This window comes from Papio anubis, chromosome 7, assembly GCF_008728515.1.
Source record: "Papio anubis isolate 15944 chromosome 7, Panubis1.0, whole genome shotgun sequence".
Lineage (NCBI taxonomy): Eukaryota > Metazoa > Chordata > Mammalia > Primates > Cercopithecidae > Papio > Papio anubis.
Genome location: NC_044982.1, coordinates 109,162,530 through 109,218,296, shown reverse-complemented (window position 1 = coordinate 109,218,296; position 55,767 = coordinate 109,162,530). Strand labels below are relative to the sequence as shown.

Sequence of the window (55,767 nt, the reverse complement as noted above, 5' to 3'; positions counted from 1 at the left end):
GTCCAGAGTTGGTTCCTTCCAGTGGGTTCTTGGTCTCGCTGACTTCAAGAATGAAGCTGCAGACCTTTGCGGTGTTACATCTCTCAAAGACGGCACAGACCCAGAGAGTGAGCAGCAGCAAGATTTATTGTGAAGAGCCGAAGAACAAGGCTTCCAAGCAGATTGCCTCTGCTGGCTGGGGTAGCCAGCTTTTATTCCCTTATTGGTCCCCACGCATGTCCTGCTGTTTGGTTCATTTTACAGAGCGCTGATTAGTCCAATTTTACAGAGTGCTGATTGGTGCATTTACAATCCCTTAGCTAGACACAGAGCACTGATTGGTGCATTTAAAATCCTCTAGCAAGACAGAAAAGTTCTCCAGGTCCCCACTCGACCCAGGAAGTCCAGCTGGCTTCACCTCTCAATGGGTTAACATTAAAGAGGAAGTAAACCAAGTTAAAAATTCAGGAGAATTTCACAATGGAAAGAAAATCTGCATTGTGCTTGAAGAATAAGGAAAATTTTGGTAAGAGGAAGAGAAAAAAAGGTATGAACATCAAATGCCAAAGGACGTAAATGTTCATAAAGGTTCTGGGAAAAGCAAGTAAATCTAGGAAAAAGGCAAATTGGCATTGGACTGCCGAGGACTTCTAAGTATCTTGCTAATCCATTTTTATTCACCAGGCATGATAAGGACTTCCAATGGTTTTCAAAATTCAAACCTATCCTCAAGAGGAAAACAATTGGCCATTACTAAGGATATTCAGAGAAATGTGCCATAGACTTAAAAATAAAAAATCCATGATGCTTCCATTGCTAAAGATCTCTCCCACACTAAAGCTTAGCACTTTGTCTTGAAGGTATCTTATGCTCCCACGGAGACCGCAACAGAATTAAAAGAACACTTAGAATTCAGATAACTTTTTTACTTCTTTGTAACATCCCCTGCCACAGGAACATGTGGCAGTCTTCTGTGGAAATAATAAAAAATTATTTCCACAATTTTTTCCAGTAGTCCATATCATCCAAAAACAGCTCTATTAGAAAATCCTTCCTTCTACTAAATCAAAATTTGCCTGCCTCTAATTTACACCTATTAGTGTAATGATGAGGAGTTATATAAGTAATAATCCTTATTACAGTCCTTCAAATATTCAAAAAGTTCTCTTCCCAAGCTAAATAGGCTAAATAAAACAAGATCAAACGTTCTTCATTAGACATGACTTTTAGGTTTGCTGTGAATCTCAATTGCACTTTATTAGCTATGCGACTTTGGGTTTAGCTTCTTTTACTGTAAAATGGGGATAACATGACACATTCTACCACATGGATGCACTGTGAAGACATTATGCTAAATAAGCCAGACACAAAAAAACAAATATTGTATGATTCTGTTTATATGAGGTACCTAGAGTGGTCAAAATCATAGACACAGAAAATAGAATGGTAGTTGCCAGGGGCTGGGGGCCATGGGAACAGGCAATTGTTGTTTAATGGGTACACAGTTTCAATTGAGGAAGATGAAAGTTCTAGAGATGGATGGTGGTGACGATTGCACAACAATGTGAATGTATTTAATGCCACTTAACTGTACACTTAAAAATGATTAACATGTTAAATTTTGTTATGTACATTTTACAATAAAAAAAGAATAGTAAGTATGACAAAATTGTACACTTTAAATGATTTAACATGTGTAAAGAAGCTGGGTATAATGGCTCACGCCTGTAATCCCAACACTTTGGGAGGTTGAAGCAGGTGAATCACTTGAGCACAGGAGTTCAAGACCAGCCTGGGCAACATAGTGAGACCTTGTCTCTACAAAACAGAAAAAATAAATTAGCCAAGCGTGGTGTAATACACCTGTGATCCTAGCTACTCAAGAGGCTGAGGTAACACAATTACTCAAGCCTGGGAGGTCAAAGCTGCAGTGAGCTGTGGATTCCACCATTGCACTCCAGCCTGGGTAACAGAGTGAGTCTCTATCTCAATTAAAAAAAAAAAAAAAAAAGTGTGTGGCCAGGTGCGGTGGCTCACGCCTGTAATCTTAGCACTTTCTGAGGCCGAGGCGGGTGGACTGACTGAGCTCAGGAGTTTAAGACCAACCTGGGCAACACAGTGAAACCTCTTCTCTACTAAAATACTAAAAATTAGCCAGGCGTAGCGGCATGTGCCTGTAATCCCAACTACTCAGGAGGCTGAGGCAGGAGAATCGCTTGAACTTGGGAGGTGGAGGTTGCAGTGAGCCGAGATCACACCACTGCACTCCAGCCTGGACGAAAGAGCAAGACTCTGTCTTAACACACACACACACAAAAAAAAAACATAAAATGCCTTACACTAAGTGTCCCCAACCCCCAGGCCGTGGACCAGTAACAGTCAGCAGCCTGTTAGGAACCAGGCCACATTGCAGGGTGAGTGGCTGGGCAAGTGAGCAAAGCTTCATCTGTATTTACGGCCAATCCCCATTGCTTGCATTACCGCCTGAGTTCCACCTCTTCAGGTCAGCAGTGGCATTAGATTCTCATAGCAGCGTGAGCCCTATTGTGAATTGCGCACACAAGGGATCTAGGTTGGGCACTCCTTGTGGGAGTCTAATGCCTGACGATCTGTTACAGTCTCCCATCAATCCCAGAAGGGACCATCTAGTTGCAGGAAAACAAGCTCAGGGCCCTCGCTGATTCTACATTGTGCTGAGCGGTATAATTATTTCATTATATATTACACTGTAATACTAACAGAAATAAAGTGCACAATAAATATAATGCATTTGAATCATCCTGAAATCAACCCCCATCTGCCACCCTCAGTCCGTGGAAAAATTGTCTTCCGCGAAACCAGTCCCTGGTGCCAAAAAGGTTGGGGACTGCTACTTACACAACACTTGTCCTATAAAACATGGACACACAATAGTGACTATAATAGACTGTTACCAACTATGGGGCCTTGCTTGGCTAAATTCTATTTTTTAAGAAAGTAAGAACTTGCATTATCGTGTCTCTCAGTGTTCCCAACACTGTGCTGCACACAGGTACTCTGAGAATTCGTTCCATTAAAGAAAAAATTTTAAAGCCATTTTAGGATGACTGGAAAACCACTGCAAACAAGGGAATAGAGGGCCAGACATGGTGGCTCGTGCCTGTAATCCTAACACTTTGGGAGGCTAAGATGAGCAGACTGCTTGAGCCCGGGAGTTTGAAACCAGCCTTGGCAACATAGCAAGACCCCATCTTTTAAAAAAAAAAAAAAAAAGTTGATTAATCTAACACACACACATAAAGAAAACACATTACTTTAAAGTAACATCTCCTTGGTACAGAAGAGTCTAGAAAACACAAAACTTCCCAAGATGTTAGTGTGTTAATCAGTGAATGACTGCCAAACTATTCAGATAAGTGGTGATAAGTACACAAATTGCTTTATTAACTTAGGCTTATCAAATTAAATTACAGGCAAATTTTACCAATGGCCCTCTACAAAAAGCATACATAAACAAAGAAGTCATGTAATAAATAAACTCTCAGCAGTGAAGAGTCACAAGTGACAAAAAAGAATAAAAACCACAGAGCTACCTGTCTCTGAATTGGGATATTTATCAACAAAGGTTATTGATGAGAAGTCAGTATGAGTTTAAAGCATCTTCATAAACTTAAGATAAAATTGATCCAGTGAGCCAGGATGTAGCTTGACATGGGTTTAGGCATATCACTCCCAGTGATGGAAAGGAACAGAAATTTTATCACTAATATCATGGTGAACATTGGCAGGATCAAAAGTCTGGATAAAAGGAAATATGAGAATTTCTCAAGAGAAAAAATAAGCAGTGTCTAGAAAGTCCAGACCAAACTGATTCCTTGCAAAATTCAAAATTAGATTAAAAAGAATGTTTGGAAGTTAGTAAAGGAAAAGTGAATACATGAAATCCTAGCTAGAAGATTCACCATGAACAAGTTCAACCAAATCAACTGCAATGGTTATTTTCATAGCTTAGTAATGTAGTATTCTTCGCTGTAGGTGAGAATATTGTAGGCACAGTATAGCTTAATTATAGTACGGCATTTGACAAAATCTTTCCTAATATCCACACAAAATGTCATATGGGCCTGACAATAATAGATAGAACAATGCCGGGCGCGGTGGCTCAAGCCTGTAATCCCAGCACTTTGGGAGGCCGAGACGGGCGGATCACGAGGTCAGGAGATCGGGACCATCCTGGCTAACCCGGTGAAACCCCGTCTCTACTAAAAAATACAAAAAACTAGCCGGCGAGGTGGCGGGCGCCTGTAGTCCCGGCTACTCAGGAGGCTGAGGCAGGAGAATGGCGTGAACCCGGGAGGCGGAGCTTGCAGTGAGCTGAGATCCGGCCACTGCACTCCAGCCTGGCCTACAGAGTGAGACTCCATCTCAAAAAAAAAAAAAAAGATAGAACTAGTAGTTATTGAACAACCATAATGTGTGCTGATTAATGGACTGGTGTTAATCTGAAGTGAGTCTAGTTGACTTGCACACTTCTGAGTAATTTATTCTGTCAATATTTTTATCAACAATTTGAATGAAGACATAGTAGGTATGCCTACCAAATATAAAGATGACCAAATAGAAAGTGTAATATTAAATGTCTAAAAACTAACAAAAGGAAATTTAAAAGCCTTATATTTAAGCACACCTAAAAAAAATAATAATAAAAATAAAAGCCTTATATTTAAGCTAAAAAAAAAAAAAATCCACTTCACAAAAACAGGATTAGGGAGACTCAGTTTAACATCTTATGTATAAAACATTTTGGAGAGAAGTTGATACTTCTGGTTCATATTAAGCATAAGTAACAGAAGGTGAAACTGTTAATGAAATATTTGATTTAAAAAAAAAAAAAAAAACCAGCATTTGGCTCATTCCCACCACACACTCTGGTCAAATATCATCTAAAATGTTGGGTATAATGTATAATGACAATGATCAATTAAGGGTTAATTAAGAAAAAAATAACCATGGTTGAAGGATCAGAGCATTACATTATCTAAGAAATGGTTAAACTAACTGGGATTATTTACTCTGAAGAAGAGAAGGGAATGCCCACCATGTATGGCAGGCAGTAAGAGTCAGCAGTGACAGGACAGTAGTCTTCAAATATGTGAAGGGGCCATTCATGTGAAAACAGGATCATACTTGGAAAAAGCAAAATACAGTGAGAACAGCATAGGCTATGATGTATAAAGACTGAGATTCAAATCCTGGTGCCATTATTTACTGTGTGTCACTTGGCTTGGAGAGAGATTGGTGCCCTTACCTAGAAAATGATACCTACCTCATAAATGTATAAAAATTAGAAGCAAAAAATATTTATAAGCTGCCTGACACAGACTGACACACTGTGATGCACAGTGATGTTAGTTCTCGTCCCTAGACCTTTCTGTTATTCTAGAACAGTGTTTTCAAAGTGAGAATTGAAACTCATTAATGGGTCACAAAATCACTTAGCTGGAAAGTAACCAGCATTTTTTTCTAATGAAACAGAATAGAAGGAAAATATTAGAGCACACCATTTGTGGTAAATGTAATCATAATTTTGTGAAACTTCTGTTTCAGTTATTCATATACCTGTGAATAGATTATGAGTTAAAATATATTTCTTATCATGAAGTTGGATCCAATAAAAAAAAGTCTGAAAATGACCACTGCAGAGTACTATTTTTATGTGTGTTCTATAAGATACTAGTTCCTTGGGAGCTCAATTAGATTTAGGAACAAACCATACTCCTTAGAGATTTACTATGTTCAGTATACATTAGCATCTCCAAGAGCCCAGCATTAAAGAAACCTGTTATCTTTGTTGAATCCAGTTTTTCCCACATTTATTCAACCCTAGAACCCACCCACTTTTTTTTTCCTACATGGTATTTATTGACATCTTCAGAACAAGCACTTTGTGGCATATACACTCCAGAGGAAACATTCTTCTAGATAAAAAGAACATGCAATGGCTAGAAGTTACAAAAGGTAGATTTTTAGCTTGCTAAGAAAGAAAAAAATCTCGACTTTGAATCTTCCTGCCACTGATATCCACCCCCAATAACTTTTACCCTACACACATGCCCCAATGCATTTTACATGTGGTTTATCCAACTTTCAATTCACACAAATGTTCTCAGAAAAAGTGTAGGACATCTATAATATCTAGATATGAAGCCAGGATCAAAGCAATAAGCAGGAATCATCTGGTCAAAAGAAACTCCTGGCACAGTATTTAGGAAGACTTGACAAAGCTTAACAAAACTCATGCTCAGGAACCAAAGCAGCTCAAGACTTAATCAGCTTCTCCAAGTGGACTCAATGTGTTCTAATAATACATAATATAAAATGGGCTTGTTATAAGTGAAATGTTTATTTAGAAACAGAATGCTTGCTCCTCAGTACTGCAAGGAAAAATCAGCATTTAGACTAAAAGTTTTTTCAGCAAGGCAATTTTACTTTCTGCAGAAAGGGTGCTCCTTGCAGATGAAACAATGGCGACAGCACACCCGAACAAAGGAGGGAAGCAATTTTTATCCCTTGTGCAGCTTGTCCCTGCTACTGTGTCCTGTCTCCATTGGCTGGAGCTGGACCTCACAATTTAAATTAAAACCAACTGGCTAATAACTTAAAACTTTCCTAAATAGGGAAAGGCAATAGAGAATAAAGGAAAAGGGGAAGTTGCTTGCGAAAGTACTTAGAAAAGTAATATTTCCAAATAAGGAAGGGGCATAGGCTGTGAGCTGGAATGTGCCTGAGAGCATGTCCAGCACAAATATCTTGGTTAAAGTACAAGGACATAGAATATACTTATTCCCTTATATCTAACAGCTACATAGGATAGGGCTTAACAAAGAGTTTTTAGCACAAAGCAAAGAAGGCTTGAAGGAAGTTAGTCTTTAAGAGAAACTATTATTTCTAACACTTACAATTTATTCTTTAACAAGAAGGGAAACTTTGAAGAGGAAACTTTTTACTTTCTACAATTCTCTCCTCTTGATTTTATATTTTTCTTTAAACCTTTTTTTTTTTTTTAACGTGTTTTGGCTTAGTTGTTTTGCTTGAGTTTTTAAAAGAAAAAGTTTCCTGATTAATGAAATGTGAGGGTAAAAGGGATAGCCAATCGAACTAGAGCACAAGTACTGCTTTAATTACTTGGCAGAGTGTCCAGCAAAGGTCCTTTATAATACTACCATACATCTGCTTGGGGATGAGTAAGGGTGGACTGATGGGTCAGCTTTTGGAAGTGCCTGACCTTACTGCAGCCTGGTAAGTCTCCAAGGAATGCCAAATGTTCCCCTTGTCATTGGAGACAAGAGATAAAATTGGTCTTGGAAGATGGAGGCTGAATGACCCTTGAGGACTGACCCCCACAGTACTGCACTTTAGGAAATAGCAGAGAGAGTCTGGCACAGTTTACTATCCTAGGCTGTAGGATCTTGAAAAAGAGCTACCATGCAGTCCATGTCTTGTCGATTAGAGGACCATCTGAGTGGAAAGGAGACAACCTGAGCTTCTGGGCTACCATGTGCACAAGCATAATAATTGCTTTTATTTACAGTGCAGAGGGAAAATTTAATCCATTTTAGCTAGGCATCTACATCCTGATAGCCTGTCTTAATTGCTATGGCTTGCCTTAGATATTTTATTTCTACTACAGAGACTTTGGTTTTGTCGCTATGTTTGGGAGAAGTGATTGATGGAGAGGTTGAAGGAGCAATAAAGCGTATTTTAAAAATTCCTTTAGGATCCTTTCCTGAAATGTCAGTTTCCGTATTATAAATACGACTTAATGAAAGGGAGGAGTTTTCAGATGTTGCAACAGTAAGCTGTATAGGATTACACTGGTTATGTTGACAGCTAGAAAGAGCAACTCTTGGTGAAATGGATATACAGTTTTAAGGACAAAGACCTCTGGAAGCAGTCCACCTTAGACTTTTAGTGTTCTATAGGATATTAGATCAAACAGAATATAGAGATTTTGTTTTAGAGGGACAAGAGTCCAGTTCCTACAACTTATATAGCTACTATTCTCTGGATTATTAGTATCCTTACAGGAACTTACATCTTTCTAAACTAAAGAAGTCCAAGAGGGACAGAGATATTTTTCTGAAGTAGTAAGCTGTCTTTGGTTATTTAAATCTTCACAAGATATAACTAAACAGGCATCACAAGTAATAACTTCAGGTGAGTTAGATCTAGTTACATGAATAATAACATGGGGAATAAAGGGAAGAAAAAGATAAAGCTTCTCTTAGCCTTAATTTGGTAGCGCTTGAACTTGGAACAATGGCTCATGATTTTGAAGGTGATGACGCTTTCTTGACTCGGGTATGATATGTCCATCCTTTTTCTGCTGTGTGAACAGCAGTCTCCGTGGTTAGCACAAGGTAGGGTCCTTCCCAGGCTGGCTCGAGTTTTTCTTCTTTCTATCCTTTGATGAGGACGTGCTCCCCAGGCTGCTGCTTGTGTACTGGAAATTCTAGGGGTGGTACCTGTGCTAAAAGATTTTTAGTTTGGAGAGAAGGGAAAGTGGAAGATAAACTAAGTATATAATTTCTGAGAAACTGATCTTTTGTTTTAAATGTGGGGGCATCAGCAGTGGAATGTAAGGTATCTTTTTTACTTTACTGTCCCTACTGCCTTTTTGCTAAGAAATTTCTTTTTCCTTATTTTTACTTATGTTGTTTCTGAGGGACCCTTTGGGGCTCCTTATTTTGTCAGAACTCTGCATATCCTGGGGCGTGAGGCACCAGTATGACGCTTCCCTCTCCATTCCAGCTCAGCACTGCCTAGGGCACGCTGCAGCCCCACCCCCTCTTAAGGTCTTGGCCTCCCTGTGGCCCTCACCGCTCCCACGCATTGGGGCCTTGGGTATGAGGGGCCTTGTGATTCACCCGACCACCCCTGGACCTTGCTCCTGCCCGAGCCCCTGCCATCTGGCCCCTGGCCTTGGGTTGGGCTGGGCTGGCTAATGGCTGCAGCGGCCCCCTCCCCTGCACAGCAAATATCTGTCTGTGGTTAGGTCCTCCAGCCAGCTCACACCACAGCCTCTCTAGGAGCTGCTGGAGGTGGAAACTCGTTGGCATTAAGCCTGAGCTTAGAGGGGCCCGGCCTAGGTTCTTTGATGCAGTTGAAACAAGATTTTTTTTTTTTAATAAGGTGTTCAGATAATATTTCTTTTTGGTTTAGTAATATTCCTTTTCCTTTTGAAATTTTTAGCACCTTTTTATAACCTTTTAATGTAGGTAAAAATACATATTCTTATGCCTCCTTATTTTACTACAAGTAATTTTACTTTCCCTACATACTCTGCACATAAACTGTTTAATTTTACATTCAAGATGCCTAAATACTTTTAAATTGTACAATATTTCTTGCATAAATTCTCTTTTATAACTTTTTTGCAACTTTCACAATCACTGACATGCCTCAACTTTTTGACTACCTTTTGCCCTATTTCTCTCCCCAGTCTTACCTTCTGTGTCTTTCTCTGATCTCTGTCTCTTTCAAGTCTTTCACTTATTCTCTCTCTCTCTCTCTCTCTCATTTGGGCTCTTTTTCTGTCATCCCGTTTCCTCTTTCTCTTACACTTAGTCTTCTGCGCTGGGTGGGATCTGCGTGGCCACAGTCCGGGCCCTGGCCACCGCCAGCCTAGAAGCTCGGGAGGTGCCTGCCCCAAGTTGCATGAGTCATGCCCCTTCGCCTCCTTTGTTCTCCTCCTGGGGGCCGATCCCCACCCTCTTCTTCCACGCAGAGCCAGGCTGGGGAGAGGGACCCACCCTCTGGCGCGCCTAGCTGCCTGGCTGCGTGGCACAGGCTCCTGGCCCCAATGCCCTCATACTCCCCCACTCGGCTCCAACTTGCAGGCGTCCATGGCCAGCCGGCCTCCGAGGGTGGTGAGACACACCCGAGCAGCGAGCAGCGCACAAGGCGCGGGGCTCAGGGACCGGCAGGCTGGGTGGCTCTGGCTGTGCGGGAAGAGAGTGTCCCAGCCACCGATGCTCTGCCAGGTGCCGGCGATCTGCAACAATGTGGAGCCATACTCACCGCTCTCACTTTCTCTCTGACTTCCTTTCCTAGCTTCTCTTTCCTCTCTGCTGGTCCTTCCCTTGCCTCTTTCTTCTCCCAAGAAGAGGGGAAAGGGAAGTTATGAACATTTTTCCTATGACCGGAAGTTTGTGTGAGATTCAATCTCCCCCAACGGGGATTTTTCACCTCTTTTTAACCTCCAAGACACCTCGACTAAGGAATACTTCACGCCCCAGGCCTCCCTGTGGCTTTTCTTTCCTTAGTCCTGACTATGGAATGCTTTACCTTGATATGTACCAACCAAAGAGCGCTTCACCACCCCGTGGCTTCTTTTTCCTTAGTCCAGACCACCAAGGAAATATTTTACTGGCTCCCATGGCGTTTCCTTCCTTGGTCTGTGCAGAGTTGCCTGGTCCACATGGTATGTGAGGATCTTTTACTCCAGGTCACCAGCGGTTTCTTTCCGCATTGCTGAGACTCCAGTTTATTTGTCACACCTGGTGAGTCTCGATTCCTTAGCTGGAGGCCTCAGTAACAAGGCAGTGGGGCACCTTCCTCGTGAGAGAGGACCAGAGACCACCACCCGCCCCCCACCCCCGCCCCGCCCCCGGAGGAGAATGGCTCCCCATACAGGCCACCACCATTGCTATAAGTAAAATGTTTATTTAGAAACAGAATGCTTGCTCCTCAGTACTGCAAGGAAAAATCAGCATTTAGATTAAAAGTTTTTTCAGCAAGGCAATTTTACTTTCTGCAGAAAGGGTGCTCCTCACAGATGAAACAATGGTGACTGCACACCCGAACAAAGGAGGGAAGCAGTTTTTATTCCTTATGCAGCTTGTCCCTGTGTCCTGTCTCCATTGGCTGGAGCTGGACCTCACAATTTAAATTAAACTCTACTGGCTAATAACTTAAAACTTTCCTAAATAGGGAAAGGCAATAGAGAACAAAGGAAAAGAGGAAGTTGCTTGCGAAAGGACTTAGAAAAGTAGTAATATTTCCAAATAAGGAAGGGGCATAGGCTGCGAGCTGGAACGTGCCTGAGAGCATGTCCAGCACAAATATCTTGGTTAAAGTACAAGGACATAGAATATACTTATTCCCTTATATCTAACAGCTACATAGGACAGGGCTTAACAAAGAGTTTTAAGGAGAGGAGGCTTGAAGGAAGTTAGTCTTTAAAAGAAACTATTATTTCTCACTTAACATTTATTCTTTAACAAGAAAGGAAATTTCGAAAAGGAAACTTTTTACTTTCTACAGGCTGATGAGTGCAGTTAATCCTCATTGTTATGAGCATCACTATTATCATCACTTGCAAGAGCCATGTGACAATATTTAGATGATTCTGGGTTCTTTTAAAGTACATACATACTCAGGATTCCTTTGGGAGGATGCAATTTCACATTTATATGAAAAACTGTCACTACCATACTCAGCTCTAATAATATTTGATATCACTTGGTAATAAAGGTTTGTCGGCTAGGCACAGTGGCTCACGCAGCACTTTGGGAGGCCAAGGCAGGCAGATCACGAGGTCTGGAGTTCAAGACCAGCCTGGCCAGTATGGTGAAACCCCATATCTACTAAAAATACAAAAATTATCCGGGCATGGTAGTGGGCATGCTACTTGGGAGGCTGGGGCAGAAGAATTGCTTGAACCCAGGAGGCAGAGGTTGCAGTGAGCTGAGATCATGCCACTGCACTCCAGCCTGGGTAACAGAGCCAGACTCTGTCTCAAAAAAAAAGGTAAATAAAAAATAAAGGTTGGTCATCCTATACTCAAAAGTACTTCTGTTATTCAAATCTTCCTAACTGGGAGTTAGAACTATCTCTGATTCTGTTCTTGTAGTTGTCAGAGCATAAAATGCCCTTCCCACTCTTTCCTCATTTCCAGACTCCAAAGCCATCTCCTCCTCAAAGTTTGGCCCATCTACTTTGGACTACTGTTTTCTTACTGAGCACTGACAGTACCTTTTGTTCTCTCTCTCTTTTGGTAATATCTCTCTTTTGGTAATTCACTATACACTTTCTAGTTTATTTAACTGCATAAAACTTAGTTCTCCACAAGACTATAACTGCCTTATGAACAGAGATCAACACCTGAGAATCTTCAGAGTCTCCTACTACATCATGTAATAGCTCACTAAATGTTTGATTTAAATAACTAGGCTTAAGAATAATATATTGGCCGGGCGCGGTGGTTCAAGCCTGTAATCCCAGCACTTTGGGAGGCCGAGGCGGGAGGATCACGAGGTCAGGAGATCAAGAACATCTTGGCTAACGTGGTGAAACCCCATCTCTTCTAAAAATACAAAAACAAAAAATTAGCCGGGCGTGGTGGCGGGCTCCTGTAGTCCCAGCTACTCGGGAGGTTGAGGCAGGAGAATGGTGTGAACCTGGGAGGCGGAGCTTGCAGTGAGCCGAGATCGCACCACTGCACTCCAGCCTGGGCGACAGAGCAAGACTCTGTCTCAAAATAATAATAATAATAATAAACAGCAGCTAGTTTTGGAGAGTTTACTATATGCCACATCCAGTGCTAAATGCATACGTGGATTATCTTACTAAATTTTCTGAACTCTATAGAGTAAGTGCTATTATTTGAGAAAGAAAGTGAAGCTCAGAATAACTTGCTCAGGGTCATACAGCTAGTAAGTGGCAAAACCAGGGCCTGAATCCAGCAAAGCTCTTAACTACCTCAGAACACTGCACAGTTCCAGCCCTGCTATACTATAGTCCACGAATGATTTCGATTTCACTAAGTTAGCAGTTTGAATTTCAGCTGAGCAGAGACATTTTAGCTAAAAAGTAAAATTTTTAAAAGGATGAATTAAGAGAATTTCCCACAGACATCTTTATAATAAAACGAGGGGAAAAGCCTCCCATGTACTATTTATGAAAGTGATATTAAGGTGTGGGTCACAATTTCGTCAAGAAGTGGCTTATGACAATACAGCTTTGGTTTAGATATTTAAATAGGACTCTTTCTCTGCCCCTAGGAGGACGTGGAAATGAAGGATGGATGTGATAACTGTTAATTCAGAACTCTGCAAAATGCCAGACTCAATTCTTGTTTTAAGAAGAGCCAGGGCTCTTGTTCCACCCTGGATTCTTCACACAAAACAGCACCATCCTCTGACCTCTTCACACAGAGCAAGCTTTACCCCACTACCCAAAGGGGAGTGCTGATCCACATGGTCTCCCCATCCCCGCTAGAAACTGATCCCAAACACCAGCCGCTGCACAGACGTAGGCTACTTTGGTCTGCAACCCCCGAACTTGGTAATACCTCATCAACCCGACCTCTCCCCAACATTCAAAATGCCCGGACCACCATCCGAAAGCCAGTCTCTTATACAAAGGAGAATCCCTGCCTACGAAGTAGTTTTCCACCTCCGACTCCTCCCCACAGCGAACAGCCCTTCTGGATCCAACTAACCCACCGACCCCAACAGGGCCCAGCCCCCACAGGGTTCACAATCCAGAGGAGCTACAAGCCCTGTTACTCGCAAGTCTCGAGCGCCCAACTCCAACTGACCTTCCCTCTGCCAGAGCAAGAACACCACGAGTACCCGCCGAGAGCGAACCTGGCTACACAAAGCCAGGCGCCCGACCAGAGGGACCCTCGGGGATGCCCTCCGCCCCTGGGGCTTCCCCGACCAGCCCCGCCGGGCGCCCCGCGCTCACCAGCTCTCCTCCCCCTCCTCCCAGCCTGACAGACGCTCCAGCTAGTCCAGCAAGCCGCCCTCCCCCGCCGCCAGCAAGGAGGTGGCGTCCCGCAGCTTCTGGTTACTCTTCCGCCTCGGGTACATACGGCCCCGCCGCACGACTCGGCGCTGAGGCCCAAGGGGAAGCCCCGAGGGGACCCCGCGCCGTAGGAGGGAGTGGAGGCGCTGGCGAACCACCCTGCCGGGCCGATGGAGCCGGGGCCCCGCACAGCGCGAGCGGCTCCTCAGCTGTTTGTGCTGCTTCCCCAGCTTCTTCACCGGCTCCTGCAGCTTCCGCACCTCTTGGTCCGCGTTCACGTTGGAGTTAACGTCCTCCATCCCGGCCCGGCTGCCTCCGTCGCCCGCCGCCCACTCGCTCTCGCAGCAACAGGGAAAGAGCCGGAGGAAAGAGGCGTCCCCGCCGCTCACTCCAGCCGAAGCGCCCGCATGTAGCAGGACCAGGCCCCGCCGCCAGGGTCCCCCCAGCTCGGGTCCCGAAGTGCCGCTGGCGCCAGCCGAACCGCCTCCTCGGCGCCGGTCTGAGGTTCAGGGAGGCAGCACCAATATCTGGCCTCTGCCGCCATCGTCCCTCCGCCCCCCGAGGGTCGCCCCTGTAAGTGGCCTCAAAGCGTCGGGGGTGGGCGTGGCCGCCGGCTGGCGTTGAGAGAACCCGGCGCAGGGAGGATCACCGAGCTCCCGACAGGGCGGGGCCAGGTGTGTGAGGGGCGGGGATTGGGCCAGGAGGGGCGTGTCCGGACTGCTGGCTGAAGTGGCGCGCTACTGGACGCGCGACTGAAAGTCCCTGCGGTCCCGGAGGCGAGCAGAAGGTATGCCGCGAGCCGGGCCGAGGTGGTGAACATGGTCGGCTTGTGGTTCCCACGGACCAGTCCCGCCCGACTCCGGGCCGGATCTCGAGTGGGCACTCAACGGGGTCCGGGGAGAGACAGTTAACTTTGTTCAGCAAATATTTAACCGATGCCTACTTTTAATTAGAGATTGTCTCCGCTGGCGGGAGCCTCAGAGACAGCCTGTGTCCTCTTTCTTCACCTGAAAGAAACCCAAATTTCAGACAATTAAGAGAGGTCTAAGTTAAAAATAATAAATATAATTTCTTCCTACTGGCCAGATACTATGCTAAGCCCTTTTTTTAATTATTATTTTTTATTTTTGTCGCCCAGGCTGGAGTGCAATGGCGCGATCTTGGCCAGTTGGATCGAGTATTTTCCTAGCTATACAGACCTAGTCAAAGAACGTATTTGTTTGCCAACGTAATTGTCAAGTAATATATATTATCTATATAATGGACATCTAAAAATCATTGCTGTTTCTGACCAGTCTAAACTTGTTGCCAGAGGGTTGAAAATCATGACTACTGGCCAGTCACGGTGCCTCACGCCTGTCTGTAATCCCAGCACTTTGGGAGGCCGAGGTGGGCAGATCACAAGGTCAGTAGATAGAAACCATCCTGGCCAACATGGTGAAACCCCATCTCTACTAAAAATACAAAAATTAGCTGGGCGTGGTCGCGCACACCTGTAGTCCCAGCTACTCAGGAGGCTGAGGCAGGAGAATCTCTTGAACCCAGAAGACAGAGGTTGTAGTGAGCTGAGATTGCGCCACTGCACTCCAGCCTGGGGACAGAGTGAGACTCCGTCTCAAAAGAAAAAAAAAGACTACTTCATGTATAGAAGTTTTCACTGGCATTTAATGCTTTGTGAAATAGATTCCAACTAGTCAGTGTCTGTAAGGAGAACCCTTCCAATATACTCCTTGAAAAGAATAGTTCACTGGACATATGAAGTTTGCACTAATGTTTGGAGCAAGAAGAGCTTGTTGTAGTGTGGAACAATGAATTAAGAATCAGAAAGCCTGATGTTGGGTTCTAGCTGTAGCATAAATGTGCTTGACCCTGATCACTGGTCTCTTAATCTCTGGTCCTTAACTTACTTTAGAATATGTGAGTTGGAGGATCTCCAATATTTCTTCCAGGACCAAAAAGTAAAGGATTCTGATGAGTCCTCATGGTTGCAAAACATAAGAGTAAATATACTTAAATATATAGAGAAGTTCATGGTAGATAGATATACTTGGATTTTTTAATTCAGTTGCCTTACTAAATATGTTACCTTTTTCACTCGATAAATATTGAGCTTCTACCATGTGGCGGGCACCAGTCTAGGTATTTGGATGTTTAATAGGCCTTGTAAGTACAAGACAACTTTCATGGGGTTTTTTTTTGTTTTTTTTGGGGGGTGGGGACAGAGTCTCACTCTATTGCTAGACTGGAGTGCAGTGGTGCGATCTCGGCTCACTGCAACCTCCAACTCCCAGGTTCAAGCTATCCTTCTGTCTCAGCCTCCCGAGTAGCTGGGATTACAGGCACGCACCACCACGCCTGGCTAATTTGTATTTTTAGTAGAGATGGGGTTTCACCATGTTGGCCAGGATGGTCTTGATCTCCTGACCTCGTGATCTGCCCGCCTTGGCCTCCCAAAGTGCTGGGATTACAGGCGTGAGTCACCGTGCCTGGTGACAACTTTCAACTCAAACCTACAGACACACACACCCTCAAGTCTGCTGGTCCTATAGTTTTCACCATTCCAGTAAATGGTAGCTCTTTTCTTCTAGAAAAGAGCTTTTTTGGCCTTCCAAAGTGTTGGGATTACAGGTGTGAGCCACTGCGCCCGACGTACCAAATCCATTCTTTAAGCAAGTCATGCTGGCTCTGCATTCAAAATATGTCTGATTATTTCCCAGTACCCCCACTGCTGCAACTGTAATTCAAATCACCATCTTCTCTTGCCTAGATTACAGTGGTACTGTTTTAATGAGCTATTCCACTTTGCTACTTACAGTCTCTTGTGTACACGGCAACCAGATGATCCTTTGTGTACGTCACATCAGGTTACTCTCCTGCTCAGAATCCTCCAGTTGCTTCCCAGTGTATTTCAGAGTCTTTTCCCTGGCCTATAAGGCTCTAGATACTTGGCACCTTCCGCAAGTATCTCATTAAACCACCCTTCCCCTTCTCACTGTATCACACTGGACTTCCCGATGTTCTTCAAACAAGCCAAGCGTGTTTCTATTTTAGGAACTTTGCACTTGCTTTTCCATCTATCTAGCATCTATTCTTCCTCCACGTTGTCAGGTGACTGACTCCCTCACTTCATTCAGGTCTCTGCTCAAATATCACCTAAGTTCACTATCCTCGTTATGCTGATTCTCCATAAAATAGCATCCCTATACCCCATCCTCTTAATCCTGTTCATTTTTCCTCAGACACATCTTTCTTTCTTTCTTTCTTTCTTTCCTGCCTGTCACTCCCCAATAGAATGTGAACTTCATGAGAACGGAGTTCAGTTACATCCCCAGTGCCTACAGCAGGGCCTAGGACATGCTAAGTGCTCAATACATGTTTTTTGAATGAGTAAGTGAATGGATTTAGGTTAAGTGAAGGCTCCTAAAAGAGAATTTCAGATGTGGTTATATCTCCAGTCATTGAAGGGGAAATTTGCAATTATTTTGAATGGCTGACTTTTTTTTATTTTGAATCAGAATTTCGCTCTTGTCACCCAGGCTGCAGTGCAATAGCACAATCTCGGCTCACTGCAATGTCCACCTCCTGGGTTCAAGCGATTCTCCTGCCTCAGCCTCCATAGTAACTGAGATTACAGGTGCCCACCACCACGCCTGAGTAATTGTTGTATTTTTAATAGAGACGGAGTTTCACCATGTTGGCCAGGCTGGTCTCAAACTCCTGACCTCAGGTGATCTGCCTGCCTCGAATTCCCAAAGTGTTGGGATTACAGGCGTGAGCCACTGCGCCTGGCCAAATGATTAATGGTTGACTTTTTTTGGTTTGTTTTTTGAAATGGAGTCTCGCTTGCTCTGTCGCCCAGGCTGGAGTACAGTGGTGCAATCTCAGCTCACTGCAACCTCCGCCTCCTGGGTTCAAATGATTCTCCTGCCTCAGCCTCCCGAGCAGCTGGGATTACAGGCATGTGCCACCATACCCAGCTAATTTTTGTGTTTTTAGTAAAGACGGGGTTTCACCATCTCGACCAGGCTGGTCTTGAACTCCCAACCTTGTGATCCACTCACCTCAGCCTCCCAAAGTGCTGGAATTACAGGCGTGAGCCATCACACCCAGCCGGTTGACTTTTACAATTATATTTTCCCCTTCCAAAAGAGCAGCATGTCATACTATATATGTTGTCTTTAAAACTAGGTCAGTCTCCACCTCCTGAGAGCCAGCATCCCTTAAGAGTTGCTGAGGAGGGCCAGGTGCGGTGGCTCACGCCTATAATCCCAGCACTTTGGGAGGCTGAGGCCGGCGGATCATGAGGTCAGCAGATCGAGACCAGCCTGGCTAACACAGTGAAACCCCATCTCTACTAAAAACACAAAAAATTAGCCGGGCATGGTGGCCGGTGCCTGTAGTCCCAGCTACTCAGGAGGCTGAGGCAGGAGAATGGCGTGAACCCGGGAGGCGGAGCTTGCAATGGGCAGAGATCACGCCACTGCCCTCCAGCCTGGGTGACAGAGCAAGACTCCATCTCAAAAAACAAACAAAAAGAGTTGCTGAGGAGAGAGTATGAGGACAAGAATATTTCCTTTCTATCCTTAACCTTGGCAGGATCTTCCTCTTTCAGGTTAACTATGATACCCTGTCCTCTCTGGTGACTCAGAAGTGTTACAGCATTTTTTTTAAGTCACTCTAAATGTGACTGTTATATAGATACAAGAACTGTTATATAGATACAGAGCTGGTAGGTGTCTGAAGTATGCATCACAGTTAGCCCAACTAGCTTTTCAGGTGTTGTATTTTATGATAACCTTGCTTTCTTACTGAAAGAGGGACTTTCTTCTTTTCTAAGCAGGTGTGGCCATTTTCATGACTTGCTCCTACATGCATGTTAGCTCTTAGCAAAATTCCTGACAAAGTGGAAAATATTACAAGCCACTAAAAGCATTTAGAATGAAAAACTATTCGTCAGTGGCTTAAAGATATTTAGCCATTCTAAATCCTAAATCAAAGTGTGTGTATGTTTGTCTGAGCACATGCTAAAAAGTAATTTAGAAATTACTAGACACAGAAATATTTGCATTTCCTTAGAAAATGCTCACATTCTTTGACAAAATCTTTGCCATCCATTTTTTAAAATAACAGATAATTTCACTAGACAGTCTGTTCGTTTAAACTTCATGGGTACACGTGGTCAGGAATTTTCTATTTATCCTCTTTCATCTATTCCTTACCAGCATCCTTCCTCCAGATGTGCCTCCCTCTGGTCTATCAAAGGGCCTCTTCTTCACTGTCTTGGCACAATGCAATTTTACAAAGGAATCCCAGGAACCTTAAAGGTTAGGTATATAAGAATTGAATTGAAAGCTTGGTGGCAAAAAGAAGGGGGACTTTTTTAGGGAGATTCTGTCTAGACGGTGGTCCTATACCACACTGTTAGGGGGAATATATTATATAGATATAGGGGTGAGTAAGTCTGTGATCAGAGCAGAGGGTGAACAGGTTCTTGAACTGTTAGGAAACTGCTGTCTTACCCAAAGTGAAACAATACCTTGTCTTTCACCGTTTTTCTGGCAGGAGATGGGAAAATAAGATTCTTAAATAACAGCTACTATTTCTTTTTTTTTTTTTCTTTAAGTAGTATATCAGTAGGTCAGTGAAGTTGGAAAAGTGGAATATGAACCACTTCTGAATGTCTTTGATGTTCTAGAGAAACTACTATTCAAAGATGGAAGAAAACGTACTAGGACTAATCCAAATCTCCAATCTCCAAGTCAATAAGATAAGTCTCAATAATCTGCCCTAGGATTTAAAATATATTATTCTGAGTATTGACTTGGAGATGCAATGGAGAAAGTAGATTATAAATAGAAACTTGTATCAAGCAAAAGTATATTAAGCTGCCATTAAGATAATAGCCTTATAATTAGCCTTCTAGGAAGTTGTAGAGAATTCCATTTCTGAGTCTTTGGGTTCCCCTGGAGTATTACACAGACTGAAGGACATCATTAGCTATTCAGTTTGACCAAGTATGTCCACAAAGTTACTTTCTATTCATCATCCTTCTTCTGTAGACAAAGTTATACGTGCCCTGGAAGTTTAATTCTGTAAATATCCAGGTCTCCAAATTGGCCCAGTAATAATAGTAACTAATAGCTATTGACCACTTTTATGACATGTAATAATTCATTTAAAACTCACAATAGTCTTTGGAGGTAGCTTCTGTTATCATCATCATCTGCATTTTACAAATGAAGAAACTGAAACACAGAGAGGTTAGATAATTTCCAGTCCCACAGCCAGGAGGTAGTGGAGCTGAATTTGAACCCAGCTGGTCTGACTTCAGAATTGCGCTCACAATCATCTTTGGCCCATGAGCATGATGAGTTCTCCATTCTTTTACTTAAGAGAGTAGTAATACCTAGTTAACCACCCTCTGGGGTGGGGATTGAGGAACAATGTTGAGAACTTAAGGGTCATTGCCTTTGTGATACCCAACAACTCAATCTTCTCCCTCTAAGAGCAAGTTTGCCAATTTTGATGTCTCAGCACCTCTGGAACCCAGCACTGAAGGAATCAGTTCCTTAGAGAGGAAGGTAGTTCCTGGTTCTCTTACTCGAAAGTTGGCTGTATATTTGGGCAGTACTCCAGGTACTAGAGAGATAGGTAGGAATGCCGGGAGACCCATCAGTCAGCAGTTTGCTAAAGTGAAATTTCAGTGTCCGGGCACAGTGGCTCACGCCTGTAATCCCAGTATTTTGGGAGGCCGAGGCAGGCAGATTATTTGAGGTCAGGAGTTCGAGACCAGCCTGACCAATATGTTGAAACCCCATCTCTACTAAATATACAAAAAAATTAGCCGGGCGTGGTGGTGCGTGCCTGTAGTTCCAGCTACTTGGGAAGCTGAGGCAGGAAAATTGCTTGAACCCAGGAGGTGGAGGTCGTAGTGAGCCTAGATTCCGCTACTGCATTCCAGCCTGGGCGGCAGAGTAAGACTCTGTGTCAAAATAAAAATAAAAATAAAGCTTCAGCATCTGAGCTTCTCATTGCAAAGGTTAGTGAACTAGCCCAGCCTGTAGGAGTTTTATGGGGGCAGAAGTTAGTGGAAGGAGTCTTTTACCCAGGGTAGTAGTGCCACCACAATCAACAAAGCAAGAAGATATGAGAGTCAGAATTTACTGGCAAGAGTCCTGGGCCTATACACCAGAGAAGAAAAACTTGAACGGGTCCTGAAATAAGATTAGAAGCAGATCTGAAAAGCCAAAGTATAAGGCCAGGGAACCAAATGAAAGCCAGGAGCACTGGATTCAATGCTAGATGAGAGGGTAATTCTTTGTGAATGCCAAAAGGAAGTGGTTGCAGGCAGTTGCAACCTTTGTTTCCATGCCCTTTGTAGCAGGGCATTTAGAAGAAACAGTTGCATTTAAGGGTTAGGGATTCTGTGCCTTGGCAGGATTGTGAGTTTCCGGCATTGAGACAAATTGGTAACCAGATCTGCTGGACTAGAGCCCAATCTGCAAAGCTCCCTAATGCAGAAGAGTCCACCATTGTGTAATCAGATTCTATCTTCCCATAGTTCCTAGAAACCAGATCGCCTTCATCGCACATCTTCACTCTAGTCTAGAGAAATGAGGGCAAGGTGTTGGACAGGGCAGGTTGGAGATGAATAGTCAGGTATGGCACCGGTGGCTCCCTGTTATCAGTGGGTATGGTTTACTTCACATAGGGCACCTACAAATGAAGTAGTGGCCAACAGAGCTACTTTGTCTGTGGGCATGTTCATCTACCTGCATTATTAGAGGACTTGTTTCCTCTTCCCTACCACAACAATCCTCCCAAATTCTTTGAGCTTTTTCTACTACCTATTTTTACAGCTGATGTCAGTTGATCAAGAGATGTATCCTGGTATTTAGTCCACCTTGAGTCAGATGCAGGTATCAGTTAACAACTCTGCTTACTGAGTACTTGAATATTGGGCTCAAATGATGTTATAGTAAACCACCAAAATTCTGCTGTGCAGTAACAGCAGGGCAGATCATGGTGTTAAATGTATTTATGTTGGCAGGGAGAGGGTATGTGTATACTATAGGACAGCTGGAGTGTGTGTATTGCTTTTCAAAGTGGGGATTGCAGGCTACATGAGAGGCAGTGAATTTCCCCAACCACTCCAACAGCCAAGATAAAAGACATGCCTTTCTATCACTTCACCTTTGATGCATTCAGAGCTACATCATCATGTTGCACAAGGCCCCCTTTAAGAGTAGGCATAGCCTGGGCCAGGCATGGTGGCTCACGCCTGTAATCCCAGCACTTTGGAAGGCTGCAGTGGGTGGATCACTTGAGGTCAGGAGTTCAAGACCAGCCTGGCCAACATGGTGAAACCCCATCTCTACTAAAAAATAAAAAAATTAGCTGGACGTGGTGGCAGGCACCTGTAATCCCAGCTACTAGGGAGGCTGAGGCAGGAGAATTGCTTGAACCCAGGAGGTGGAGGTTGCAGTGAGCCGAGATCATGCCACTGCACTTCAGCCTGGGTGACAGAGCGAGTTTCTGTCTCAAAAATAATAATAATAATAATGCTGCAAAAATAACATTCTCATTCACCAATCTCACTCAGTTGTTGGAGAAATTACTTAATTTTCAAAATTGTGGGGTAAGATGTGTAAGACCTATGCACAAAGCTATTTATTATGGTATTATTGCAATAGCAAAAGACTGAGAACAACCCAAAATTATCAATGTGGGACTAGTTTTAAAAAACTATGATACATCCACGTGATGGAGGACTGTGCATCAATGAAAAGGAAAGAGATGGAGATATGTAGCTCCAGGATAACTGGTTCAGAATGGTGCTTATAGCATGCACCTTTAGTACACGAAGCAGGAAGGGATATGAAAATATATACATATATACTTATGTTTGTAAGAAGCTATGATGAGAAGATAAACCCAAAATAAATAAAAATGGTAAACAAATGGAGAAGGAGGGCATAGAGTGAAGGGCATAGAAATAGTCCTATGGAGAAAAAATACATCAAGGAGGGAGGAATAGGGAGGTTGTTGGGGGGCGGAGGGCAGGATTGCAGTTTTACCATTTATTTATTTATTTTGAGACAAAGTCTTGTTCTGTCACCCAGGCTGGAGTACAGTGGTGTGATCTTGGCTCACTGCAATCTCTGCCTTCTGGGCTCAAGCAGTCCTCCCACCACAGCCTCCCAAGTAGCTGGGACCATGGGTGCTTGCCACCATGGCTGGCTAATTTTTGAATTTTTTGTAGAGACGGGATTTCACCATCCTGCCCAAGCTAGTCTCAAACTCATGGCCTCAAGTGATCCACCCAGCTTGGCCTCCCAAAATGCTGGAGTTATAGGCCTGAGCCACCACGCCCAGCCAAGGCTGCTTTTTAAAACAGCTTTCTTGACACATATCATATTCACCTTTTTTTTTTTTTTTTTTTTTTTTTTTTTAGACAGAGTCTCACTCTGTCACCCAGGCTGGAGTGCAGTGGCACTATCTCAGCTCACTGCAACCTCTGCCTCCCAGGTTCAAGCAATTCTCCTCCCTCAGCCTCCCATGTAGCTGAGACTACAGGCACCCACTACCACGCCCGGCTAATTTTTGTATTTTTCGTAGAGACAGTGTTTCACCATATTGGCCAGGCTGGTCTCAAACTCCTGAGCTTGTGATCCACCCCCTTCGGCCTCCCAAAGTGCTGGGATTGCAGGCATGAGCCACCGCGCCCAGCCAATATTCACCCTTTTAAGTATACAATGCAGTTCATTTGAGTAATTATACAAAGTTCTGCAATCATCACAACCACTGAGTTGTAGTATATTTCCATCACCCCCCGAAGTCCTTCATGCTCATTTGCAGTTACTCCTTGTTCCTTTCCCAGCCCCAGCCAACCACTAGTCTACTCTTTACTACTACAGATTTGCCTTTTCTAGACATTTCCTACAAATAGAATCATTTTGTGTCTGGCTCCTTTTGCTGGGCATAATAATTTTAAATTTCACTGAAGTGGTAGCATGTATCAGCATTTCATTCCTCTTTTGTTGCTAAATTATATTCCATTGTATGGATATACCACATTGCGTTTATCCCTTCTCCTGTTGGTGGCCATTCAGGTTGAGTCCATGTTTTGGCTATTATGAAGAATGCTGCTGTCCAGGCGCAGTGGCTCATGCCTGTAATCCCGCTTTGGAAGGCTGAGGTGGGTGGACCACCTGAGGTCAGGATTCGAGACCAGCCTGACCAACATGGAGAAACCCTGTTTCTATTAAAAACTTAGCCTGGCATGGTGGCACATGCCGTAATCCCAGCTGCCCAGGAGATTGAGGCAGGTGAATCACTTAAACCCGCGAAGTGAAGGTTGCACTGAGCCAACATCACGCCACTGCACTCCAGCCTGAGCGAGACTCTTTCCAAAAAAAAAAGCTACAAAAATAACATTCTCATTCACGAATCTCAGTCAGTTGTTGAAGAAATTACTTAATTTTTAAAATTGTGAGGTAAGATGGTATAATTTGGAGTTTTTCCTCTCGTTTCCGATTTCTCAGAAATTTGGTTACACTGTATTTACAGTTTTAAGAATAAATTTTATTCATTTGATTTAAATTTTATCATGAAATAGTTCAGTCATATACAATGGCATAAGAAGTGTAACAACAATCATGTACCCACTACAGCTCAAGAAATATCCCTTCCTCCAGGAGAAAACCACTATCATGAATTTGTGTTTATCATTCTCACATTTATCTGTATGTACTTTTACCAACATATACACATTCTTATACAAATACAGTATTGTTTTGCATGATTTTAGATGGAATATGCACTGCATAAATATAATCCTGCTATATATTCCTATTACTTTAGTACTAACATATTGAAATTTTCACAATAACCATAAGATGTGGAAAATATTATCCCAACTTTACAGATAAGAAAATGGAGGCCGATCAAGGTTGGAGACGTGCCAAGGTCTTACTGTCAGGAAAGAACAGAGGCAAGTTTGAACCAAGTGAGTCTGACACCAGAACATCTGCATGACTATGCCACACTGTTTCAAATGCTGTTATACTCTTGGTATTCTTATGCCATCTTCTTTTTCCCTCAGCATTATGTTTTCAAGACTCACCATGTTGATACATGTAGCCCTAGTTCATTATTTTCATTACTGTATGGTATACTGTTCAATAAATAGACCATAGGTAATTTGTTCATTCTTCTATTAATAGAAGACATAACCAACAAAGTTGCAAGTGCATACTTGTACATGTCTCCTTGTGCATATGTGCAAGAGTTTCACTAGGGTTTACACCTACAGGTACAATTTCTGGGTTACATGGTATGTGCATCTTCAAATTAACAAGATATTACCAAGTATTCTCTAAAATGGATATCATTTTACTTTCAGGAAATAAGTTTGTAAGAAATTCTGCTGTCCATAGTTACCATGTATAAAAAAAAGATACTACAATAAAAGAGAAGAAAACATCAAGAAAAATGACAAAAAATAGGAGCTAAAATAGAATAGCAAAGTAACCCAAGTCTGCCATTTATTTATACATTCTTCCTCTTAAATGCATGCAACAGAGGTGAAACACAGCATATCTCTACTCTCAATTTTCCTTGCCTTCTAAGCAGTATTCAACTCTCAGACCTTCTCTGAAGAGTGTGGACATGAGAGTTTACTACAAATATTAACATTTCTGAATTTGACATGAATCACGTTAAGGTGGATTTCCCTCACAATTCGGCATTTCATTTGATCCCTCTCCTCCTCAAGCATTGCCATTCCCTACCAGCTTGAAATTTGCTATTTAATTTCACTCACAATGATGGAGTACGAAAGAGCTGAAATGCTCTATTTCATATGGAGATGTAGATACACTGTAGAGACATAGCTATAGACCTCAAGTAAGTTTTCTCAGCAAAGACCTATGAGAAAGTTGTAAGAAAACAACAAATTTGGCATGATATTTTAGTTTGATAATTTAGATGCATCCAAGTAATAACAAATCTAACTGCATTTTAAAATAAAAATATAGCCCTAGTGATTTTCACTACTGTATGTACTGTATGTATACTGTTCAATAAATAGACCGTAGGTAATTTGTTCATTCTATGCAAGCGAAGGATGATGGCAGCCTGAACTAGAGAATCTGATAGGTATGGAGAGGTGGTGACAAAGAGGAGGCAGAGTGGCAGGATTTGTCAATCAGATGTGAAGGGTGAGAAAAAAAGAGAGAGGGAGGAGGGATGTTCCAAAGTGTCCAGACTGTGCAATTTAATTTCCTTCACCTCCCTGTCAAATGGTAAGTTTGAATGCCAGCAGCACCAAAGCATCCTGTGATTGAAGATCTTTTGTTTCCCTAGATGCATAGTAAGGCAAGGCTAAAAGCCTCCAAGAAAATCAGAATGGCAAAATAGCCCCATCACATATTCATGTAGAAGAAGAGAACTCAGAAATGAATATTCTCTCTCAAGTGATGGCCTGGTCTCCCTTTGCCATTTACCTCCTCCTTTTCATCATATTGCTTCTTACCCTGTCTTAAGGTGCAATGTTTTGGGGTAAAAAGAGTACTCACTCTCATACAACAGTCAATGAAAGTGTAAATTACAGCAAGGTGTTTGGTTTTTGTTGTTGTTGTTGTTTCTGAGACAGAGTCTCACTCTGTCACCCAGGCTGGAATGCAATGGCACCATCTTGGCTCACTGCAACCTCCGCCTCCCAGGTTCAAGTGATTCTCCTGCCTCAGCCTCCTGAGTAGTTGGGACTACAGGTGCCTGCCACAATGCCCAGCTAATTATTTGTATTTTTAGTAGAGACAGGGTTTCACCATGTTGGCCAGGCTGTTCTTGAACTCCTGACCTCAAGTCATTCGCCCTTCTCGTCCTCCCAAAGTGCTGGAATTACAGGCATGAGCCACTGCGCCTGGTCTACAGCAAGCTTTTTGAAAAACAATATGGCAATATTCTCCAAGAGCTTAACTATATTGATAGGTTTAGTCCAGATAATTCCAGATCTGATAATTTAACTTAAGAAAATAATTATCTGGAAAAAATATTTATGTACATAAATGTTTATTTTGGAAATATTTATAACAGTAAAAAACTAAAACCAATCTCCTTGTAAAAAAATTTGTACCTTGTGAAATTAGACACATCTCTGTTTTCATTAATGTTTTAAAAGAATTTTTAAATGAGAGAATGTTTATATTATAATGTTAAGAAAAAGCCAGGCAAGGTGGCTCATGCCTGTAATCCCAGTACTTTGGGAGGCCAAGGCGGGTGGATCATGAGGTCAGGAGATTGAGACCATCCTGGCTAACATGGTGAAACCCCGTCTCTACTAAAATAAAAAAAAAAATTAACCGGGCGCGGTGGCATGCACCTGTAGTCCCAGCTACTCAGGAGGCTGAGGCAGGAGAATTGCTTGAACCCGGGAGGCAGAGGTTGCAGTGAGCCGAGATCGCACCACTGCACCCCAGCCTGGGTGACAGAGCAAGACTCTATCTCAAAAAAACAAAGCAAAACAAAAAGAAAAGAACAAGGCTGAGGTGGAGGATCACTTGAGACCAGGAGTTCGAGACCAGCTTGGGCAACATAGCGAGCCTCTGTCTCTACAAAAAATATTCAAAATATTATCCAGGCATGGTGGCTCATACCTATAGTACCAACTACTCAGGAGGCTGAGGCAGGAGGACTGCCTGAGCCCAGAAGTTCAAAGAGATTATAGTGAGCTATGATCGCACCACTGCACTCCAGCCTTGGTGACACAGCGAGACTGTCTCAAAAGAAAAAGAAAAAGAAAGAAAAGAAAGAAAAGAAGGAAAGAAGGAAAGAGAAAGAAAGAAAGAGAAAAAACAGTATAAAAGTAAATATCTATTATAATGTCAAGTTTATTTTATAAAAGCATAGCAAAAACTGGAAAAAATATATCAGAGGATTGTGATATAGGAGATTTTTGTTTTCTTCATTTTTTTTCCTCAAATTTCGATAATGTAATGATATCTTATATAATGAGAAGAAAGGGTGCTTTTTTTCAACCCTACCCCACATCCACCTGGTAGATCAATTCCAAGGTGTTAAAGCAAGATCATTGACAAAGCAAAATAGTTAAAAGACAAGTACAGTTTGGCTGGGTGCAGTGGCTCACGCCTGTAATCCCAGCACTTTGGGAGGCTGAGGCTGGTGGATCACAAGGTCAGGAGTTTGAGACCAGCCTGACCAACATGGTGAAACCCTGTCTCTACTAAAAATACAAAAATTAGCTGGGCATGGTGGCGTGCGCCTGTAACCCTAGCTACTCAGGAGGCTGAGGCAGGAGAATCGTTTGATCCCGGGAAGCAGAGATTGCAGTGAGCTGAGATCGCACCACTGTACTGTAGTGTCGGTGACAGAGTAAGACTCTCTCTCCAAAAAAAAAAAAAAAGACAAGTACAGTTCAACTGGACTCCTGGGTAGATTACTAGAAAGAGTGCAGCATCAACCTGAGCTACCCATAGAAGCTCAGCAATTAGTTAGCAGCTAATTAATACTGAATTTAAGCCAGAGTAGGAGAGAAGAAGAGCTGACCTTTGGGCTTTACCCATTAGAGATTAGGATTGAAAGCTACAGGATAAGGAGCCAGCCAGTGAGGCTGAACTGATGGCCTCCTACCTTTTACCACTGCCTCCATCTTTGAATTAGAACAGCTCTGTCACCAGGACATCATTCTCTCTACCTTGTGGGCTAGGACCAAGGCTTAACTTCTCACGTTCAATTCTTGGACGCTTTGAATAATTACTAGGAAGATAATAAGCATGGCCGGGGAAATATGCTCATCTTTATCTATGATTAATAAGGCCCTTAATAATTTGTAATATGTCGAAAAACATTAGAGGGAGAAGAACTAAAACACTAGTTGTCAGTGCTGGGACAACTGAATGTCCACATGCACGAGAAGGCAGTTGGACCCCTGCCTAACATTATATTCAAAATTTAACTCAAAAAATATCAAAGTCCCGAATATAAGAGCTAAAACAATAAACACTTAAAAGAAAAATAGGCATACATTCTTCATCACTTACATCATCAAGTTCATAAGTGGTTTCTTAGTTAGGGCCCCAAAACCACAAGCAACAAGAAAAAATAGGTAAACTGGACTTCATCACACTGAAATATTTGTGCATCAAAGGACACCATCAAGAAAGTGAAAAGACGACCTATAGAATGGGAGAAAATATTTGCAAATTATGTATCTGATAAGGCATTTGTATCCAGAATATATAAAGAACTCTTACAACTCAGCAATAAAAAGACAGATAATCCAATTTAAAAATAGGCAAAGGACTTGAATAGACATTTCTTCAGACAAGATATATAAATAGCCTTTAAGCACATGGGAAGATGTGTTCTAATGATGTTCAACATCATTAGTCATTAGAGAAATGCACTTTGAAACCACAAAATAGACACCACTTCACACCCACTAGCATGGTTGTAATTTAAAAAAAAAAAAAGGAAATAACAACTATTGGCAAGGATATGGAGAAATTGAAACTCATACCCCTGGGAATGTAAAATGATGCAGACAGTTTGGAAAACAGTTTTGCAGTTCCTCAAAAAGTTAAATACAGAGTTGTCATAGGGCACAGTAATTTCACTCCTACATATATACTTAAGAAAACCTATTCACATAAAACTTGTTTATGAGTGTTCATAGCAGCATTATTCACGATAATGAAAAAGTGGAAATTTCTGTCAAGTTTCTACCAACTGATGAATGTCTAAACAAAATGTAGAATTTTCATACCTTGGAATGTTAATCATAAAAAGGAATGAAGTACTGGTATATACGGTGACACAGATGGACTTTGAAAATTGTATACTGCCTGGCTCATGCCTGTAATCCCAACACTTTCAGAGACCGAGGTGAGGGGATCATTTGAGAGTTTGAGATCAGCTTGGGCAACATAATGAAACCTCATCTCTACAAATAATAATTTTTTAAAAATTAGCCAAGTGTGGTGGCATGCACCTGTCATCCCAGTTACTCGAGAAGCTTAGGTAGGAGAATTGCTTGAGCCCAGGCAGTCTGCAATGAGCCATGATTATGCCACTGCACTCCCAGCATGGGTGACAGAGCAAGACCCTGTATAAAAAAAAAAATTGTTTTTAAATATAGTAAGTGAAAGAAATCAGACACAAAAGGCCACGTATTGTATGATCCCATTTATATGAAATGTCCAGAGCAGGCAAACCCATAGAAACAGAAGGTAGATTAGTGGTTGCCTGGGGCAACTGGTAGAACTGGGGTACAGGATTTCTTTTTGAGTTGATGGAAATGTTCTAAAGTTAGAGTGTGGTGATAGTTGCACAACTCTTGACTATACTAAAAACCACTGAATTGAACATTTTAAAAGGGAGTTTAATGTTATGTGAATTATATCTTCCTAAAATAAAAGAGATAAAAGAAAATATACATTGTAGGGGGGAATGCAATAAACATAAACCAAAAACAAACTTTGGGTACCTACAGGGAAAGGGTGAGAGCTGGGTGGAAAGAATGGGAGGATGGGAATGGAGTAGCAGTGATGAGGAGAGAGTAGCATTTCTCCTGTTGTAGTTTTGTATATAGTTCTGACTCAGAACCATGGTAATGTTTCACATACACACATACAGTCAACCAGGGTGTGGAGGTAAGCCAAAATAGAATGCAAGCAGAAAAAAAAAAAAATGTGTTATAAATGACTAACATCACCATCACAAAGTGGGTGGAGAAGAAAATCACTCACTTAAGTAATTTAGGAAACTTTTATTTTGACTATGTCATAAGACTAAAGATAAAAACACTTCATACAAATATTGTCCTCTAGTTAGTACATTTGTTTTTCACAGGGGTATAAATTAGCAAGTGTGAATCTACCGTGTCTGTATCTGTGTATCATTGAACAAATAAGTAAAGTTGTTGTGACTAATGACAATCGGGATTCTCCCTGTTGGAAACACAAGTTATAAATAAGAAAAGGGGGAAGGCTAGAATGACCTCTGTTGTTTTGGATTAGAATCAGAGGTGTCAATCCGAGGTATGAGCACATGGTTTTTAGTGTACATACACAGATAGATATGGCAGGAACCCGCATCCAGGAACAGAGCCCTATGCTCCTCCCTCAGAATGAATGGAGACCAGAAATCACATGTTTATGCCCAATAAAAGCGGGATTTCTTTCAGCACTTTTCCCAGATCTTTGGGGTGCTGACTGAGGATGAGATGGGGCACCCAGAGACAGGAGATGCTATTGTCCGGCTCAAGGTGGTCCTGGAGTACAATACCATTGGAGACAAGTATCACCGGGGTTTGACAATGCTAGTAGTGTTCCTGGAGCTGATGGAGCCAAGGACACAGGATGCTGATAGTCTCCAGCGGGCCCTGAATGTAGGCTGGTGTCTGGAACTGCTGCAAGCTTTCTTCCTGGTGACAGATGACATCATGGATTCATCCCTCACCCGCTGGGGACAGATCTGCTGTTATCAGAAGCCGGATGTGGGGTAGGATGCCATCAATTATGTTATCCTTCTGGAAGCATGTATCTACTACCTGCTGAAGCTCTATTGCTGAGAGCAGCCCTATTACCTGAACCTGATCAAGCTCTTCCTACAGATTTTCTATCAGACTGAGATTGGGCAGCCCTGGACCTCGTTGCAGCCCCCTAGGACAATATGGATTTTGGCAGATTCACTGAAAAGAGGTACAAATCTATTGTCAAGTACAAGACAGCTTTCTACTCCTACCTTCCTGTAGCTGCAGCCATGCACATGGCAGGAAGTGATGGCGAGAAGGAGCACGCCAATGCTTAGTAGATCCTACTGGAGATGGGAGAGTTTTTTCAAATTCAGGATGATTACCTTGACCTCTTTGGGGACCCCATTGTGACCGGCAAAGTTGGCACTGACATCCAGGACAACAACCTGCTGGCTGGTGGTTCAGTGTCTGCAATGGTCCACTCTGGAACAGTACCAGATCCTGAAGGAAAATTACAGACAGAAGAAGGTCAAGAAGGTAGTCCGAGTGAACGCACTGTATGAGGAGTTGGATCTGCCGGCTGCGTTCTTGCAGTGTGAGGAAAACGGTTACAGCCACATTATGGGTCTCATTGAACAGTACGCAGCGCCCCTGCTCCCAGCCATCTTTCTGGGGCTTGCGCGCAAAATCTACAAGCAGAAGAAGTGACCTAGAGACTGCACGGATGGGGAGAGGAGTTACTCAATAAATAAATTATTGTGTAAAAAAAAAAAAAAGATACAAAATATATAGAAATATCTTTATTTACATTTTTTCCCTATATTTTATTAACTAGTTCTGTTTGTGAGAGGACCTAGAAGCAATTATACACCAGTAGCAATGAATTCTAACATCAAGATCTTGGTTCCTTAATATCATTTTCCAATTTAAAAAAAAAGAGCTTCTTGGAGAAATGACTGATTCTAGAGTTGGGGCTAGTGAAAATCAGCCGAGACTGGAGCATCTATCTTGTGGTGCCGCAAAGCAAGGACATGCTCTGAAAGGAAGGAAGCATGACAAAAGGGAGCCAGGAGCTGAATCGGGGTTCCCAATGGCTAATGCTTGGACAATCTGAGCAACAAAATAATGATAATCTTACATCATAACCCATAAAATAAATATCCATAGTGCACACTGATATGAATAAATAGGAGAGAAGAGATATGCTTCCTTGTCACGTAATTCCAGTTAATAAATGTGGAAGGAATAATGGAAATGGAAAATCACCATGAAGCAAACATTGCAGTTATAATTGTTGCAGATGAAAACTATTGATGGATGCTAAGCTTATTAGGTGGAAGAATGAGAAACATCGTAATCTCAAAAACATCATAATCTCAAAAATATATCCCCACAAGAAACTTAATGGTGGAGAAACCTAGCAGACACCACCTTAACCGAGTAGTCAACGTTAGCATTACCAGTAAGATGACATATGTTCCCCCCAGTATGATGCACTGGAAAGGACGCAGATTTCTGTTGTAGTCCTGCAGGAAATGTATAACCTCAATCTAATCATGAGAAACCATCAAACCCAAATTGAGGGACATTCTACAAAATGCCAGACTAGTACTCTTCTGAAGTCCCAAAGTCATGAAAGACAAAAGACTGAGGAATTGTCACAGCTTTAAGGAGACATGACACCTAAATTACATGGTCTGTTTTCGATTTTGGACTGGAAAAGGACATTAGTGAGAAAACTGGGGAATACCAGTAAGATTTGTAGATTGGTTAATCATACTGTATCAATGTTAGTTTCCTTGTTTGGATAGTCGTACTATGACCATGTAAGATGTTAATGTTGGTGGCAGCTAGGTGAAGTACTATTTTTGCAACTTTTCTGTAAAACTAAAATTAGTGCAAAATAAAAGTTCAAAACAAATTTTTAACTGTTAAATAAACTGTGAAAGCGTGTGATAGGAGAGACCATCCTGTGAAAAACATGGAAATTTTAGTTGACCCTATGTGTTCCGTCAAAAAAACATGTAGCTGGGCACAGTGGCTCATGCCAGTAATCCCAAAACTTTTGCAGGCTGAGAGAGGAGGATCGCTTGAGCTCAAGAGCTCCCGACTGGCCTGGGCCACAAAGCAGGATCTCCATATCTACAAAAAAAATTTAACGTTAGCCAGTTGTGGTAGCATTCACCTGTGATCCCAGCTACTCGCGAGGCTGAGGCAGGAGGATCACTTGAGCCCAGGAGGTTGAGGCTGCTGTGAGCCATGACTGCACCACTGCACTCCAGTCTGAGTGACAGGTGCTTTATTCACTAGAACTCCCCCTAGGAAAGTACCATGTGTATGAGTTCTTTTTTTAAGAAGTACTTCTGGAAGTCACTTGGGGTAGAGAGCTGGAAGCCAAAATGATAAAACATGGTCCCTCAACTGCTGTACATAAGATGACTACAGGACTTAAAGTTGCTTCTCAAAGGGAAGAGTGGAGAGAAATCACTCAAACACAAAGAAAAGATTGTGGGGATAAGAAGGCTAGTTTCTCCTGCATTGGAGGGAGAGGAGAGAAGGGGAAAGTCCCTGGAAACAACACAGCCAGGAAGAGAAACTTTGAAGAATAAAAATGTCTAAGAGTAATTTTTTTTTCCAGTTATATCTTATGTGGCCTTTCACCTCTCTCCCCGACAAAATATTCAGTGGTCCTTATTGCACAGTTGTGTGAGTGGATTCTTGTGGGTAAACATAAGGCTGATTAGCATGGGACAAAATTTAAAAACTGGAAGATGAGCCTGGGTGCGGTGGCTCATGCCTGTAATCCCAGCACTTTGGGAGGCTGAGGCGGGCGAATCACAAGGTCAGGAGATCGAGACCATCCTGGCTAATACGGTGAAACCCCATCTCTACTAAAAATACAAAAAATTAGCCGGGCATGGTGGTGGGCGCCTGTAGTCCCAGCTACTCAGGAGACTGAGGCAGAAGAATGGCGTGAACCTGGGAGGCAGAGCTTGCAGTGAGCTGAGATCATGCCTCTGCCCTCCAGCCTGGGTGACAGAGTGAGACTCTGTCTTTTAAAAACAAAACAAAACAAAACAAAACTGGAGGATGAGAGGAGAATGGGCATCTGGACTAGAATAAGGCCAGTGATAATCGGTACCATTTTTGAGTTTACTAAATGCCAGGTGCCATGTTAAATTTCTTATGTACTTTCTATGTTCCTCAAAACGAACCACAAAGTACATGTTATTACAGTATTTTTATAGAAGAGGAAACAGGTATGGAAATCCTAGGTGTCTTGCCTTAACTCATGTAGGTACTATATGAAGGTTATCAGATTCTAACCCAGGATCTCCAAAACTGGCACTAAACTGCACCTCCTCCTCTGTCACAGCACTGTTTCATTAGCTCTGTAGCTCTGTTCTTGTTCTTCCTGTGGAGTATGAGATGGGCCCGTGTTCTGTACTCACCTGTATCTTCACTGCTCAGCACCGGGCCTGATGTGGAAGGGATGCACGGCAGATAGTTGCTGAGTCTGTGAGGGAAGGCTGTGTCATGTGACAACGAGGTGGGAAGAGCAACTTATTAAGCTAATAAATAACCGCTGCCGTTTGTTGGAAGCCCAGATCAAGAGAAGAAACCCCATTGTACTCTTTGCTGATGGAGTTACAGCTGAAGCCCTGCACCACACTTTAAGGGTGGCATGGCAAGCTAGTTTTCAGAAGGGGCTGACTCCCTCAGCTCGGGGTGGTAGGTAGTCATTATAGAAATTTAAAAGAAAAGCCACAGTGTCACCAGGGAAAACCCAGTAACCAACTGCCATGCGGTCTCACTGGTTGTGTTTGGGAAGTACTACCATTAATCAATGTATAAACCAAGTGTGAATTTGCAGGAAGAAAGAAAATTATCATGCAAATGATATTATAGCCAGCCTGCACAGAGCATTCTCTCCATTTAGATAGATCAGGAAGTTGCTGGTGACCCCTCCTTCCCCCGTTCCACCATCACCCCACCCCCATTCCAAGGAAATGACTTTTCAGCTGAAATCACAAGGCTAAGTATGCATTCATTAGTTGAGAGAGTGAGTGAGAACAGGGAAGAGAGAAAAACTAGAAAATGTTTCATAAATAAACAACCGTATATACAAAGGTTCTAAAGGGAAACATGGCATGATATTTGAGAGGAATTGAAAGGTGGCCACAATGGCTAATCAACCAAGAGCCAAGAGGAGAGAGACATGAGATGAAGCTGAAGAACCAGGGTCCAGATGACATGAGCTTGTATTTTGTTTGTCTGGTGTTTTTTTTGTTGTTGTTGTTGTTTTTGAGACGGAGTCTCGCTCTGTCACCCAGGCTGGAGTGCAGTGGCATGATTTCAGCTCACTGCAACCTTTGCCTCCCAGGTTCAAGCAATTCTTCTGCCTCAGCCTCCCAAATAACTGGGATTACAGGTTCCCGCCACCATGCCCGGCTAATTTTTTGTATTTTTAGTAGTGATGGGGTTTTGCCATGTTGGCCAGGCTGCTCTCGAACTCCTGACCTCAGGTGATCTGCCCACCTCAGCCTCCCAAAGTGCTGCGATTACAGGCATGAGCCACTGAATCTAGCCAGTGTCTGTTGTTTGTGTTTGTTTTGTTTTGAGATGGAGTCTCACTCTGTCACCCAGACTGAAGTGCAGTGCCACGATCTCGGCTCACTGCAACCTCTGCCTCCTGGGTTCAAGTGATTCTCCTGCCTCAGCCTCCCAAGTAGCTGGGATTACAGGCACCTGCCACCACGCCCTGCTAAATTTTTGTATTTTTTTTAGTAGAGACGAGGTTTCACCGTGATAGCCAGGATGGTCTCTATCTCCTGACCTTGTGATGTGCCTGCCCCTGCCTCCCAAAGTGCTAGGATTACCAGTGTGAGCCACCAAGCCCAGCCGTCTGTTTGTTTTTTAATGAACATTTTGGAAAAATTTGAAATTCACATAAAAGTTGCAAAGATAATACTAATAGTTCCCACATATCCTTTATCCAGTTCCCCCTAATGTTAGGATCTTACATTACCATGGCACATTAAACAAAACTAAGAAACACTGATATATTACTATTAAATAGACTCCAAAGTTTTTTTCCTGGTTTTTCCAGTGATATCTGTGATATCTATTTTCTGTTCTAGGATCCAATCCAGGATACCACACTGTGTCTCTATAGACTCCTCTTTTTTTTTTTTTTTTTAAGTTGGAGTCTCACTCCGTCGCCCAGGCTGGAGTGCAATGGCACTATCTGGGCTCAGTGCAACCTCTGCCTCCCAGGTTCAAGCGATTCTCCTGCCTCAGCCTCCTTAGTAACTGGGATTACAGGCATGTGCCACCATGCTGGCTAATTTTTGTATTTTTAGTAGAGACAGAGTTTCACCGTGTTGACCACGCTGGTCTTGAACTCCTGACCTTGTAATCCGCCCGCCTCGGCCTCCCAAAGTGCTGAGATTACAGGTGTAAGCCACTGTGCCCGACCTATAGGCTCCTCTTAAATGTGAAAATTTCCTCAGACTTTTTGTTTTTGATGACCTTGACAGTTTTGAGAAATACTGGTTGGATATTTTGTAGAATGTCCCCAAATTTATGTTTGATGTTTTCCTGGGATTATGGGTTTAGGGGAACCAATACCACAAAGATTAAATGCCTTTTCATCACATGATATCAAGATGTGCTATCAACTTATCACCTTAACCTTGATCACCTGGCCCAGCTAAGTTTTGTATTTTTAGTAGAGACGGGGTTTCACCATATTGCCCAGGATGGTCTCGATCTCTTCACCTCGTGATCTTCCTGCCTTGGCCTCCCAAAGTGCTGGAATTAATCAAATGATTTTTAAGCAGTATTGTGACATCAGATTTCCTTTTTAAGATTAATATGTTGGCTGTATCGAATGTACCAAATGGAGACAGGAGTAGATACGGATACATCAGTAAAAAGGTTGCGACTGGGGCCAGGCGCAGTGGCTCACGCCTGTAATCTCAGCACTTTGGGAGGCCGAGGCGGGTGGATCATGAGGTCAGGAGATCAAGACAAGTTTGACCAACATGGTGAAACCCCGTCTCTACTAAAAAATACAAAAAAAATTAGCCAGGCGTGGTGGCAGGTGTCTGTAGTCCCAGCTACTTGGGAGGCTGAGGCAGGAGAATAGCTTGAACCCAGGAAGCGGAGGCTACAGTGAGCTGAGATCTCTCCACTGCGCTCCACCCTGAGCAACAGAGCAGGACTCCACCTCAAAAAAAAAAAAAAAAAAAAATGTTCTATCAGTGGTTGGCATAAAAGTTAAGAATGAGAAAAGTGGGTAGATTAAGAGGCATTTAACAAGTAAAACTGTCAGGATTTGTCCATTTTTAGTTGAATAGAAGGAAGGAAGAAGGTTTGAGAATGACTGCCAGGAACCAAGTTTCTGGTTGAGAAGCTGATTGGATATCAACAAGGGTGAAAGCAAAAGTACACTGAAGAGGCAGGCAGAGCAGCCTGAGGACTTGCTGATGGAGGCAACCCCAGCGCTATGGAGGAAGAAGAATGCTGTGGGTCAGATGCCCCTGCGGAATTCCGGAGGCATCGATTTTCTGTGTATCCATATCTACTCTGATGATTCTGCACCCTGGACAGAACCCTTTAAAAATAAAACACCCCTGTCCAGTTAGGTAAAGCTTTGATTCCCTTGAGGGAAAAGTCTTCCTCATTTGCTCGAAAATCCTTGAGAGTAACAACAATGTAGTATTCATACTCTGCATTTCCATCAAGGATTGTACTTTCAAAGCACCAGCACTTGTACATGCAACACTAGGTGTGAAGTTCATTATGGTTTTGAGTCCCCAGAGAGCTCTGTGGACATTTCACCAATTTTGTTTAAGCCTCAGTAGCCATATTACCAAGGCAGAGATCAAGATCCTAAAAAAAAGACTCAGTAACATAAGAGGTTTCAGATATTGGGAAGAGAGAGTGTGGTTGACACCGCAGGGAAGCTTCTTGAGCAAGGGAAAGATGAAGTCAAGCTGTTCACAGGGAAGTAAATTGTGAAAGTCCTTGGAGCCCATTTTAAGAACTTGGACTATTTCTCTGTGTGCAGCAGAAACCACTGAGTTGTGAACGGAGAGGGAACACAAGTGATCTTACATTTTGAAGGATCCTTCTGATTGCAGGTTGGGAACAAATTGCAGAGGAGCAAGGAAATAAGCCAGACGACCAGCTAGGAGATCACTGCAAAATCTGTACAAGGGACTTCAAGTGGCTTGAGTCAGGATAGCAGTTAGTTTAATAAATAAGTAATTTTTATATATTAAATTATATATATTAATTTTTATATAAAATATAATTTATATGTTAATTTATATATAAGCATGTATATAATTAAATATATAAATTATATATAATTATATATATAAAATATACATATATTTTGAGACAGAGTCTTGCTCTGTCACCAGACTGGAATGCAGTGGCGTGATCTCAGCTCACTGCAACCTCCACCTCCTGGGTTCAAGTGATTCTCCTGCCTCAGCCTCCTGAGTAGCTGGAATTACAGGCACGTGCCACCACGCCCAGCTTATTTTTTATTTTTAGTAGAGATGGGGTTTCACCATGTTGGTCAGGATGGTCTCAATCTCTTGACCTCGTGATCCACCCGCCTAGGCCTCCCAAAGTGCTGGGGGTGAGGGCATGACCCACTGTGCCTGGCCCTGGATGTATTTTGATGAAAGAACCACACAGTTTTGCCTGATGGACTGAATGTGTATAGTGAAAGAAAGAAAAGAGTCAGTGGGTCCAGAGGATTTCCACCTTTAGTGGGAAAAAGATGGAAATGCAATTAACTAAGATGGTGAAAGATTCAGGGGTTAGAGGTTCAGATATTCAGATTTAGACAGTAAATCTGAAGTGCTTGTTAAACATCCAAATAGACATCAGGTCAGCAATTGGATATTTGAGTCTGGAGTTGAAGGGAGAGGTCTTGTCTGGAGATATGATTTTGGGAGTCATCAGCACATGGTGGATCGTAAAAGCCTTGCTACTGAAAGAGATATCTAGCACCTGAAGGCAGGTAAGGAAAAGAAGTAAGCCAAAAACTAGCCAGGGCACTCCAATATTTAGAGTTAGAGAGTTTAGCTTGGGGAGATGAGGAAGATTCATCAAGGGAAGCAGAGTAATCAGTGACATGGGAGGAGAACCAAGATAGAGTAGTGTCCCAGAAGTCAAATTAAAATATGTAGAAAGTCATATAAAAGTCATATAAAAATAAAAGAAAGTCAGATTTAAAAAAAAAGTCTACATAAAATATGTAGAAAGTCACTGTGTCGAATGTCACATCAAGGAAGTTGAGGACTGAGAATTCATCCCTGAACTTAGTAGTGGGGATGAGAGTCTGTCTGATTGATACATGTTCAAGAGACAATGAGAGGAGAGGAATTGGAGACAGCAAGTATTATAGACAGCTCTTTTGAGGATTTTTTCTATGAAGGGAAGCAAAAAAATAGGGTAGTCACTGAGAGACTGTGTGTTTGGTTTTTTGTTTGTTTGTTTTTTACCATAGGAGAAACTATAGCAAGATCAGGTGCTAATAGAACTGGTCCATTAGAGATGGGAAATTGTATGATGCAGAGTACTTTCCTCCTGCAGAGGAAATAAGAAAAAGGTCTAACACGCAAATGTAGGGGTTGGCCTTAGAATAACTGATTCACCATAATAGCAGGAAGGGAAAATGAACCAGTGTAGATGCAGCAGGGGAGGTAGATATGGCAGAGAGAGGATGTAGAAGTTCTCAGTGAAATAGGAAGCAAGGTCAATGGAAATGAGGTTGTGTCAAAATAATTGTGTTGCAAGAGTTTATAATACTAAACTCTCTATATACATTCTTCTGTTGCTCAAATAGCCTAGTCATCCACCTCCTACTTTAAAACAGTGTAAGGAATCATGGGTCATGGTGTGGATCTCACATGAGCTGGTCAGGCTTAGCTTTTAAGGCAATAAATTGTAGCCCTAGGCTCAGTCAGCTGTCTTGAAAATGCTGCCTCTAGTCATAAGGCAGATGAATCCACAAAAACCCAAACTGTAGAAAAATGATTTAGCGTTGCCCTGTCCTAGTGATGGGATCCTAATAGCAGAAATAACCACACAGCAGAAATAGCCACACAGAGCTCCCAATTATAAATAAAGGATTTGTTGTATTTTCATGTTCTGTGGGATGTTACAAAGCAACGTTTCCCTGTGAGCAACTTTGCACACTATTCAAAACATGTCCAGATCCAAAAGAGTGGCAAGCAGTTTAAGTTGGGGACAATACAACTGGGAGGACACATATAAAAGGGTGGAAGGTGAAAAAGAAGGAGTATGGGAATGACCACCTGGCCACCAAAGGTCCTCACCATCAGTGGGGAAACCAGTTTCACCTAGCTGACCTTCATGCAGAGTTTCAGCCTGTGAAAGGGATGGGGAAGGAAGCAGAGGGTCTAAGTGGCCCCATGTGATCAGAAGGAAGTGGTGCAGGAGGAGGACGCCCAGTGACTGAGAGCCAGTGAGAACTACTGGGAGGTCAGATGCCCCCAACTCTGTGACATTGGGCACGTTTCTTACTTGTTTTAAGCCTGTTTCTTCAACAGTAAAAGAGGGAAAATATCTACTTCAGAGGGTCATCATGAAGATTAAAAATTATGTATCTAAAGTTTTTCGCATATGGACAACGACCATTAAATAGCCACACACTCTCTCATGCTGTATTAGTCTATTTTCTGTTGTTTATAACGAAATACCTAAAATGGGTGATTTGTAAAGGAAAGAAATGTATTTTTGTACTGCTATGGAAGTCAGGAAGTCCAAGGTTGAGGAGGTGCATCTGGTGAGGGCCTTCTTTTTTTCTTTTTTTTTTTTTTTTGAGACGAGGTCTCACTCTGTCACCCAGGCTGGGGTGCAGTGGCGCGATCTCGACTCACTGCAACCTCCACCTCCTGGGTTCAAGTGATTCTCCTGCCTCAGCCTCCCAAGCAGCTGGGACTACAGGTGCACACCACCACGCCTGGCTAATTTTTGTATATTTTTTTTTTTTCCAGAGAGACAGGGTTTCACCATATTGGCCAATGTCTTGAACTCCTGACCTCGTGATCCACCCATCTCGGCCTCCCAAAGTGCTGGGATTACAGGAGTGAGCCACTGCACCTGGCCCTGGTGAGGGCCTTCTTGCTAGTAGGGACTCTGTGGAATCCTAAGGCAGTGCAGGGTATCAATGGCAAGAGGACTGAGCATGCTAGCTCAGGTCTCTTCCTCTCCTTATAAAGCCACCAATTCCCCTCCCATGATAACCCATTAATCCATTAACCCATTAATGTATTAATCCATAAATGGATTAATTCATTCATGAGAGCAGAGCCCTCATGATCAAATTAGCTCTTAAAGGCGCAACCTCTCAACACTGTTGCATTGGGGATTAAGTTTCAACATGAGTTTTGGAGCAGTCAAACCACAACACATGCTATTACTGAGAATATGATGTTCAGCCTCACCCCAGCCTCATTTGCTACCAAATGACATAATCAAAACCAATTAATGTTCATTCCCATTTGTTGTTGTGGTTTTTGTTGTTCTTGTTGTTGAGACAGAGTCTTGCTCTATCACCCAGGCTGGAGTGCAGGGGCACCATCTTGGTTCACTGCAATCTCCATCTTCTGGGTTCAAGCAATTCTCCTGCCTCAGCCTCCTGAGTAACTGGGATTACAGGTGCGCACCACCACGCCCAGCTAATTTTTGTATTTTTAGTAGAGACGGGGTTTCACCATGTTGGCCATGCTGGTCTTGAACTCCAGATCCCTAGCAATCCACCCGCCTCAGCCTCCCAAAGTGCTGAGATTACGGGTGTGAGTCGCCGTGCCTGGCCCCCATTTCTTTTTAAACAAAAATATTGTTGAGCTCTTACCAGGCTCTGAACTGAGCTCTGAAATAAAATGGTAAACAAAAACAGCCATGGTTCCTGCCCACACAGAACTTAGTATCTGTTGGGGAAACAGATACATTGATTTAAAAATCACACAAGTGTGACTCCGTAATTGAGACAGTGGCATTTTATAAGACTATAATTGCAGAATTTAACCTAGTCAGGGAAGGCATCCTGAAGAAGTGAATTTTGAGCTGAAATCTGAAAGGCAAGTAAGCATTAACCAGATGCAGAGGCAGAAGGAACAACATGGGCAGACATCTGTGGCAGAAGGTCCTGAAAACAGCCCAGCAAAGCTGCAGAAGAGACAGACCCCCGAGGAGGACACAACTGAAATGAAGTAGGACAATCATAGTAGAGACCAAACCACGTAGGGAGGGCCTGGTAGAACGTCAGCAAGGCTCTAATTTACAATGACAAAGTTCTTTTAAATGACAAGGCAAACAAAATAATGGTGCTTCAGGACTTTATTCATGGCATTAATAACTTTCCAGTTTAAATTAGTAGTTGGAGTGATTTTTATTTCTTTCATTTTGTATGTTTTCTTATTGTTTACATTGCTTCTGATAAGTGTTTATCATTTTTCACAAAACCACTTTTTTCTTTTCTTTTTTTTTTTTTTTTTGAGATGGAGTCTTGCTCTGACACCAGGCTGGAATGCAGGGGCTCAGTCTCGGCTCACTGAAACCTCCGCCTCCCAGGTTCAACCAATTCTCCTGCCTCAGCCTCCGTCTTAGTTGGGACTACAGGTGTCCACCACCACACCTGGCTAATTTTTGTATTTTTAGTAGAGAGGGTTTCACCATGTTGGCCAGGATGGTCTTGATCTCCTAACCTTGTGATCTGCCCGCCTCGGCCTCCCAAAGTGTTGAGATTACAGGAGTGAGCCACCATGCCTGGCCCAAAACACTTTTTTCTTAGTCAACTTCATTGAGATATTATTTATCTACAATAAAATGCACCAGTTTTAAGTGTACATCTCTATGAGTTTTGTAACTACTACCACAATCAAGATGAAGAATATTTGTATCACCCCAGGCAAACTTCTTTCTCAGTCAGTACTCACATCCCAGCCCCAGGCAACAACTGACCTGCTTTCTGACACTACATATTGGCCTTTTTTGAGTTTCACGTAAAGGAGACAATACACTATGTACTCTCCTGACTGGCTTTTTTCACTCGATATGTTTTTGAGATTTATCTATTCTGTTGCATGTACCAGTAGTTCATTCCTTTTTATTGGTGAGTGACATTCTGTCTTATGGATATTCCAAAATGTGCTTATTTACTCCCCTGTTGATGAACATTTGGGTTCCAGTTTGGGCTATTATCAATAAAGCTATGAATAATATCAGTATATGTTTTTATTTCTTTGCGGTAAATATCTAGGAGAGGAATTTCTGGGTCCTACAGTAAGGTATGTGTAACTTTATAAGAAATTTCCAAGCTGTTTTCCAAAGTAGTAGTGCAATTTTACATTATCATCAGTAGTGTGTAAGACTTCCAGTTGCTCCACATTTTCCCAAAAGCTTGGCATTGTCTATGTTTTTCATTTTAGCTCTTCTGGAGAATGTGTAGTGGTCTCTTGCTGTGGTTTTTAAATGCATTTCTCTGATAACTAATGGTGCTGAACATCTTTTCCATGTCTACTGGCCATTTGTGTATCTGCTTTTGTGAAGTGCCTGTTCAAATCTTTTACCCGTGCTTAGTATTAGGTTGATGATGGTCTTGTTACAGAATTGTAAGAGTGTCACATATCACAAGTCCTTTATCAGATATTAGTGTAGTACAGATTGTCTTCCATTATGTGGTGTGCCTTTTTGAGAGCTTTTTTGTAATAGCTTTATTGAAGTCTAATTCAAATACCTTTTTTTTTTTTGAGACGGAGTCTCGCTCTGTCGCCCAGGCTGGAGTGCAGTGGCCGGATCTCAGCTCACTGCAAGCTCCGCCTCCCGGGTTCACGCCATTCTCCGGCCTCAGCCTCCCGAGTAGCTGGGACTACAGGCGCCCGCCACCTCGCCCGGCTAGTTTTTTGTATTTCTTAATAGAGACGGGGTTTCACCGTGTTAGCCAGGATGGTCTCGATCTCCTGACCTCGTGATCCGCCCGTCTCGGCCTCCCAAAGTGCTGGGATTACAGGCTTGAGCCACCGCGCCCGGCCTCAAATACCTTCTATTTGAGTTCTTGAAGTATCTTTTTAAGAGTAAAAATTAAACATTTTTTAATTTTCAAATTATCAATATTTTCTTTTCTGGCTCAAGCTTTGTGTGTTCTGCCTAAGAAGTCTGCCTACACCAAAGTTGTAAAGATTTTCTCTTACATTTTCTTCTAGACGTTGTATAGTTTTCACATAAATTTAGGTCTGTGATCTGTTTTCATTTAATTTTTCTGTGCCACGTGAAGAGTTGAGGTTTATAAAAACCGTTTTTGTTTGTTTGTTTTTTGAGACGGAGTTTCGCTCTTGCCACCCAGCCTGGAGTGCAATGGTGCAATCTCGGCTCACTGCAGCCTCTGCCTCCCAGATTCAAGCGATTCTCGTGCCTCGGCCTCCAGAGTAGCTGGGATTACAGGTGTCCCCAACCACGGCACGGCTAATTTTTGTATTTTTAGTAGAGACGGGGTTTCACCATGTTGGCCAGGCTGGTCTCGAACTCCTGAACTCAGGTGATCCACCCACCTTGGCCTCCCAAAGTGCTGGGATTACAGGCGTGAGAAGTGCTGGCATTACAGGCCTGAGCCACCACGCCGGCCATAAAAACCTTTTTAAAAATTAAATTAATAAAACACACAGCAAGGCACAGTTTAAAAGACCGGGTCACAGACCAAATCAGAAATAGTCACTGATTTCCCAGTGTCACATTGCTAAAGAAGTAACTGCAGTGGGGCCGGGCACAGCGGCTCACACCTGTAGTCCCAGCACTTTGGGAGGCCAAAGTGGGCAGATCACGAAGTCAAGAGATCAAGACCATCCTGGCTAACATGGTGAAACCCCGTCTCTACTAAAAATACAAAAAATTAGCCAGGCTTGGTGGCAGGTGCCTGTAGTCCCAGTTACTTGGGAGGCTGAAGCAGGAGAATGGCTAGAACCCAGAGGCGGAGCTTGCAGTGAGCCGAAATGGGACCACTGCACTCCAGCCTGGGCGACAGAGCGAGACTCACCTCGAAAAAGAAAACAAAAAAAAAAAAAAGGAAGGGAAGACCGGGAAGGTCTAGAACAAGGTATAGCTTCCATATTGCAATCAGATTTGCTGACCTAAAAATTAGAACACAAGGTCTAACAAACTACATAATTTTCTAATCCGTTCATTTTTACAAAAAAAAAAAACAAAAAAAAATTTTTTAACACTAGCTCCACATTGAATCATTTACCTAATTTTCTTTGGTCACAATATCCCCGAGTATCTTGCATATCGGGTTTGCCATATCCATCAACCCCAAATGGCAAGCCAGAGAGAGAAGGCTGGGGAGGAGGCATCAGTGGAAACTCTAAGCAGCCAGGGGCACTGGAAACTGCAGACAGCATGGGAAAGAAGGAAGGAAGGAAGAAGAGGGAAGCCGACCTGAGTCTGCTTCTAGCCTGAGTCTGCTTCTCAGTCTAGTCTGCAGTCTAGCCTAGTGACATGGAGGACTTTTGGGTAATGGGCACCCCTGAAAGAGTCTACCGACGGGCAGAAAACACACCACCTTCCTGGTTGTCATCCCATAATCCATTGCCTGTCTCCTGTGTTGAGCTTTACCCTTCGGCTGAATTTCCAGGCAGACCCAAGAAATTAAGACAAAATGGCACATAGAGAAAAATACATACAATTTATTCATTAAATGGGGAAAAATTTCCATAACTATGGAAAGTCAGGTTACATCATCACAGCTGTTTGTTTAAAACTAGAAGTATGTGTTGGCAATCGTTTTGATGAGAGTTAAGAAAATTAAGCCGGTTTCACAATATGGAGTGTCCTTTCTGGTCAACAGTATTGCTTCAGGAGAGATAGCATTTCACAGATCTTTCCTGTAACTTCTAGAAAAGTCATCCAGCCAGATTTAGGTTCAAACTTCTTTACAAAGCCATTTTCCTATAAGAGAATAAATTTAACATTTTAAAAATCATTGTAGATTAAGTATGCTGTAATAAAAAGCAAAAATATTTTCATTTAAATAGTGCAAATAGTTAATCTTCTACTCCTTCTACCCCTCTTAAGCAGCATCATCTAACAGAAATACAGTGTGACCTACATCTGTAGTTTTAATTTTTTTGTAGCCATATTTTAAAAAGTAAAAAAATAGGTAAAACTAACTTTTAAGATACATTTAGTGTTATTTTAATATGTAATCAGTATAAAATCATTAATGAGATATTCTTTTCTCATAACAAATCTTCAAAATCCAATGAGTATTTAGTACTTACGGCATATCTTAGTTCAGACTAGCCACATTTCACTACCATAGTGGACAGCAAGCACAGCTCTAGAGGATAGAAAGCCTATTTTTTTTTTTCTTGTTCTTGTTCAATTGTCCAACATTTATTTCAATGCGCTTATATTTGTAATATGAATTCTATTATACTGTAAACTGCATTGTATTGAAAATCATGAGAACTCACAGTAAATCCAAATTAAACCAATACCTTTGAAGCTATGAAAAGGTTGATGGTTTCTTTCATAATCTACTCTCTTTGTGATCAGACATAGTTTTAAAAATATACAGTAACCCAACTAACTGGACATTTTATTTAGTTAATTTACAGTCCGTAATCAAAGAATGCTCACTGAAAATTTCCTCTGAGATAATCTAGCCTGAAGCCCTCCCTTATATTAACAAATGAGAAAATCGAGGCCCAGAAAAAAAATAAGTTATCTAAGATTAGCCAACACCTTGGTGCCTGAACCTGGATTAGAATGCAAACACCCTACTTCTTTCCACTCCATACATTTTCAAACAAGTGCCAAAAGAATTAGAAAATTGGTAAAATAATGTTTTCAATGATCATCTGGCAAACATTCACATCTCCATCTTACAGGTTTCAGAACCTGGGGTTACAAATACCTGCAAGTAGCTCAGAGCATAGCACAACTAATATTGAAACAGAAACCAAGCATAACTCTTTGATAGTTGGGAGAGATTCGAGAGCTCTGTGGTGCCTTGGAATCATTTTATGAGCATCATTGGCAGAGCGGATGAATATCACCAGCCAGGGGGATTTCCCATTTGAAAGATTTCCTAAGAAAGCCATTTTCTGCCTACGTGTTAAGTGTGCATCGTGCTGTGAGACATGCTGTCATACCTTGATAGAGGAAGGAAACTGTCCCTCTTTCTTCCTCTTTCCCTCCTGCCAGTACATACTCATAGTTTCCCATACACTCTCAAGAGGTATCCACTTCGTTACTCTCCTTCCTAGAATTTTCATAAACCCCATGTTTCGCAAGTATAATGAGGCCCTCTGAAATGGTTTTTTTTTTTTTTTTTTTTTTGAGATGGAGTCTGGCTCTGTTGCCCAGCCTAGAGTGCAGTGGTGCGATCTCGGCACACCTCAGTCTCCGCCTCCTGGGTTCAAGCAATTCTCCTGCCTCAGCCTCCTGAATAGCTGGGACTACAGACGCATGCCCCCATGCCTGGTTAATTTTTGTATTTTTAGTAGAGATGGGGTTTCACTATGTTGACCAGGCTGGTCTCAAACTCCTGACCTCATGATCCAGTCACCTCGGCCTCACAAAGTGCTGGATTACAGGTGTGAGCCACTGTGCACAGCATGATTTTTATTATTATGACAATGATCATTGTCTATTATCATTGAGCAGTCATAACATATCATCTTATATACATCAATGTCTAAAGAAGGACAGTGAACAAAGAAAAAACTAATGAATTCAACCAGATGAAGATTAAAATTTATTTATTATTATTATTTTTTGAGTCAAAGTCTTGTTCTGCCACCCAGGCTGGAGTGCAGTGGCGCGATCTCGGCTCGTTGCAACCTCTGCCTCCTGGGTTCAAGCGATTCTTCTGCCTTAGCCTCCCAAGTAGCTGGGACTACAGGCACATGCCACCACGCCCAGCTAATTTTTGTATTTTTAGTAGAAACCAGGTTTCACCATGTTGGCCAGGATGGTCTTGATCTCTTGACCTCGTGATCCACCCACCTCAGCCCCTAAAGTGCTGGGATTATAGGCGTGAGCCACTGTGCCCGGCCTAAAATTTTTTTTAACTATGAAAAATTAAAATTAAAAGAACAATAGACTAGGAAAATATTTACATATAGCATGAAAGAGTTCATTCAAATGTAACGGAAAATCCTCAGGCCCTTAATAGTCTAAAAGGGAAAGACCATTAAAGAGAGAAATATAAATCATTAACAAGTGTATGGTAAAAACACTAATAGCAGTTAAAGAAATGTACTTTCAACACAGTCTTATTGTTTTTTAGACCTATTAAATTCACTTTGTTACTTTATGCCTATCAAACCCTCAAAATTATTAATAGTACCACCCACGTTGTTAAGTTTGTTGTGACATTTTTCCATTGACATGCTTTTGGAAAGAAAATATGTTTTCCAATATGCTAGAGTATTGTAATTATATACATATCTTACGAACCAGTCGTTCCATTGTTAGAAATTTATCATGAGGCAGTCTTCTAAAATATTGGAGGGTAGGGAGTACCAGAAAAGCATACCCATGCTTCAGTACTGAAGCATTATATCTAAAAGGGGAAAACTCAAAAAAAAAACTGTCTAACAATTGGAAATTGGTTAAGTAAATTATGATATGACAAATTAACGGAATATTCTGTAGATATTAGAAATTAATACCTAATGTTAACATGGAATATGTGAGACAGTGTTGAAAATATTTATAATATGTCACACGAAAAAACTCTTGTATGCCCTAATTACAGTTGCATACAGTGTCTGCATGCGGATATGTTATGGTGATGGGAGTGACTTTTCTTCCTTTCAAAAATGTTATTTTCAGACATATTTTCTTTAATGATGCTATTTGTATCTTAAAACCATTATGCAAAGATAAATATACAAATAAAGATTCCGTATCTTATCAGTAATGTAGTAGTAATTAAGAATTGTTTCAGCCTTATTATTTCTGGAAATGGTGATTGTTTGTTAAATTCAGCTACTTTGGTTACAAGACAACCAAAGCATAAAATAATATGCTGTATCAATAGTCCAAAGAAAATCAGAACTTCAGAATTTTTAAAGATAGAGGCAGCCGGGTGCAGTGGCTCAAGCCTGTAATCCTAGCACTTTGGGAGGCTGAGATGCGAGGATGGCTTGAGCCCTGGAGGTTGAGGCTGTAGTGAGCCAAGATCGCGCCACTGCACTCCAGCCTGGGTGACAGAGCAAGACCCTGTTGCAAAAAAAAAAAAAAAAAGATACAGACAAATACCATTATGTTGTTCCCACTTCTCTAAATATTATTTATTCATTTATTCATTCAGGAAATATTCATTGAGCATTGGCCACATGCCAGTAGCAGTTAAAGTGCTGGAAACACAGTGGTGAAGAAAGCATACAGGATCCCTGTCCTCACTAAGCTTATATTCTCATGGCAGACACAGACAATAAACAGATAAGCAAACAAATATGCAATGGGATGTCCAGTCATGAAAACTATTATGAAGGCAATCAAGTTGGGCAGGGAGACAGAGAGTGGCAGTGGTACTTTCTCAGTTGGGGTGATCAAGGAAGACTTCTCTGAGGAGGCAACCTTGGAACAGAGGCCTGAGCAAAGGGAAGAAGTAAGGATAACAAAGAAAAGAGAAACCTCTTGGCCTAATGGTATGACCCAAGCTTTAAAATGGTGGTTACTGGGAAAGCACCAACTCTGACTGTACATCCTACTTTCAGAAAGGCAAAGAATAACCTATCTAAACTTCCTGGAATTTCCCATATAACCCTCATAGTTGCATAGTATTTGACAGCTTGGAAAGCACTGTTTTACAAAAAGTGTTTTATAATTGTTTAGCTTTCCTTTAAAGGTAGGTAAGATTGTTTTCATTAAATATTATATATAATAAATTATCATATGTCATATCATATTATGATATACATTATATAAGGAATCTGAGTCTCAGAGTACCTCAGTAACTTACCCAAGGTTATACCTCTAGTGAGGGAGAAAACCAGAGTTCAAATCTCCAGTTTCAGTGTTGCTTCACTGAATCATTCCATCAGCAAATATTTGTTGTTACCTTCTATGCAATAGGCCCTATTCTAGGCATGAGGTACACAGTGATGCATTAAGTAGACATGGTTTCTCCCACGTGGAGCTCAGTGCCAAGCATTCTTTCTACTCCCCCGGCATATGCAGAGGAGAATGCTTCATTGAAGGCAGAGGAAGTAAGAAGAGCCACCTGGTTCAAAAGGAAGGGTGATCCCAAGGGAAGAGACATGAGTTTCATCTCAGGATCATTCTAATGGTTTTTAAGAACCATCCTTTCCTCATGAATGCTGAAGGCAGCCAAATGGCACTAGCTCTCCTCTCAGATCTTGTGAGAGCACATCCTTTCTCAGCACTTCAAATTAGGAGAGGGGACAGGAGGAAATCATGGTAAATGTGGAAGAGGAGAAAAAGAGAGATGAGAAGCCACAAAAAAAGAAGGCAGGCAGGCAGGCAGGCAGGAAGGCAGGAAGGCAGGAAAGACAACTGATAAAAAGGAGAAAGAATAACGAAAGAGATTATGAGTCCTATTACTGATAGACCAGTCTTGTTTCTTCCCATTAGAGGATCTGTTTTACATGGTAAACAACAACCGTAAACTTGTATTGAGTACTCATCTGCAGGAACTGTTTCAAGTGCTTTGCATATATTAACTAATTTGATCCTTATACCAGTCCCAGGACATAGGTTGCAATATTTTCCTGTTTTTACAGATGAGGAAACAAGACAGGGAAGTTAAGCAACTTGTACAATTCACACAGGTAGTAAGCACTCGAGCCCAGAAATGAAGCCAGGTCTGTCTGAACATCTATGCTGTGCTCACATACTGCTTTTTTTTTTTTTTTTTTTTTTTTGAGATGGAGTCACTCTGTTGCCCAGGCTGGAGTGGCACAATCCCGGCTCACTGCAACCTCCGCCTCCCAGGTTCAAGTGATTCTCCTGCCTCAGCCTCCCAAGTAGCTGGGATTATAGATGCCCGCCACCACACCCTGCTAATTTTGTATTTTTAGTAGAGACAGGCCTTTACCATCTTAACCAGGCTGCTCTTGAACTCCTGACCTCAGGTGATCCACCCACCTCAGCCTCCCAAAAGTGCTGGGATTACAGGCATGAGCCACCGCACCTGGCACATACCACATTCTTGATTAAAAGTTTTCATAAAGTCTCTGGGCAATTTTAACATTTAATTAAATTACAGATTGTATGTTTTATGATGACTTCTTAAGTTTTTTCAGGTGGGTAGAAGTGAGAGGCTGGTGCTCACATCTTGATAAAGTTGTAAGTGCCTCCTCTACCCTTACTTCTTCTTGTGGGCCACTGACTCTACTAGCATAGGCATGTGATTGTGCCATTTCCCCTGAAATGAATCATTCAAGAGTAAATTCATTCATTTGAGCAGATTTGTCAACATCACTATGAAAAGAAGATAACAGTTTTCCATGCCAGTTTGCACTGAATCAAAAAAGCACTGCCTATCATTGACAGAACCAATGTCTCATCTGAGGTGGGAAAGCAGCACGGAGATTGCTTTGAAATGACATCTTCAAGAGTATTTCATGTCTACAACCTGAACTATTCAGGTGCTTTTTTTTAAAAAAAAAAAAAAAAAAAAGAGAGCTTGGAAACTTTAGAAAGGCTGAGTGTGTGCATGTGCAGGCAATGTGTGTATTTGTATCTACACTTGGGAGAGGTTCATCCGGCCACACTTATGTTTACATCTGTACCACCCTCGAAAGATGAGGGCACTACTAGAAATTCTCAGAGACAATTCCACACCTCTTGCTAACAGTGAGTTCCGGGAGCTCACAAAATTTATTGTGGAGAAGTTAAATTTTTAAGTAACATTTATTCACTGTCTGTGTGTTCCAAGTACTATGTTAAGCATTAGAAATACAATCCAAACCCACATAGAGCCTGCAAACTAGTAGAGTATTTCTCTGCAGGCTCACCTGTGGTCCTCTGTGCTAGAGAACGTTTGCCTTCGCCTGAAATCTACAGAGTGCTGCTGAAATTTCCACCAGTCCTCAAGTATAGCCTCCTCCCACAGCCAGAAGAAAACATGATAAAACATTTCACATGCTTCGCCCAGCCTCAGTCAGGCTGAGTTAGAAAGAACTAAGTTCCAGGAAGAAGGTGACTGAGAAAGGGGAGTAGCTGCAGTAAGCTCTATCATGCAGGAAGGCCTTAAACAAAACGAAAAAGGCATCAAGTAAAAGATCAATAAATTTGATCGCAACAAACTTTTAAACGTTTATAATGACCAAAGACGTTGTTAGCTTTAAAGGATAATCAGCAAACTAAAATATATCTGCCACATATGTAAAAATAATATGGCTGGGTGCGTGGCTCACACCTGTAATCTCACAACTTTGGGAGGCCAAAGTGGGAGGATCACCTGAGGTCAGGAGTTCGAGACCAGCCTGACCAACATAGTGAAACCCCGTCTCTACTAAAAATACAAAATTAGCTGTGTGTGGTGGCGCACACCTGTAATCCCAGCTACTTGGGAGGCTGAGGCAGGAGAATTGCTTGAAACCAGAAGGCAGAGGTTGCAGTGAGCTGAGATCACACCATTGCACTCCAGCCTGGGCAACAAGAACTAAAACTCTGTCTCAAAAAATTTAAATAATAATAATAATAATAATTTGTATCCAGAATATTCAAAGAATTCCTACAAATCAATAAGAAAAAGACAAAATAAAAGGAAAATGGGCAAAGGGTGTAAACCGACAATTGCCTGCATTTACAAATGATCAATTAATATATGAAAAGATGCTCAAAATGTAAAAACAATTTAGCCTTACTAGTAATCAAGAAAATGAGAATTGAAACAAGATAAACTCTATATTTTTAGCCCAAAAAATTAAGGAAATTATGACGAATTGCAACAACCTAATGTTAGTCAGCTGGGGTAGGGGGACTGCGGGATACTCTAACAAGCTGCTGATGGGAATGGAACTTGGTGGAGCCACTTTGGAAGGCAAGGACCTAGTAAATTAAAAAATGTACACCACCATGACCCAGCATCTACAACCCAACATCCACCCTGGAAAACTACACACACGCACAAGGGAAGATATATGTAAAATGATATTCAATGAAGCATTGTGTGTGATAGCAAACTCGAAATAACCTAAAGAGCTATCAGCTACAAATGGCCACTCTACAGCATTTATATACAACAGAATATACACAGCATTCTTAATACTATTTTAAATAACTCTGGATAAAATAATAAGTGGCAGAATTAGTACCATGTACTATTTTTACATATACACATGTAAAAATATGTACACAAAATTTATTGTATATATAAAAAATTATGTGTATATGTAAAAAAGTATGTGTTATATGGTATAACAGATACGTTATGTAAAACATATACATAAGCATACATACACATTTTACATAACTTTTTTTACAAAAAATTTTTTACAAAGAAGTATTGTTTATTTTCTATGGATATATACAGTAGGCATGTTTTGCATGCAAAATAATTGATAACAGTGGCTACCTCTTGGGAGAGGTGAAGGCCAGGAATTAGGCATTGGAGAGAGGATTCATGAACACTTACGTGCTTTAAAAAAATAATCATTAAGTATATTGGGATATAAAGGAAAGCATATACATCCAGCTGTGTCAGGCTTTTTACCAACATGAGTTTCAACACAGGCCCCTACACAGTCTTGGCTTTTTGAGGCACTGGATAATAAAGTGAATTTTTAGTTGAAAATTCTTGAATAAAGTTTCTTGCTGGTGATACTGTACATTATGTTTTAATCAACAAACTTTAACAGCCCAGAATTTGTTATTATTAGTAATAATTTGTTATACATTATATATAATTTGCTATACATTAGTATATGTTACAATTTGCTATGTATTAGTAAACTGAAAAACACCAATTTGTAAGCAATGAACTTACAAAAATTTACACCTGTCTTTTGCAACCTTATAAATACCTAAAAATAACAGCATCTAATAGCAACTCTTTCTGTACTGATTGTGGAAATTTCTGTACTGTCTGTACTGTCATGACAACCCTAGCAAAAGCTAAGTACTAGATTAGAGTGTGTACACAGCTGACTGTGAAGCTGCATGAGAGAGGTGCTTTGTTAGTCCCCAAACTTCACTACTGTAATTTATACTGTGAGGAATAAAAACTGGAAACACAAGTACTTTCCAACTATAAAGTTCAAGTTCAAGGATTCATCGGAAATAAGCCAGAAAGTATATTATTTTAAAAATTAAAACAAACCACCCAAGGAAACTAGTATTCTTAGGTAAGTGTTTTGTTGTTGTTTTAATTAGCAAGGAAATTCTCAATTTCTATTTCACAGTAAAGAACAATGAAGAATTTTTCCATCACACATACCCAGCCTCCGTTTTGCCTTATCCATTCTCCTGTGTTATTCATTATGAACTCAGCAACAAAATATGAAATCTCCTTATAAGTATCCACATCCGGGGCAATTCGCTGTCGTAGAAGTTTCTTGATGAGAATACCTTCAAATGCAAATATGGTTACAATTCTTCCCCAGTTAATGATGCCATCTTCAAACTCCTTTTCCATCACTTGATTGAATAGTGTTCTGGCAGTGTCTATGGATGCAACATTAACATTGTCCAAGCATGGCTTCAGATTCTTTTCCACTTCTTTTTGGACTGAGAATGCAACCTTTTGTAGCACTCTGGACGTTTTGCTTGGACCCAATCCAGGTTGTGGTATCTGCAGAACGTACTGCAAATAGTCCTGAGCTAGCCTGTAAATATATCCAAATTCACAGTCTGTCATCTTCTGCCTGGTGGAGAGCAAAGTCTTGAGCTGGCTCACCTTGAAGCTGTTGAGGCAATGTGACGAGAATGCTCACTGAGCTTGGCTGAGTTATGACACATGATGATACGTGGAGGCTGGTGGAATTTCTGTTTGCATCACTTTATAATGGCCTTCCTCCTAGTCACTTTCGTGCGTAGGCTGTGTTTCATGTCGTGTATGAAAGAGAAAGTTTAAAATGTGAAAGAGGAAAATGTTTCAGAGAGGCCACTTCCTCATCCTGTGATTAATTCAGCTTTACAAGTCTTAAATGCAGGATGTGGAGAAATTAGAATCCTTGTAGATTGCTGGTGGGAATGCGAAACGGCGCAACCCCTGTGAAAAGGTTGGCAGTTTCTCAAAAAGTTAAATACAGAATTATCACAAGACCCAGCAGTTCCATTCATAGGTACACAACCAACAGATCCTCAAATACTTACATACGAATGTACATGGCAGCACTATTCACAATAGCCAAGAGCTGGGCACAACTCAAATATTCATCAAGAGATGAATGGATAAATTATGGAACATTATTCATTCAAAAAAAGGAATGAAGAACTGATACATACATGCTTCACCAGGAATGAACCTC

General features: G+C 41.8%; 2 protein-coding genes and 1 pseudogene across 2 annotated transcripts; 2 read left to right on the top strand and 1 right to left on the bottom strand.

The window, feature by feature from the left end:
* The first annotated feature begins 13,347 nt into the window (after positions 1-13,347).
* On the top strand, positions 13,348-25,008 carry LOC108586776 (proline-rich protein 18-like). The gene is given in 3 exon segments (XM_017960853.3): positions 13,348-13,936; positions 13,939-14,343; positions 24,698-25,008. Coding segments are annotated over 3 exon segments (951 nt in total). The 5' UTR covers positions 13,348-13,654; the 3' UTR covers positions 24,962-25,008.
* A 5,121-nt stretch (positions 25,009-30,129) lies between these two features.
* On the top strand, positions 30,130-33,340 carry LOC101012970 (annotated as a pseudogene).
* A 12,639-nt stretch (positions 33,341-45,979) lies between these two features.
* Positions 45,980-55,481, bottom strand: BCL2A1 (BCL2 related protein A1). Its single transcript, XM_003901286.3, has 2 exons — positions 54,735-55,481; positions 45,980-46,261 (listed from the first exon to the last, which is right to left on the bottom strand). The coding sequence occupies exons 1-2, from the start codon at positions 55,152-55,154 to the stop codon at positions 46,154-46,156; spliced, it is 528 nt and encodes a 175-aa protein (XP_003901335.1). The 5' UTR covers positions 55,155-55,481; the 3' UTR covers positions 45,980-46,153.
* Between the last annotated feature and the right edge of the window lie 286 nt (positions 55,482-55,767).

Excerpts from the sequence above, each read along its gene's own strand:
- BCL2A1 (XM_003901286.3), bottom strand. The coding sequence starts at position 55,154 with ATGACAGACTGTGAATTTGGATATATTTACAGGCTAGCTCAGGACTAT. Across the intron at positions 46,262-54,734 it reads TAAGGCAAAACGGAGGCTGG|GAAAATGGCTTTGTAAAGAA; the intron begins GTATGTGTGATG and ends ATTCTCTTATAG.